General features: G+C 38.7%; 4 protein-coding genes across 5 annotated transcripts; 1 reads left to right on the top strand and 3 right to left on the bottom strand.

The window, feature by feature from the left end:
* Positions 1-3,837: 3,837 nt before the first annotated feature.
* Positions 3,838-4,974, bottom strand: LOC121389352 (uncharacterized PE-PGRS family protein PE_PGRS46-like). The gene has a single exon (XM_041520947.1). The coding sequence runs from the start codon at positions 4,972-4,974 to the stop codon at positions 3,838-3,840; it is 1,137 nt and encodes a 378-aa protein (XP_041376881.1).
* A 16,932-nt stretch (positions 4,975-21,906) lies between these two features.
* On the bottom strand, positions 21,907-28,401 carry LOC121388981 (spidroin-1-like). 2 transcript variants are annotated; one of them, XM_041520545.1, is made up of 3 exons: positions 28,292-28,401; positions 27,294-27,344; positions 21,907-23,156 (listed from the first exon to the last, which is right to left on the bottom strand). In XM_041520545.1, the coding sequence occupies exons 1-3, from the start codon at positions 28,380-28,382 to the stop codon at positions 22,027-22,029; spliced, it is 1,272 nt and encodes a 423-aa protein (XP_041376479.1). In that variant the 5' UTR covers positions 28,383-28,401; the 3' UTR covers positions 21,907-22,026. The 2 variants fall into 2 exon arrangements, with proteins under 2 accessions (XP_041376479.1, XP_041376480.1); XM_041520546.1 differs by lacking the exon at positions 27,294-27,344.
* A 13,998-nt stretch (positions 28,402-42,399) lies between these two features.
* Positions 42,400-50,165, bottom strand: LOC121389353 (spidroin-1-like). Its single transcript, XM_041520948.1, has 3 exons — positions 49,952-50,165; positions 47,878-47,928; positions 42,400-45,866 (listed from the first exon to the last, which is right to left on the bottom strand). Exons 1-3 carry the CDS (start codon positions 50,163-50,165, stop codon positions 42,400-42,402), a joined length of 3,732 nt encoding a protein of 1,243 aa, XP_041376882.1.
* A 9-nt stretch (positions 50,166-50,174) lies between these two features.
* On the top strand, positions 50,175-52,049 carry LOC121389354 (putative inhibitor of apoptosis). Its single transcript, XM_041520949.1, has 3 exons — positions 50,175-50,345; positions 50,957-51,107; positions 51,910-52,049. The coding sequence occupies exons 1-3, from the start codon at positions 50,175-50,177 to the stop codon at positions 52,047-52,049; spliced, it is 462 nt and encodes a 153-aa protein (XP_041376883.1).
* The last annotated feature ends 20,040 nt before the right edge of the window (positions 52,050-72,089 follow it).

A 72,089-nucleotide genomic window follows, 5' to 3' on the forward strand; every position in this document is an offset into this window, starting at 1 on the left:
TCTGACACCAAGCATGTTTATCTGTATTGTTTTAGTGTGTGATTAAAACACAAACGTTTTTACATCTGATATACAGATAAACATCTACCCTATAGGAATAGGACATAATATATCTAATACGCACTCACACATCACAGAAAATTAGACATAACCATGTGAGGGTGAAAAATTGCAGTCTGTGTGCATACGTCTGACACCATGCATAGTTTCCTCTGTACACCTAAAGCGACATAAGGATGGAATAAAGTTTATTTATAACAATGGTGCCCTAGTTGGTTCTTACAATGTATAACAATAAAAAGTTGTGGAACTTTTTGCACATTTATGTAATGCTTGGCTGAAGTGTCTGAAATGTACGCCAGACACCACGGAATTTCCCATATATAAATATATAATAGCGGAGCGGGACGTAGCCCAATGATATTTAAAGCGCTCGACCGATGCGCTTTCGGTTTAGGATCGATCCCCGTCGGTGGGCCCATTGTGCTATTTCTCGTTCCCGCCTGTGCATCATGACTGGTACATCAAAAGCCGTGGTATCATGTCTGTCGGATGGTATATATAGAACACAGGCGCGTACCTGCCTGTACGCAAGTACGCAGTGGCGTCCACATCATTTTTTCAACAATTTTTTTTTTTCTTTGTTTAAAAAGAATGATTCGGTTAGCCAATACCAAAATGTAATACACTAAGTAGCTTCTTTGGTTTTTATTATTAGTTTGGTCTAAGTACTCTCACAAGCCTCATATGAGAGTACTTAAACCAAACTAATAATAAAAATCAAAGAAGCTGCTTAGTAATTTAATAACTACTTAGTGTATTGGTATTTTGGTATTGGTGGAGCTATCATTTGAGTAGTGAATTCACGTGACTGTTGATTTTCAGATGAGATACTACTAGTAGTAGATTACCAGGGCCCGAGGTTACAAAACTATTTTTATGCTGAGCGTAGAATTTATTTGTGTTAAAGAGAAAATGGTCTTAAATTCGTGTTTAACAGCCAGCATATCTACATGATGATGTTACACAAGGTGCATTACTTATGTTATTAACTTGGCTCTACGATGCTATTTATTTTTTTATGCTCAGCGGAGTTGAATAAGAAAAATGGTTTGTAACCTCGAGCCCTGATACAAAATATACATACCAATGACCATGTCGATGTGTTATTTTGTTCTACTATATTTATGTAGGTCTAAGGACTAAAATTTCAACTCTTCTATTTACCAGTACATTAATGATCCACTAAATAGATATACAACGTAGATCTATATGTATGTGCAGTTGCTGACAAGGCACAGGTTTTGATTGATTTAGTTGGGTTTAACGCCATTTTTTCAACAGTATTTGAATTATATATGGCAGTCAGTTAACCTAAGTGTTCCTGGCAACCTCCAGTACTAACCAGTTATTTGCAAGTAAAGGCACAAGTAAAGGCACAGGTAGATCTACATGTAGATGTACTCCTTTTCATACCCGGACTCAGCTAATGATATTTTAAAGTGAGATGCAACTCAGACGATGCATTGATGCTATCTATAGTTCAGACATTTTACAAATTGCCGCATTAAAACTTGCGATTTCCAAGTTTATTTATAGGTATAAAATTAGATTTCAAAGTCGCCAGAGTGCACCATATGACGTCTAGGTTTCAAAACATTTCTGGGGGGATGCCCCCCAGACACCCCTACAAAACTTCGGTGCTCGACTGTAAATTTGGAATCCACATCAAAAATCGCTGGGTACGCCCCTGGAAGATCCCTTGCTACAGATGGAGAATTTTAGTGGGTTTCCTCTCCAAGACTATATGACAAAATTACCAAGTATTTGACATCCAATAGTGGATAAATAATACATCAATGTCCTCTGGTGGTGTCGTTAAACTAAACAAACTTTAGATTTTGTTCTGTGCAGAGACTGTAGCCTACTTCATACTTCATAGTAGCAGAGACTGTAGCCTACTTCATACTTCACGGTAGCAGTGACTGTAGCCTACTTCATACTTCATACTTCATAGTAGCAGAGACTGTAGCCTACTTCATACTTCATAGTAGCAGAGACTGTAGCCTACTTCATACTTCATGGTAGCAGAGACTGTAGCCTACTTCATACTTCATGGTAGCAGAGACTGTAGCCTACTTCATACTTCATGGTAGCAGTGAATGTAGCCTACTTCATACTTCATGGTAGCAGTGACTGTAGCCTACTTCATACTTCATAGTAGCAGAGACTGTAGCCTACTTCATACTTCACAGTAGCAGAGACTGTAGCCTACTTCATGGTAGCAGTGACTGTAGCCTACTTCATAGTAGCAGTGACTGTAGCCTACTTCACGGTAGCAGAGACTGTAGCCTACTTCACGGTAGCAGTGACTGTAGCCTACTTCACGGTAGCAGTGACTGTAGCCTACTTCACGGTAGCAGTGACTGTAGCCTACTTCATAGTAGCAGTGACTGTAGCCTACTTCATAGTAGCAGTGACAACTTGAATTTTGTTCTGTGCAGACTGTAGCCTACTTCATAGTAGCAGTGACAACCTGAATTTTGAATACGATAACTGTTTTGTTTTGATTCGTTGCCCCACCTCCACTCAACTCCAACCCCCCCCCCCCAAAAGGGAGGGGGGGGGGGTAGAAAAGAGGAAAGAAGCAGATTTCCAGACGTTCTATAAAAGTGTGAGCCTTGACAATGCATTTCTTTAAACATCTGATTCATAGGTCACTTGCGCAGAGTTCGGATCCCTTTACTGACACAGGCGCCGAACCCGGGGGAGGGGTCTAGGGAGTCTGGACTCCCCTTCTAACGACGACGTTTTCGTCATGTATTTTAAAGTACATTCACCGCTAATAAATATACAAGGTGACTTCCATTTAAGCAGATCCTCCACCTGCAAAACATCCTGGACCCACATCTGCGACCTCAACCTAAGCAAGTACGCAGAACAGTCGGTAGTGGGTTAAAGCTGTAACTATATTTAATTATTACGATAAATTCTGGAATACAAAACTTTTTAATGGAACAGTATGATTTAAAAGCAAGGAAACGTTTTTCAAAAAGAAATTTTATTAGATACATTAACAGAAAAAAGTAAGTAAACATTAAATAAAATCAGTTATACATTAGAAAAGAAAACAAACTGAAAATAATTAAAGTTTGCTATGACAATGTGCATTTGACGAATTTTTAATGTTGTTCAAAACCCGAATTTTAACTTTCACATGGTCGTATATCCTCTTTCATTTGCATATTTTACTTCCGGCACAATATGCCATCCCACCAATAGGTGCAATGCCTGTCACCATCTCACCAATGGCTCCACTGCCTTGCATCCTACCAATAGCTGCAATGCCTTTCACCACCCCACCAATGGCTCCACTGCCTTTCACCATCCCACCAATGGCTCCACTGCCTTACATCCTACCAATAGGTGCGGTGCCTTTCACCACCCCACCAATGGCTCCACTGCCTTGCATCCTACCAATAGGTGCAATGCCTGTCACCACCCCACCAATCGTTCCACTGCCTTGCATCCTACCAATAGGTTCGGTGCCTTTCACCACCCCACCAATGGCTCCACTGCCTTGCATCCTACCAATAGGTGCAATGCCTTTCACCATCCCACCACTGGCTCCACTGCCTTGCATCCTACCAATAGGTGCAATGCCTTTTACCATCCCACCAATGGCTCCACTGCCTTGCATCCTACCAATAGGTGCAATGCCTTTTACCACCCCACCAATGGCTCCACTGTCTTGCATCCTGCTAATAGGTGCGATGCCTTTCACCACCCCACCAATGGCTCCACTGCCTTGCACCCTGCCAATAGGTGCGATGCCCTTCACCACCCACTGATGGCTCCACTGCCTTGCATCCTACCAACAGGTGCGATGCCTTTCACCACCCCACCAATGGCTCCACTGCCTTGCATCCTACCAATAGGTGCGATGCCTTTCACCACCCCACCAATGGCTCCACTGCCTTGCATCCTACCAATAGGTGCGATGCCTATCACCACCCCACCAATGGCTCCACTGCCTTGCATCCTACCAATAGGTGCGATGCCTTTCACCACCCCACCAATTGCTCCACTGCCTTGCATCCCACCGATCCTACCAATAGGTGCTATTCCTTCCACCACCCCTCCAATGACTCCACTGCCTTGCATACTACCAGTAGGTGAGGTGCCGTTCACCACCCCACCAATGGCTCCACTGTCTTGCATCCTACCAATAGGTGCGATGCCTTTCACCACCCCACCAATGGCTCCACTGCCTTGCATACTACCAATAGGTGCGATTCCTTTCAACACCCCACCAATGACTCCACTGCCTTGCATACTACCAATAGGTGCGATGCCTTTCACCACCCCACCAATGGCTCCACTGCCTTGCATACTACCAATAGGTGCGATGCCTTTCACCACCCCACCAATGGCTCCACTGCCTTGCATCCTACCAATAGGTGCGATACCGTTCACCACCCCACCAATGGCTCCACTGCCTTGCATACTATCAACAGGTGCGATGCCTTTCACCATCCCACCAATGGCTCCACTGCCTTTCACGATGCCACCAAAAGTTGCACTGCCTTCCATCCCACTAGCAGGTGCAATGCCTTCCGTCCCACCAATGGCTGCACTGCCTTTCACCATCCCACCAAAAGTTGCACTGCCTTCCATTCCGCTAGCAGGTGCAATGCTTTCCGTCCCACCAGTGGCTGCACTGCCTTTCACCATCCCACCAAAAGTTGCACTGCTTTCCATCCCACTAACAGGTGCAATGCCTTCCGTCCCACCAATGGCTGCACTGCCTTTCACCATCCCACCAAAAGTTGCACTGCCTTCCATCCCGCTAGCAGGTGCAATGCCTTCCTTCCCCCCAATGGCTGCAATGCCTTTCATTCCACCAATATATCCCCTCCCAACAATTGGTCTATAGCCGCCATGTGTTGCATGGTGGTAGCTTGGCTGAGGCATTGTAATAGATCGTCTGTAACCTAAAACAGTAGAAAATTACTGTTGGTAAAATCGCAGTAAGAACGAAACAAAGTAATTAACAATATTATGTTGCTACAGCTTTTCTGATAAACTATATTTTAAAGGGACATTGCTGACTTTGGTGCATTTTTAAAGATGCTATCGACTAACAGAGACTTTTTAACGATTGTAATTACATATCAAACATTGTTTTGCATAAAATATTTGTGGCTGTATATTAAACATGTTTCTGATCGTTTTAATATTTGTACTAGGTTAATTTTCATTTTATTTCCTAAAATATGTTTTTTCGTACGTACGAGATTATTTGAAGACAAAATCCAGTTTGGGCTTCTTTACAAATATTAAGACGACCAGAAACACATTGAATATACAGACACTGATATTCTAAACAAACAAAACAATTTAATATGGAAGTTTAATCGTAGAAATATTTTATTAGTCGGAAACATTTTACAATGCAACAAACTCAGGAATGTTCCTCTAATTTCTTTTTGAAAACTCACAATGAGATCTAGCTGTATCCAAAGTCAACGTTTAGGAATAAAACAACTTATAACACCTACTTTAAAAAAAGAGAAAAAAGGACGAAAAATCAGAAAAGAAACCAATTTAATTTATTTATTCAAATTCAGGCTGTCCAGGAATGAAAATACAGAAAACGTAGGACAAAAGTAGAAAATAGAAGGAAAAAGTAGGACAAAAGTAGGACGTAACAACATTAAGCATGCTCATACTGGAAAAACGAATGTGTTTAATCCTAAACGTGGTATTACTGAGCAAACACTTTAAAAATGTTTTATGTGGTGCTCAGTTTGAACCTATATAGTTTCTGTTCTATTCAAAATAACATGAATCTTATGTAATGGTCACGTTATACAGTTATTTGAAAAAATCTGAAGGCAATGAGAAAAAAAACTATATGCGGGACAGACAGACGGACAGACAAACAGAAGGATGGAGATGAAACCTATAATCCCCTCCGGTTAGACGAGTAGGGAGAGATTAATAACTATAAACCAACGCACAGGCTCAGTATAGTAGTGCTACAACTGGTACTCGACAGAGTTGAAAGAATACACTGCTTCAGACATGGCAACAGTATCATTTGAGTGATTCTGACGCCATATAACCGTAAATAAAATGTGTTGAGTGCGTCGTTAAATAAAACATTTCTTTCATTTCGTTTGAGTGACAGAAATAAAATTTCATCTCACAGTGACTATCAGGGTGTAAACTTAAAACGTTGAAATTATACGGTGCAGCAAATTGAGAGATATGTGTTGCTGCAACCCCCCCCCCCTCCCCCCGCCTCCCCCAAAACACAAACAAACAAACAAAAAACCACACACCAAAAAAACAAAAAACAAACGCCCACAATAAAACCCCACAGAACACACCAAAAAAACCCAAAACAACAACAAAAAAACAAAAAAACAACAACAACAACAAACAAAAACAATCAAAACAAAACAAAAACAAACATCAACAACAACAAATTCCCATAACTATTGACTTTTATAATAACACAAGCAATATATGCACTTCGACAGCAATTCATACATTTTGATACAAAATAAGTAGGAAAAACTAGGTATTTTGAAGAAAAGGTAGGAAAAGTAGGATCGCTGGACAGCCTATAAATTATATAGCTTTGGAATACTCCTTTGGCATCATGTATGCCCCCCCCCCCCCCCCCCCCCCCCCCCCAATCTCATTCTATCCCCAAAATGCATTAAAATTAAAGAGAAACAGTGCATTCTCATTTCCCTAAACAACGAACATAACCAGTTCTGGGACCTAATACAGGTATTTTGGGAGCCGATGTAGGTGGCCGTTGGCCGCGTTAGACAGGTGACCACTTATTACGAGTGCATTTACATTAAATGACCGCTGAATACATGTGGCCGCTATGACAGGTTTGCCTGTATTTCAAAATTACCAAATGGTTGATGGCAACTAGTGATGTCGTTAAACAAACCAAACTTTTACTTAAAGAAGTACAGATTGCTATTAAATTTCGACAGGAAAAACTCATAAAATTATATAGTTCTGGACAGGAAAAGGCTTGAAGGCCAAGTAAATATATGTCTGTATAACATTAAATATAAAATGAGACTTCTTTTAAGAACATGAGGCCCACGGTGGCATGACTACATACGGCATTGCAGGATGGTGACAAGCAGAGAAAGGTGGGGGGGGGGGGGGGGGGGAGGGGGGAAGCAAACATATCTTACATGGCCCTTTTTGAAATTCCTTTTTATAGAAATATGATTTACGAACATTTGTATTATACTAGTGACAAGAAAATACCTAAAGATTGCCAAAAAATGTGTCCACTTAAAAACTGCACTCCTATGTGTGATCAAATTTGTATAGTAAACTTTCACCAGGGGTCACTGCTGATTCTGAAGACAATATCGCGGCTATATTGTAGGCGAAGTAAACGCGACGATCTATAATTTATAGGCCTAATTTTTTTATTGCATAGCATTCGCTAAATTTGAAAACGCCTTTCAAAACCAAATGACTTTTATTAATGATTTGTTTGTTTTGTTTAACGACACCACTGGAGCACATTGATTAATTAATCATCGGTTATTGGAAGTCAAAACATTTGGTATTTCTGACTCGTAGTCATCAGCATCTTCATAAATCAAGGCTAATATTCGTTCCTCGTATTCAGCCTTGATACATGTAGTCAAGATTACTGATATCCACTACTAGCGCCCTCTATTGGAAGAAAATTTGTAACACCGATTATGTCCCTTACACGATGACATCGCTGACCAATCACTGCATCGGTAACATGTGACAATCTTGAAAGCAATATCAAAAATTAACCGCCGAAACCTTTTTTTTAACATATCGTGACAAACACGACACGTGTTTACAATAACAAGGGAATCTATAAGGAGCGTTGCGATTCGTTGCAATCAGATCTCATCGCATCCAATGAAATTTAAGCATTTTGTGGCATGATTTCTTGACGACATGTATCAAGGCTGAATACGAGGAACGAATATTAGCCTTGATTTATGAAGATGAGTCATCAAAGGAAACCCGCTACATTTTTTCTAATGCAGCAAGCGATCTTTTCTATACACTTTCCCACACACAGGAAAACACATAGCACGGCCTTTGTCCAATTGTGGTACACAGGTTGGAACGAGAAAAAAATCCAACCAGCTGAATGGATCCACCGAGGTGGTTCGATCCTGCAACGCACGCACTTCAAGCGAGCACTCAACCGACTGAGCTAAATCATGACCCTTTATTAATGAAGATAACGTCTAATAGTGTAGCGGCCGAGACCCCAAACATTAGATTTACCCCAACCGGAGGTACAACGAGCTGAAATAGGTCTCATTTGAACCTTCTGGATGTGTAGGTTTTGGAAATGGAGGTTGTAGTTGTTGAAATGCTGCACAACATATTGAATTAACCCCTTATGTGCTGTAATGTATGAAAAAAGAAGTTTTCAAATATTTCTTTATTTGATGCAGTGAGTACTGATGACTTGTAGACATGATTAATATTTCAGAGTATTCCTTTGAAATGGATGTGTTGCAACATATTTATAGGAATTTGATGCTTGTAATAAGGTTTAGCCCCCCAAAACAGCCCCCAAATGTGACAATTTTAGACATTTTTCTTTAAAATAAGTCACATTTTCTCTCACTGTAACTGCATGCTGTGTTATAACAGTATCAAACTTGTTGTAATTCATCAGTCAGTGTTCCCTATGATTAACAAATTCAGTTAAACCAAGATATAAAGTGCACAGCATGGTGAAATCTATTGTAATAGCTGGAAGATGTGAATTTGGCAATGTTGTCAACGTGATAAATGAACCAGGCGAATCTTCCATTGATGTTCTTCGGAACACCCAGGAAGAAGCTGATACTAGGGTAATCTTCATGCTACGAGTCTCTCTCGTGACCATTCTAGGATTAGCATCCGTTTTGATGACGCAGATGTCCTGGCACTATTTTTGTAGAAGACCGATTGCGAAAAATTCATATTGTGAATTCTGGAAAAGAGCGATACATTCCAGTCTCGCACATGGCAATGTTCAGCTCCTCTCCTGGCGTCGACTCGTCAGACTTCGCTGGCTGGGTTTCCTGAGCTGGCTTGGCTGGCTTGTCCGGTCGGGCTGGGGGCGACGACGCAGAAGGGACCGCCGCTGGCGGTTGAGTCGCCAGTTTTGCTCACCCCCCCCCCCCCATGCCGCCCCTGGCGCACGTTTCCTCTTCCTCGGTCCTCTCCCTCTCTGTGGAGCAGGGTCGCCGTACACCAAAGTCACGGTTGCCCGTGACCCGATGTACGCGACGCGGTACTCTATCAGCGTCCCATACGAAGCAATTAATCTCCCCAGGTGAGTGTGTGGGTGTGGGTGTGTGTGGGGGGGGGGGGGGGGGATAACACGAGAGAGGATTGAACAGCGTCCGTCTTCATCGCCAGCTCGAGTAGGAATGAAGTTTGGGGAAAGTATAATTTTCATGCATTACAGCATAGAAAGGGTTCTTATATTGGTTTACTTGTTTTTTTGTTTTTATCAGATGAAATCCTGACTGACGAAATACATCACATTCAATAATACTATATCATGGTATTTAGTGCAAATAGAGTGCGAAACAATTAACTTGTTTTCAACAAAAATTTTAAAAACTGCCAAATTATGGGTGTATTTTGTGTATAAAGTCATCACCATGACCCCTAAATAAGTTTAAAAATTCTAAATATAAATAAATATTCTAATATATTCATAAAAACTATAAGTTTATGTTTTATTTCATTAAGTAGGCTTTTTCGTTTTTTGTTTTTTGTGTGGGTTTTTTTTTTTTGGGGGGGGGAGGGGGGTAGGACACACGTTTTCATGTTACAGCACACAAATGGTTAATTCATCACGCTGTGCCCTTTATATCTTGGTTAAAATTATATTTTTAATAAATTGAATGATTTTTTTTTTTATATAAAACATGTAAAGAGAATAACAATGACTTATTTTTGAGAAAAACAGTCGAATTTGGGGGTATTTGGGGGTTAAGTCAGCACCAAACCCCCATAAATATCTTGGAACATATTATCGTATATAAATAAATATTCCGATATTTTCATTAAAAAAATATAAGTTAACACTATTTATGCATTAAATAGGCAATGTTTTAGAAAACTACAATTTTCTGCTGTTACAGAACAATAAGGGTTTACATCTGGGATTAACTGATTTGTTTTAATCAAAGGGAATACTGACTGATGAATAACATCAAGCTTCATACCGCTATAACATATAATGCAGTTACAGTGAGAGAAAATGTGACTTATTTTAAAGAATTGTTTTCCAAAATTGTCACATTTGTGGGCTGTTTCGGGGGCGGTGTTAACCCTTATTAGAAGCATCAAACTCCTAAAATATCTTGCAACATATCCATTTCAAAAAAATACCCTGAAATATTTATCAATTCTACAAGTCACTGCCTAAATTTTGCAAATATTTGAAAACTAATTTTGTTTTTCATGTTACAGCACATAAGAGGTTAATTCAATATGTTGTGTAGCATTTCAACAACTACAACCTCCATTTCCAAAAACTAGACACCCAGACGGTTATACCTCCGGTTGCGGTATCGTCTTAAAGGGATAGTAAACTCAAACATGAGTCTTATTTGTTAGAAAGATCCATACCCGAACCACCAACACATACTGACACTTTAAGAAATGAAAACGCGTAATTTTAGAGTTAATAAAAACTGTGATTATTCCTGCTAACTGGGGGCAGCCATTTTCTTTTCTTTTCGTTGCTTCCGGAATTCTAGCTTGGGGCGAAGTGACGTCAGCTCCGACCAACTCCTGTATGCACAGTGTAAACATACCAGCCATTTACGACAAGGCGCTTCGCTTTCATCAACCTGACTTGTAAAACAACATAAATGACTTAATAATATAATAAACTATCTAACTAAATATATTTCAATTTGTAATAATTAAAAAATTCTGTTACGTGCATTACAAAGTATCGTCATCCCATTGGTCCAAACGTAGCAACGGGAGTTTGTTCATTTTTCAATGAACGTAAACATTACGTCGTCAGGGAACGTCATATCTGATGACGTCATAATGGGCAAATTGTCTTATTGAGCGTTATTGTTTATAGATAAAAAATAATTCAAAATAAAGTATGACGTTTTAGTGTTATTATTAGCCTGTATGATTCAAATTTAATTATAAGTATTGTCTGTTATTTCTTTTACGCTCATTTTTATGGTTGTTCTATTGTCAGGTTTCCGTATTAGCATTATAAGACATTTTAAAGTCCCGAAATAAAAACTGGCGAAAACTTTGACCAAATATAGTTTCCTTAAGATAATGACACTCCACCAAAATGTGGCATACCGTCAGAGTACGCTGACAGCGGTTGTACAAAATGGCTACGCCCGTTATATATAATAGCTGTCACATTTAACCGTTTTATTAATTAAATATAAGATCATACTTGTTGATATTAAGCAATAATGAGCATTATATATTGTTGAATATGCATACTAGTCCAAAACCCTTGCGTGAGCATTCCTTTAAATAAAGGCTTTTTTTAGCCTTGGCTGCTACACTATAAGTTTCTATCAAAAAGTGTTCCATAAAAGTCGGTATTAATATTTTATAATACTGAAATTAATAAATGGGAATTGCTCTTTAATAATACGAAGAATAAGATTACTTTAAATATTCATATAAATATAGAACAAGAAACGGGTTCTTACCTAAGTCTTATGTCTTATGTGTGACGAAATACCCAAGTGCAGAAAATGTTTATATTTATTTAAACAAAATTAATAGCATTACGTATGCTTTTCCGCCTAATTAATATTCATCAGTCAAAAAACTAAAATTCACTTCCTTTTTTCCTTAGTCTTAAGAATTAAATTTAAATATATTTTAAATTCTGTAACGCATCACAACATATTACTTGATGGTTGGTCGGTGTATTCTGTTTTATTATTTTAGCTTTTAAATATTATACTGAAAAACCCCACAGAAACTATGGCTAAGAAAATTAAAGTTAAAGTTTTGTTTTATTTAACGACACCACAAGAGCACATTGATTTATTAATCATCGGCTACTGGAAGTCAAACATTTGATAATTTTGACGTGTAATCTTAGAGGAAACCCGCTACATTGTTCCATTAGTAGCAAGAGATCTTTTATATGCACCGTTTTACAGACAGGATAGCACATACCACAGCCTTTGATATACCAGTCATGGTGCACTGACTAGAACGAGAAATAGCCCAGTGGACCCACCAACGGGGATCGATCCCAGACAGACCGCACATCAAGCGAGCGCTTTACCAGTAGGCTACGTCTTAGAGGAAGAAAATGTTTTATTTAACGACGCACTCAACACATTTTATTTACGGTTATATGGCGTCAGACATATGGTTAAGGACCACACAGATATTGAGAAAGGAAACCCGCTGTCGCCACTTCGTGGGCTACTCTTTTCGATTAGCAGCAAGGGACATTTTATATGCACCATACCACATACAGGATAGTACATACCACGGCTTTTATTAGACCAGTTGTGGAACGCTAGACCCACTGCGCATCAAGCGAACGCTTTACCACCAGGCGACATCCCACCCCAACGTGTTAGAGAGGAAACTCACTACATGTTTTCCATTAGTAGCAAAGGATCTTTTATGTGCGAGTGCGAATAATGTTTACATGCTCATATACCACTAGAGTTTCGAGCATGTCCGTCCCGGGGCCTGTCTCTGGATAGCCAGGGGCTTGTCCCGGAACAGATTTTATGTGCACCATCCCACAGATACGATAGAACATATCCGATCTTTGATATACCAGTCGTAGTACAATGGCTGGAACGAGAAATAGCCCGGTGGGCCCACCGGCGGGGATCGATTCTAGACTGACCGTTTTACAACTGAGCTACGTACCAAACAACACCAAACAACACCAAACAAACAACAATATTTACGAGTCGGTCGGCTTACATGAAACGAAAATGAAAATATGTTTAAAACGTATGACATTCTATTTTTAGCTGATAGGACTTTTTAAAAACAAAACTTAGTATTAATTTCCGCTCTTTTGATGATTACGTTTTCTAATGTCAGAGACAGAGACAGAGCTGGGGCGTTACTTCATAAACCCATTGTACTCCAATGAATACACAACTTATTTCATTATACACAGAGACAGAGACAGAGCTGGGACGTTACTACATAAACCCAATGTACCTCATTGAGTACACAACTTATTTCATTATACACAGAGACAGAGACAGAGCTGGGGCGTTACTACATAAACCCATTGTACTCCATTGAGTACACAACTTATTTCATTATACACAGAGACAGAGCTGGGACGTTACTACATAAACCCATTGTACTCCATTGAGTACACAACTTATTTCAATATACACAGAGACAGAGACAGAGCTGGGACGTTACTACATTCAATTCTTTATTTATTCACCGTAAGCATAACGGCTTATTGGTATGAACAAACAACAATACTAGTAAACATACAATATCACATGTACATACAATTAGGATAATAAATAGAACACACACACACACACACACACACACACACACACACACACACACACACACACACACACACACACACACACACACATGTACATATATATTCTCAATAAGGAGAATGTAAATTATAGTTTTATAGGTAGAGTATTATATACAAATTGACATTCAAATGCAACATATTATATATCTTGATAATTCCAGTATATTTAGACTAAGGAAGTTCGAATTTTAAATGCTTTAAATATATTTTTTCCCAATTTACACAATATATTTTAGTTTTTACTGGTCAGCAACTGTATAAACTTTAGCATAGATGGCCTATTCCAGTAGTATTTCTTTATATAATTTTCTCTTAAATCTCTGTACAATGTACATATTAATACAAAATGATATTCATCTTCTACATCTCCGCTATTACAATAAATGCATACTCTATTTGGACGACGTATTTTCTTATATCTACCAGTTTCTATTGCCAAAATATGTGAAGATAGCCTTAATTTTGTAATACATGTTTTATAAATATCAGGTATAGGTTTGACCAAGTATTGTTGAGTTTTTAAGTCTTCGACCAAGTATCTATACAAATTGCCGCATTTCACAGATGTATTTAGCTGATGGTAAAGATTCTGCAATGCTTGGTCAAAAATCCTTTGTTTAATTAGTGATAAATAATACATCGTACTTTCTACCAGATGATCCTGATTGTCCCAAATATAACCAAGCCCCAACTCTTGAAATGTTTTCTTAATAAAAAATACCCAGTTAATTTTATAGACGCAGCTAGATTTCATCTCACTATATATTGTACTCATTATACAATTATCAGTTTTGATCAGTTTGAACCAATATTTCATCATACGATAGGTACGTTCATGCACCAATGGATATCTACCTAATTCAAAATAAATCATAATATTGCTTGTACATCCTTTAACTTTTAGAACATTTTTACAAAAATCAAGGTTATTTTTTTCAATTAAATGTGCTTTTTGAAAACCCCAAATTTCACAACCATAGAACAGTACGCTAGCTACATACGTATCAAATAACGCCAACAATGAACTTTGGTTTAAAAACAAGGGCTTGGAACTTTTCTTCATTGAAAAACATGCTTTTCTTCCTTGTTCAGATATACATTTTATAGCATGTGAAAATTTGCAGGTAAAATGTAGGACAATACCAAGATAGTTAAATTGGTCTACTACTTCGACCGAGTCACCATCATAGGACCATTTTTCATCATCTAGTAATTTACCACGTTTTCTGAAAATCATAATTTTGGTTTTTGTTTTATTTACAGTTAAACCCCATTTGTTATTATAAAGGAACAATGTGTCAAGCATATGCTGTAATCCATATATACTTTCAGAGAAAATAACCATATCATCTGCAAAGAGTAACAGAAAAACACTGAGATCTCTAAACATAGTATCAGGGCAACCCTTAACAATAAATTAATTTTCTAGGTCATTTAGGAAGAGTGAAAAAAGTATCGGTGATAAAACTTCACCTTGCATTAGGCCAATGGTATTTTTAAAGAAATCAGATCTAAAACCATTTACATTTATGCAGGATCTAACACAGTTATACATAGATTTTAATACTTTTAACAGTTTGCCATTAATTCCGTACTTAAATAGTTTGGTCCACAGATTATATCGATTCACAGAGTCAAACGCTTTCTTATAATCCACAAAAACAGCAATATAATTTACCATTATGTTCCAGAGATTTCATTATTATAGAATATAGCGAAAATATAGCATCAACAGTGCTAACTCCTTTTCGAAAACCAAACTGCGCATCTGTTATAATGTTGTATTCTTCTGACCACTGATATAACCTCTTGTTAAGCACACCGGTAAACAACTTAGCTAAACAGCTTACCAAACTTATACCTCTGTAATTGACAGCAATTGACCATACAGTCGGGTAAAATCCAGTGTTCAGTATTACATTAAATAACTTACAAATCACTGGCAATAATATATTTTCAAATTCGATAATGAACTCATTCATAATACCATCTAGCCCGTGGCTTTTGTTGCGTTTTAATTCTCTAATTACTGCTAAGACCTCGCTTTCATTAATTGGCTTGTCTAATTCATCAAACACAGTATCACTATTTTCATTGGTTTCATAACCACAAGTCGTATCTAAATTAATATCAATAGTTCCTACTGTCCTTAAAATAATTGAAAAATTCAGTTAGTGTTATATCAGCTCGATTCTGTTTACTTTTTGAAAAATATTTATAGAATTGTCTAGGGTTATATTTACGTAAGTAATCTAGTTGGTTTTCCTCTAGTAACTTGTATTGTCTTTTCAGTTTTAATTCCATTTTCTTATACTCATGTTTACATTCATGCAGTGATTTATGATTTTTATCACACTTATGCTTGTTGAATGCACGCAAGGAATCCATATATCGGTTATACAACACCCTGCAATCATGAGTGAACCATGGTTTGTCGATTTTAGTATGCGAGAATACATTTTGTTCGTATTGGCCACTATTATTGTTACCGACTAAAGATTTCCCTCTACTTTTGTGTTTCACAACAACGAATTGCTCTGTTATATCTTTTAGAGTATGAGTAAAACTATCAATAATGTTATCCACACCCTGTTGTGAATTTTCTATATCTATAGGTAAACAAGCATTCAATAAATCGATGTTAACACGTAAAGCCTCTGAACACAGAGGTTTGTAGTCAGCTGACCACCGACACCTATCGTATCTGTGACCTATTTCACCTGGTTCTTCCTCCCTCCCATCAGCCAATCGGAGGCCGACTAGCTGTAGCGATACGAGCAAACGGGCGTGATCTGAATATTGATTAAAACATCCCACATTAAACGATTCAATACATTTAAATAAACTTGGCTTTGTAATTAAATAGTCCACAACACTTACACCTTGCGAACCATTGAAGGTAAAATCACTGGAGAAGCCATTATTACATCGTCCGTTAACAATACGGAAGCCTGATGCTTTACAAAAATTAAGTAACTGCCGCCCAAATCCGTTGATTCCTTTATCTGGGTTAGAACGGTTGTCCTCAATCAGATCGTCTGTGTACGAACATACATTTTCTATATGGCCAAGGACAGTATTATCCAAATTATCAAATTTTATATAGTCAGCATTTTCTGCTGTTCTACTGTTAAAATCGCCAATTAAAAATACATCACCCAAGCCCGAATACAATTCGACACTGTTATGTAATTCCTGGTAAATATCGATTTCGTATAATTTATAGTATGACGAATTTTGTGGGGGTAGGTAAAGACAGGCGATAAATGCATCATTATTGCGTTTACTGAGAAGCTTATCAATTTTCAACCAAATAATACTATCATAGCTATTTTCTACAACCGTTATAAATGGCTTAAACTTGTTTTTGATCATTACGATCAATCCACCGCCTTGAAAACACTTTCGGCGTTTCATAGCAAACACAAAACATTCGTAACCATCAATTGCTAACTCGTAATCGTTTTCCAACCAACATTCTGATAGAATAACTAAGTCGTATAGTAAAATATGATTTTTGAAATTATCGTCACATAGTTTTTCACGGAAGCCCCCGTGCACGTTCCAAGCTATGCAGTGTAATAGGTCATTCACATTCTCCGACTTGTCCTATGCAGTCACTTCTATGGGTTCATCTACCGCACGTGGTATCGGATGGTTGTGCGTGTCGACAGTAACTGTTGGTGATGAGGAAACACGCGAACGTTTCGTTGGCGGTCTCGTATCACGCGCTTGGGTCTGACTGGGTTGTAGTTGACTCTGTGTGTTCTGTACCACATCACGATACGTACGCTGATCGGCGTGTATTTTTTCATCATAGGGTCTCCCATTAACAAACAATTTGTCCCGGACCAGTTTTGTCTTGTGCCCAGCTTGTCTTAGTCTCTTAGCCACAGGATAGAGTTTTTTCCGGCGTTCTTCGATCACGTACGGAAACTGTTCACTGATACCGTACGGCTTTCCCTTTAACTGGTATGCATGATCTTTGATTAAAGTTATGTCACGTTGGAATAAAAATCTGGCCACGATTGGTCGATATGCCCCAACACGTTTCCTTCCGAACCGATGAACATTCCCAAACTGAAAATCCACGTCCAATCCAAGTTCATGTTCCAGGAATTCTCTTATCTTGTACTCGGTAATTTCATTAGGACTCTCAGCAAGGCCAGTAAATATCAAATTATATTTCACTGAGCGGCATTGCAGGTCAGTTAGCAAATCTTTCATTTCATCATTTTCTCTTTTCAGTGCATCCATTTCCTTTTTGTAATCTTCATTACTACTGCCGGTGTTCTTAAGAGTGCGCTTTATCTGATCTATTTCAGCTTTATTTTTATCACTCATCGTTTTACCACCATCGTACAGATTACTCAACCCTTGCATATTTGTCTCCATGTTTTTGTTGTTCACGTGAAAACTTTTAACATCGGCCTCTAGTGAAAGTACCTTGTTTGATAGTGACAAGATAGACGATTGAACGTCTTCAATCTTTTTAGCATATGTCTCTATATGTACAAGTCTGCTGCTCATTTGTGTCACTAAATGAACCAAGTACTCTATGGAGGGCTCCGGGTTCGAACTATCACCATACATCACGCCTCAAGTATCATGGAGCACAGTAGATAAATCACCTTCACCTGTCGCCATTGTTTATTGCTTAATGAATCTAATGAGTAGTTCTCACAACTCGCCGTGCACCATAACTTTGCTTGACTGAGCTCGAATAATATTAATTTCAAATATAGAAATGATATTAGACATTTGCGTGAATTATGGACACGATGGATACAGCATCATTAACGATAGTATATATACTTCATAAAATAGTTATATTTGGAAATGTTCCGCGTGGAGGTATGAGTGGAAATCACATGTATATTCACTCGACATTTGACTTTCAGACTTTCATACTTCTTTTTTCCTTTTTTTTTTCTTTTTCCCTTCCAGTGATCTTCAGTATTCTGTTTTCCTGTAGTTATCATTCTTCTGAAGTATAACTTTACGTCATTTTTGTAAATTTATCGGGAGCTCTCAAATTTCTGTCCACCATTTTCATTCAGACATGCGCACTCATAAACCCATTGTACCTCATTGAGTACACAACTTGTTTCATTATACACAGAGACAGAGACAGAGCTGGGGCGTTACTACATAAACCCAATGTACTCCATTGAGTACACAACTTGTTTCATTATACACAGAGACAGAGACAGAGCTGGGGCGTTACTACATAAACCCAATGTACTCAATTGAGTACACAACTTGTTTCATTATACACAGAGACAGAGACAGAGCTGGGGCGTTACTACATAAACCCAATGTACCTCATTGAGTACACAACTTATTTCATTATACAGAGACAGAGCTGGGGCGTTACTACATAAACCCAATGTACTCCATTGAGTACACAACTTGTTTCATTATACACAGAGACAGAGACAGAGTTGGGGCGTTACTACATAAACCCAATGTACTCCATTGAGTACACAACTTGTTTCATTATACAGAGACAGAGCTGGGGCGTTACTACATAAACCCAATATACTCCACTGAGTAGACAACTTGTTTCATTATACACAGAGACAGAGGTGGGGCGTTACTACATAAACCCAATGTACTCCACTGAGTACACAACTTGTTTCATTGTACACAGAGACAGAGATAGAGCTTGGATGTTACTACATAAACCCAATGTACTCCATTGAGTACACAACTTGTTTCATTATACACAGAGACAGAGACAGAGCTGGGGCGTTACTACATAAACCCAATGTACTCCATTGAGTACACAACTTGTTTCATTATACACAGAGACAGAGACGGAGCTTGGGCGTAACTACATAAACCCATTGAACTCCATCGAGTACACAACTTGTTTCATTATACACAGAGACAGAGACAGAGCTGGGGCGTTACTACATAAACCCAATGTACTCCATTGAGTACACAACTTGTTTCATTATACACAGAGACAGAGACAGAGCTGGGGCGTTACTACATAAACCCAATGTACTCCATTGAGTACACAACTTGTTTCATTATACACAGAGACAGAGACAGAGCTGGGGCATTACTACATAAACCCATTGTACTCCATTGAGTACACAACTTGTTTCATTATACACAGAGACAGAGACGGAGCTGGGGCGTTACTACATAAACCCAATGTACTCCATTGAGTACACAACATGTTTCATTATACACAGAGACAGAGACAGAGCTGGGGCGTTACTACATAAACCCAATGTACTCCATTGAGTACACAACATGTTTCATTATACACAGAGACAGAGACAGAGCTGGGGCGTTACTACATAAACCCAATGTACTCCATTGAGTACACAACTTGTTTTATTATACACAGGTGCGGCAGGTAGCCCAGTGGTAAAGATATCGCCTGATGCGCGGTCGGTCTAGGATCGATCCCCTTCGATCGACCCATTGGGCTATTTCTCATTCCAGCCAGTGCTCCACGACTGGTATATCAAAGGCCGTGGTATGTGCTGTCCTGTTTGCGGGATGGTGCATATAAATGATCCCTTGCTACCAATGGAAAAATGTAGCGGGTATCCCTCTGAGACTTTGTGTTAAAGGGACATTCCCGAGTTTGCTGCATTGTAAGATGTTTCTAATAAAATATTTATACTATTGAACTTACATATTAAATATATTTTCCGGTTTGGAATATCAGTGTCTGTATATTCAATGTGTTTCTGGTCGTCTTAATATTTGTAAGAAGCCCAAACTGGATTTTGTCTTCAAATAATTTCGTACGTACAAAAAAATTATACTTTTTGAAATAAAATGAAATTTAACCTAGTACAAATATTAGTACGATCAGAAACACGTTTAATATACAGCCAATAATACTTTATGCAGAAAAATATATTCGATATGTAATTACAATCTTAAAAAGTCTTTGTTAGTCGATAACATCTTAAAAAGTGCATCAAACTCACGAATGTCCCTTTAAGAATTTCCAAATATTTTACATCCATTATGCGATCATTAATTAATGAATGTGCTCTAGTAGTATCGTTAAAAAAAATAAACAAACACAAGTTTGACAGCATATAACACAGAAAACAGGCTTAAATGTGTTAAACCAGTCTTAACAGTGGCAGTCCTCACGCTGCCATATTAGGAAGGATGTATTGCTGTGTGAAGCGGCAGTCCGCCCAGGCAAATCATAGGACAATGCATCATGGTAGCAGTTAGGACTTTGTCAAAACTTTCCTTTGACTCGGTTTTGTGAAGATATGAATTTTGATTATGGTAAGTGGTTTGTAGTTCTGATTCGTAGCTCCCCCCCCCCGCCCCCCCCCCCCCCCCTCGCCCCCTTCTATCCAAGACAAAGCACATTTCTTGACGTCCCATAAAATGTTAGACGCCTAGCCAGAGCTAGACGGACATTTGAACGGTTATGATCGGTTATGAGAGAGCTACCATAACCGTCCAAATATCCGTCTTGCTATCGAACGGGAGAGTGCTCGGGGTAGTTAGAGGCCATGATAGAAGACGTTTATATTTTTTAAACGACACCACTAGAGGACATTGATTTATTAATCCTCGGCTTTTGGATGTCAAACATTTGGTAATTTTTACATAGTCTCAGAAAGGAATAATGAATGAATGAATGAATGAATGTTTAACGACACCCCAGCACGAAAAATACATCGGCTATTGGGTGTCAAACTATGGTTCTCAGAGAGGAAACCCGCAACATTTTCCAATTAGTATCAAGGGATCTTTTATATGCACCATCCCACAGATAGAATAGCACATACCACAGCCTTTGATGTACCAGTCGTGGTGCACTGGCTAGAATAAGAAAATAGCTCAATGGGCCCACTGACGGGGATCGATCCCAAACCGATCGCGCATCAAGCAAGCACTTTACCACTTGGCTACGTCCCGCCCCCTAGCCATGCTAGTATATTTCTTTACACATCCGATTCATTGTTCACATGCGCAGAGTTCGGATTCCTCTACTGACCCAGGTCGGAACCCGGGGGCAGGGTGGGGTGTGTGGCTGTCGAGGGACTATCGATTATCCTGCTCACGACGATTTTTTTTCTCATATGCATTCACCGCTATTATACAACGTGACTTCCATTTAAACAGATACCTCCCCTTGTAAAAATAATCCTGGACCCACACCCACGACCCCAACGTAAGCAAGTACACAGAACAGCAGGTAATGGGTTAAGACTGGAAGTTTATGATTTAAAAACAGGGAAAAGGTTTTCAAAAAGAAAGTTTTATTAGATACATTAACAGAAAAAAAAAATCAGTAAACATAACAGAAAATTAGTTTATTACATTAAAAAAGAAGTTTGCTATGAAATTGTGCATTCTTCGAATTTATTAATATTGTTCAAAACCCGAGTTTTAACTTTCACATGGGGGTGTATCCTCTTTTATGGGCATATTTTAGGTCCGCCACAGTTTGACACCCCACCAATGGCTGCACTGCCTTTCACCATCCCACCAAAGCCTCCACTGCCTGCCATTATTCCACCATAAGGTGCAATGCCTTTCACCATCCCACCAATGCCTGCACTGCCTTTCACCATCCCACGAAAGCCTCCACTGCCTGCTGTCATCCCACCAATGCCTGCACTACCTTTCACCATTCCACCAAAGCCTCCACTGCCTGCCATTATCCCACCAATAGGTGCCATGCCTTTCACCATCCCACCAATGCCTGCACTGCCTTTCACCATCCCACCAAAGCCTCCACTGCCTGCTGTCATCCCACCAATGCCTGCACTGCCTTTCACCATTCCACCAAAACCTCCACTGCCTGCCATTATCCCACCAATAGGTGCAATGCCTTTCACCATCCCACCAATGCCTGCACTGCCTTTCACCATCCCACCAAAGCCTCCACTGCCTGTCGTCATCCCACCAATGCCTGCACTGCCTTTCACCATTCCACCAAAGCCTCCACTGCCTGCCATTATCCCCCCATAAGGTGCAATGCCTTTCACCATCCCACCAATACCTGCACTGCCTTTCACCATCCCACCAAAGCCTCCACTGCCTGCTGTCATCCCACCAATGCCTGCACTGCCTTTCACCATTCCACCAAAACCTCCACTGCCTGCCATTATCCCACCAATAGGTGCAATGCCTTTCACCATCCCACCAATGCCTGCACTGCCTTTCACCATTCCACCAAAGCCTCCACTGCCTGCCATTATCCCCCCATAAGGTGCAATGCCTTTCACCATCCCACCGAAGCCGCCACTGCCTTTCACCATCCCACCGAAGCCGCCACTGCCTGTCGTCATCCCACCAATGCCTGCACTGCCTTTCACCATTCCACCAAAGCCTCCACTGGCTGGCATTATCCCACCAATAGGTGCGATGCCTTTCACCATCCCACCAATGCCTGCGCTGCCTTTCACCATCCCACCAAAGCCTCCACTGCCTGCTGTCATCCCACCAATGCCTGCACTGCCTTTCACCATCCCACCAAAGCCTCCACTTCCATATGTTCCATAGTGGTAGCTTGGCGGAGGCATTATGATAGATCTTCTGTAACCTAAAAAAGTTGAAAATTGCTGTTGGTTAAAGGGACAGACCCTAGTTTAAAAACCATTAAAGCCCATTTTCCAATATTAGAGCCGTTTATGATCACTAAAATCAAATATTACTTATATTTTATTGCTTAGATTATCCATTTCCGCACAACCGAAGTGTGTCCGGTCATCCTGGTGTTTCTAATACCAAAAAATTCATTTTTCATATTTTTTAAAACGCACGTGCGTTTGACAATTAATGGTGATAGAGTCGCGTTTTAGTATATTTGGAGTGTATTTCAACGTCACAGACCCTTGTTTCACTCTGTTGTATCCAAATGTGTTACAGGTTTGTAAATGAACCAAACTTAGTGTTCATTTTTACCGGTTGAAACTAGGGTCTAGGTGAAAAATATTACTTAGTGTTTAAAAACTAAAGTCTGGCCCTTTAAATCGCAGTAAGAACGAAACAAAGTAATTAACAACATTATGTTGCTATAGATTATAGTTTAATTTCATTTCGAGAGCTCACAGTGAGAACTAGCTCTATCCAAAGTGAACTTTTAAAAATAGAATAACTTATAACACCTACAACAATTTAATTGATTTACTCAAATTATATAGCTTTGCAACACTCCTTTCGTAACATGTATCTCATCCCCTCCCATATCCGTATATTCCCAAGATGCATTAAGAATAAAAAGAAACAGTACATTCTCATTTCCTCAAATAACGAACATAACCAATTCTGGGGCCTAATTAATTGAAGTCTCACAACTTTCATAGGATTACGGGCTCCCAAAGGCTGATTTTTTGATCAAATTAAACTAAAATGTAATTTAATCATTATTAATTAGCTTTACTGCCAACGAGCTAAATAGGGCTGCAAACGAATCACTAAGCATTTTTACATCGATAACATCACGACTTCTACGACTGTCCAGTTGTTAATCTGAGTACTGTTACGACCCGATTCTCATCATATAACCATTAGTTGTTAATCTGAGCTCTCTTATAACCCGATTCTTGTCATATAACGCATTAGATGCTAATCTGAGCGCTGTTACAACTCGATTCTCGTCGTATAACCCATCAGTTGTTAATCTGAGCGCTCTTACAACGCGACTCTCCGTATAACCCATTAGTTGTTGATCTGAGTACTCTCACAACTCCATTCTCGCCGTATAACGCATTAGTTGTTAATCTGAGTACTCTCACAACTCGATTCTCGTCATATAACCATTAGTTGTTAATCTGAGTACTCTCACAACTCGATTCTTGTCATATAACCATTAGTTTTTAATCTGAGTACTGGCACAACTCGATTTTCGCCATATAACGCATTAGTTGTTAATCTGAGTACTCTCACAACTCGATTCTCGCCGTATAACCATTAGTTGTTAATCTGAGTACTCACACAACTCGATTCTTGTCATATAGCCTTTAGTTTTTAATCTGAGTACTCTCACAACTCCATTCTCGTCGTATAACGCATTAGTTGTTAATCTGAGTACTCTCACAACTCGATTCTCGCCGTATAACCATTAGTTGTTAATCTGAGTACTCTCACAACTCGATTCTTGTCATATAGACTTTAGTTTTTAATCTGAGTACTCTCACAACTCGATTCTCGTCATATAACCATTAGTTGTTAATCTGAGTACTCACACAACTCGATTTTCGTCATATAATCATTAGTTGTTAATATGAGTACTCTCACAACTCGATTCTCGCCTTATAACCATTAGTTGTTAATCTGAGTACTCTCACAACTCGATTCTCGCTGTATAACGCATTAGTTGTTAATCTGAGTAGTCTCACAACTCGATTCTCGTCGTATAACCATTAGTTGTTAATCTGAGTACTCTCAGAACTCGATTCTCGTCGTATAACCATTAGCTGTTAATCTGAGTACTCTCACAACTCGATTCTCGTCGTATTTAACCATTAGTTGTTAAACTGAGTACTTTCACAGCTCGATTCTGGTAATATAACCATTAGTTATTAATCTGAGTTCTCACACAACTTGATTTTCGCCGTATAACGCATTAGTTGTTAATCTGAGTACTCTCACAACTCGATTCTCGCCGTATAACCATTAGTTGTTAATCTGAGTACTCTCACAACTCGATTCTCGCCGTATAACCATTATTTGTTAATCTGAGTTCTCACACAACTCGATTCTCGTCGTATAACCATTAGCTGTTAATCTGAGCGCACCCGTCGGGAGTTGAAGAAATTAGAACGCAACCGTGGAGTTGGCCAACATCGTCATGACAGTTGACAGTCTGACCCCAGCATAATATTGTGGCTAGAATGATGGAAATGCATTGTGAAATGGTTTGATGCCAGCTCATTTTGTCCGAATATCATGTCATGTCCTAGGGTTTTACGTGCACATTCAGAACAAGCTGTTGTAGCGCACGCCTGTCCATGACAGGAAAGGTGGGGCGGGGGGGGGGGGGGGGGGGGGGGGGGAGAGGAGGGACCGCCTGCGCTGGCAGGTGGTGGTGGTGGTGCTATGGAATTTGAATGGAGCAGTTAAATGCCAAAGAGAAAAGGGTGCGCAATTTTGATCGAGGGAATTTGGCGCAATTTTGAACGGTCGGTCGAAAGATAAATGGCCGAGCTAATATAGGTTTTGATATTAGTGAATCGAGAGTAGCTCGTTAATTTTAGACCTTTACGATGCTGTGGTGGTCCGAATATCTCTATCGTCTTTGTATGTATGTATGTATGCCCACAAAAAACTGTCACGTCAAATGTCGGAAATTAACGTGCTTATATCAAATGAATGTTCAAGCACGCTTGTTGTGGACACAATGTCCGACTTAGGCCAGGCATTGTACCCAAAACAAGAAGGGGAAGGGGGAAAAGGCTTCTGCAAATTGCAATAAAAACAATTTTAGGTTTAACAAAAAAAAAAAAAAAAAAAATCATAATCTGGAAATTTAACTTAAATGCCAAATAAATAATTTATGTGCGGCGAGCCAAACAAATTGAGGAAAATTAGACGCAATTTTGACTGTTCTCTAATAATAAATATTTTAATTAGGACTCCTAAAATTAAATAATTTTGAACCAGAAGTAAAAGCAGAGTCCTAGAATAGAACCAAGGGGTAGCTCTAATGTGGGTTCGCAATTCTCACACCAGTGAGTCTAAGTTCCAAAAATCAAATTCCTACAAGTTATAAAAAAAGATGTAAACTGGAAGTAATCCAGTATACGGTTAATTATTGCCATTATCAAGTTAATAATAATAATATATGGGTATACCAAGGTAACACCTTGACCATAGGAGGTATATGTCAAGGCGAGAAACCGGGAAGGTCCACTTTCATTTTAATTAAGTTGTCTGAAGCAAATCCCAGCTTCTCCTCTAAGACAAACCAACTATTAAATTAGTTACCAAATATATTCTATTACTAAAATATATTTGAAAATCAACTCGAAGGTATATTTCAAGGGCGAGGAACGGCACAGGTGCAACCTACTTTCCTCTTTCCCTTTTCCTTTTTAAAAAAAAGTTTAATTTGGTTTTACATATTCGTTAATATTATATCTATTGAGTATGTGTAGAGAGGGTGAGAGTTGGCGCTACACCTATCCTTAAGCCAAAAGGGTGCCTGGCTCACTACCACCCATCTGTTGGACCTACCAGCTCCAACTCACACTTCTTCACACAACTCAAAGATACAAAGTAGTACTTAGACACAAGGGTTAATTTAATATCCTAGTCCCTATCAAAATGTATTAATATTATGCAGCAAGTCTTCTACGACTAATGCTGGTGAAAAAAACAACAACAAAAAAACCCCCCAAAAACCCCCAATATTTGCGAATAATCCCACAATGAGCACCACGAAGTTCACAAAAATATATACATAAATGTTTTTCATTCTTTCTTATTCATTCTTTATTTAAAACTGTCCGGTCGTATAAAAGTATGCTAAATTAAGTGGGCAAGTTAATGTTAAAAGTCCCTCTGGCACCCCGACAAGGAAATAAATCCATCCCAGATTACCGTCTTTGCCCGATCTAATTGACCCCTCCGTACGGCGTGATTGACAGCCACTCTCGACCAATGATATTTCGACGACGGCGTGATTAACTCGTCATACGGAGAGGTCAATTGTTTCCACAAGCGGATTGGTACTTACGTTGATAGCCAGTCATAGGGATTCCCTTGATTTCTGACCATATTGAGTATTCTACAATGAACAAGAAAATGGTTACTAGTATATGATAATACGAACTTCAGATCATCGATCATCGGTTATAACTTGTTTAGACTAACTGATCGATTTTTAAGCATACGGTTATGATATTCCACTTATTATATTGGCATTTTGGTGTATTTTGGTGTATAGTTTAGTGCGGTACACTAGCGATATCTAATTTCAGTCGAGAATAGTCGAGGATCCAGGATTTAAAAAAAAAAGACCGGACCCAAAACCTGTTGTTGTTTTTTAACATAAACATGTTTTTGAATTTAAAGGTCCTTGACCGGTGAAAGGGATCAGGGCTGTAGCTAGGATTATTATTATTATTATTATTATTATTATTATTTATTTATTTATTTATTTATTTTTTTTGGGGGGGGGGGGGGGGGGGGGGGGGTGGGTGGGTGGGTAGAGGTGAAGGTGGGTGCAGATGGATTTTTGGAAAGAACGAGCATGGAAGACATTAGGGGTGGGTCATCGCCCCTCCCCAGGAAATTTTGAAATCTATAGGCTCTGAAATACCATTTTGCTGCTATTTCAGGGAGGTTACATACTTAAAACGTCAATATCAATAACGGTTATTAACCAGTAAATGTTTTTTGCTACGGCGCTGTGGATTAGTTAGCATTTTTGTGTATTCTATAATATATATTGTTTGACCAAAAATGGAGGAGGGCCCAGATCTCTTGGGACCCCTCATGAATCCGCGCCTGGTGAATATAATTATGATTAATAATCTAAAGTTTGTTTTGTTTAACGACACCACTAGAGCACATTGATTAAGTAATCATCGGCTATTGGATATCAAACATTTGGTAATTCTGACACGTAGTCTGCAGAGGAAACCTAAATGTTTCCTAATGCAGCAGTAGATCTTTTATATACACAATGATTCCCATTTAGATTTAGATTTACATCAAGTTGGTCATACTTACCAGGTGGCGGATAATAATTGTAACTTGAATACATGGTCGCTGACGTCATAACCGCACATGCGCACAAACAGAGAATGAACATCCCAGACATTTTATGGTAGTGAGTCTCGAAACCTGGAATGTCAGAAGAAAAAAAATAATAATGTTCATAATTCCATATTTAAGTACACAACAGAAATATAATCAGAGGCGCGGATCCGTGGGGGGTGGGGGGAGTGCTGGGGATACATATATGCCTCCTCGTATTTCGACCCCCCCCCCCCCCCCCCCGTCATCAACACACCCACAAAACGCAGTATTTAATCAATGAATATAATTATTTAACTTGTGTTTAATGAGGGATGTGTACTATTTTGGTACCTAAATACAAAATGTAATATATTTAGCTACAAATAATCATTGCTAGATATGAGTCAAATAGATTTATACATTTTGTTATATTTAAAAAATCCATCCTAGAACATTTAGCCCAATACTGCATTATGTTAGTTTAATGTTTTTAGTAGGCCTAAAGTGGGGAAGTAGCCCAGTGGTAAAGCGCCGATCCCTGTCGTTGGGCCCATTGGACTATTTCTCGTTCTAGCCAGTGCACCAAGACCGGTATATCAAAGGCTGTGGAACCGGCCTCGGTGGCGTCGTGGTTAGGCCATCGGTCTACAGGCTGGTAGGTACTGGGTTCGGATCCCAGTCCAAACCCTGAGTGAGTGCTCCGCAAGGCTCAGTGGGTAGGTGTAAACCACTTGCACCGACCACTGATCCATAACTGGTTCAACAAAGGCCTGTGGGAAGCGCAAATAAATGATCCCTTGCTGCTAATCGGAAAGAGTAGCTCATAAAGTGGCGACAGCGGGTTTCCCCTCGAAATCTGTATGGTCCTTAACCATATGTCTGACGCCATATAACCGTAAATAAAACGTGTTGAGTGCGTCGTTAAATAAAGCATTTCTTTCTTTCTTTCAAAGGCTGTGGTATGTGCTTTCCTGTCTGTGTGATGGTGGATATAAAAGATTCCTTGCTACTAATGGAAGAAGGTAGCCTGTTGGCTCTTCAGGACTCTACAGTCAAACCTGTCTTAGGCGGTCACACATGGGAGAACACAAAAGTTGCCGCTGAAGACAGGTGGCCGCTGATTGCAGGGTGCCACATATACACCGTCTTTAAAAGGTATGTTGTTCTTTCTTTCTTTTACCGTCTGTACTGCTAATTAATGGATGACTATAAATCGGCTTAATCGGTATTAACTACAGAATGTTCAAGCCTGATTTTAAATTAGAAAATTATTTGTTGAAACTCTCAGTTTAGAACTGGTAATGTCAGACTTCCTATTGAAACCGGTAGATGGTTTAATATTGAGAGAGAAAACAGAATATGTCACTTGTGCAACACTGATGTTGGTGATGAGTTTCACTATATTTTTAAATGTACGTCTTTATCTACTGAGCTAAATAAGTATATACCTAGTTACTATACCAACAGAGCAAGTGCAATTACATTTTACCAGTTATTTTCTACAACTAAAAAATCATTTTTGTGTAAACTATATAAATATTTGCAAATAGCCATTGAGAGGGTCAGTCTTCCGGGTTAATATTACTTAAATATTATGTTCATTACCACTACAGAAAAAACTTTGTAAATTATTTTGTTTATATTTTCTCCATACTGCACTCGGTGCAGTTTATGAGAATAAATTATTGTCTTGTCTTGTCTTTCGACACGTCGCCTCCTTCAGACATAATGTGTAACTGGAATATATTAATTTAAAGGGACATTCCTGAGTTTGCTGCATTGTAAGCTTTTTCCGACTAATAAAATATTTCTACGATTAAACTTACATATTAAATATATTTTCTTGGTTAGAATATCAGTGTCTGTATATTCAATGTGTTTATGGTAATCTTAATATTTGTAAGAAGCCAGAACTGGATTTTTGTCAGGAAATAAAATAAAATTTAACCTAGTACAAATATTAGAACGATCAGAAATGTTTAATATACAGTCACTAATATTTTATGCAGAAAAATATATTTGATACGTAATTACAATCGTTAAAAAATCTCTTTTAGTCGATAACAGGTGACCGCTTATTACGAGTGCATTTGCATTAATAAATGACCGCGGAGTACAGGTGGTTGATGTCGACTAGTGATATCGTTAAACAAAACAAACTTTTACTTACAGAAGTACAGATTGCTATTAAATATCGACAGAAAAAACTAATAAAATTATATAGTTCTGGATAGGAAAAGGCTTGAAGGCCAAGTAAATATATATCTGTATAACATTAAATATAAAATGAGATTTGTTTTATGAACATGAGGCCCACAGTGGCATGAATACATCCACCATTACAGGATGGTAACAAGCGGAGAGCGGGGGGGGGGGGGGGGGGGGGGGGGGTGCAAACATATGTTACATGGCCCTTTTTGAAATTCCTTTTTGTAGAAATATCAATTATTATTTTTTACTATACTATAAAAAAAAAACACCGACGAAAAAAGAGAGAATGGATTCACTTGTGTGCCTTTTTAAAAGTGTACTCCTATATATGTGATCAAATTTGTATACTAAACTTTTACCAGGGATCACTGCGGATTCTGAACACAACACGCGACGAGCTATACTTGATAGGCCTGGTTTTCATTGCATAGCATACGCTGTATTTGATAGTGTCTTTCACCACCAAACGACTTCTATTAATGAAGTTTGCTATTAAATATCAACAGAAAAACTTATAAAATTATATATTTCTGGACAGGGAATGGCTTGTCTAAGATTCTATAATAAAAGTCGGTATTAATATTTTACAATATTGCCCTTTAATAATAAGAAGAATAAGATTACCTTAAATATTCATATAAATATAGAACAAGAAGCGGGTTCTTACCTAAGTCTTACGTGTGACGAAATGCCCAACACGTACAGAAAATGTTCATATTTATACAGTTTTTAAACAAAATTAATGACATTACGTATGCTTTTCCGCCTAATTAATAGTCACCAGTCAACAAACAAAAATTCACTTCCTTGTTTCCTTAGTCTTAAGAATTAAATTTAGTAAACTATGTCATATATATATATATATATATTATAGAATGTGTAAGGTCTGTACGTCATCAGACCGGAACTACTTCGTAATTTCCTTATGTAATCGAAGAAACTGTCATCATTGACAAAAAGGGTCATGGAACGATTCAAACTGGGATGGGCAATTCTGAATACAAGATACTTATTGACTGAACTGATTACGAACATGTTTTTAATAAATCTCGGTTATCCTTAGCAGCGAACAGTCAAACGCCGTTAACATCGGACCGCTTGCAGACGACGTCAAGCATTAGATCTAACCGTGACGACACAAGTAGATGTATTCCAGTGAAAGATATCATGATCGATGAAGTTATCTCCATTAACCAAAATGCAAACACCGCTAAAAAGACACTGTATGAAATGAAACGTTTTGATAAATTCTTTAATGTCAGGGCCGTAGCTAGCGGAAGAATCCTCGACTTGAGCAGTGACAGTGGATAGTTTTCAGTTCACATATTGACGCGTAGTATACAGGTCAAAGCACTGTCCTGTTGACTTGTTGTTGTTGTTTTTATTAATTATTTCTGTGTTTTAATTATTTATTTAAATATTTTATTGTTATGAATAATAACCAATTACAAACTATAAACGGATATATATTAATTCGTAGTTATTGGAGAACTATATCGTGGCGTAATCTACTTCTTATGAGAGTAGCGAGACGCCTAATCAGCTGATCGAACGTCTTTCATTGAAGTGTATTAATCCGCGATCACGCTGTATTGAATGTGTTGTTTGGTAAATATCAACTTAAAACTAATTAAGAGAGTTATATGATAATTGAATTCTTTATTAACATTGAGCTATACAGCTCATCTGTATAACTATTACAAATACATGTACATGTACAGAAGAAACAAAACACAAACAAACAATACATAAACATACATATAATCGGAAAATACATTAAACAAATAAAAACAATAATTATAATAATAAAATAATATATATATATAACAGGGGTCACGTTAAGATGCGTCCATGTGTCCCTGAACGTACGGAAAGCAGACCTGGACGCCTGTTCATCACCACAAGTGATAATAAAACCGTCCCAGTTTATTTTCAAAGACGCATTCCAGACGCATGTTTATTCCATTATTTCATCATCACCACGTCCTAAGTGATCTGGACGCATGGAATCAGTTAGCCAAGTCAATCCGTCGCAATGGTGTATATTGTTAGTGCCAACGAGAACCCGTTCTATTGGCAATCTTCATTTGAAGTTGGGCAATTTAACATGGGTTCCAATGGCAGATCACATCTGTGTAGTGAGACCTAACACCGGAGCCGTGTTAACAGTCGACATGTACCTTACTATAGTGGAAAGATGAAATGTCACAATAACTTAATAATTGCGGCCACTATATCAGCAAACTACATCAATATATCACTATGCGTCTGAACATTGACATAGTTTAGGTATTTTGTGGATTTGTTTAATTATTTATTTAAAGCATTAACACGACTATCGAAATTAAAGTCTACAAAATGACGTCATTATGACGTATATTGGCTACACTGATATTGGGCAATCGGAAATCCTCGGAACTGTCGAAAAAGAATCGAGTGTAGCTATACAGTTTACTGACTTGTTTGAATATTCCTACAAGCAGATAGATTTTCCCTTACAAACAAAACTATCAAAATTAGATTAGATTGTTTATTTTGATAACAAATAACTAAACTATAACAGTATAATTTCAATATGGTAATCAAGAGAGTAACAAGCATCGCACCCCTATTTGGAAATTGGACTTGCCCGACATCAGACCAAGAAACAATCATGGCCGCCGAAGTTGTTCTTAATTTATCTGCCTTGTAGAGAAATTTTCCAAAGTTACATAATTTAAAAAAACCACATTTTATATTGTACAACTGCACCAATATAAAAGATGAAGAGAAAGAGAGAGAGAGAGAGAGAGAGAGAGAGAGAGAGAGAGAGAGAGAGAGAGAGAGAGAGAGAGAGAGAGAGAGAGAGAGAGAGAGAGAGAGAGAGAGAGAGAGAGAGAGAGAGAGGGGGGGGGATAGCGAGAGACAGAGAGACAGAGAGAGAGAGAGAGAGAGAGAGAGAGAGAGAGAGAGAGAGAGAGAGAAGAGAGGATTCGTCACGAATGTTTTTTAAACACGACACAAGAACAGAAACAGAACAGAACTTTAATACACCCAGGCCGTTGGGCAACGACATATGGGGTAACATGAACAAATGCATAATATACTCTTCAAAAAAACAAGAGTATGGGAACCTGAAATATTAATATTAATATCAATTATTAGATCGAACATACGTTTTGACCACATACATCCTAGTAAAGAACGTTTATCAACACAACGAAACACATTCCATAGTTTGCACGTGCATCACGTGCGTGGGGTGTCATTTTCGATTTTGACAATTTCCAGGAAGGTCGATTAATCACTGTGGAACATTATTTCTGTCAATCTTGTTCATTCTGTTGATCATACAGTTGTTATTGTTTTGCTTTTAGTCATTTTTATTGTTTGAATTTGCGATTTACTTATAAAAAAAAGTCAACTTTCAAATTTCACTTCTGGCCCCAATCGTCCTTCAAGATCTTTGGTGGTCATAAAACCATAATATAATATGTGACAAGACAGGACAGGGTTTACAGGAGAAGATTAAATAGTAAATAATATAGTATATGAATAGTTAAATTATATAAATACATGTATACAGAAATACAATATATGGACAGAACAAAAACACATAAATATTACATACATTAAGTCAATAATATTAGGTATAGTAGAATAACTGAAGTTCATTATATAATTGATATACATGCACTAGTATATTTCGATTTATTAAAATAGGGACATCTGTGCAATAATAATAAATCATCTTTAACTCGAGTGTCCCCTGCGCGTGCTGTAACCTCACCGTGGTGCAGGGGTGTAACATTCTCTTTGAGAATGGCCAATACAGCACAAATCCCCTTGTTTTCTTCGGGATACAATTAAAGTTTTAAGTAAAATTCAGTATCTGTCTGTGATATTTGTATTTTTGCACAGTTCTTTACACTGTGTTTTCATTTAAATCTTGAATTTGTATATTGATGTTGATCATCACTTTATTTGTTTGCATTACCATAGTTTGATACCCAATAGCCGATGTATTTTTCGTGCTGGGGTGTCGTTAAACATTCAATTATTCATTTTTTTTTAACTCGAGTGATGTGGTATTTATTGATACAAATTGCTATAGTCTTTTAAATTTATCATTAATGTCTTTAATCAATTTGTTGACTTTTCTTAGGACAGTTATTTTATTACTAGTCATTAATTTTTTAAATTTTAGGGTACTGGGGTTTACATAATAATATTGTTTTAGGAGTGCTTTTCGAGACGTAGTAAAGAAGGCACAAGTGAATAGATAATGATATTTATCACCAATATCGTTAGAATCACAAAGTGTGCATAACCTATTTTCTATTGGTGTATTATTCCATCGTCCTATTTCAATTGTGAGATAATGATTTGATGTTCTGAATTTATCAATATTGGGTAGGACTTTCCTCTGGCACTGTCACGTATAAAGAACATAAATACTCATCAGTTAGGGTCAGGGTTAGTGACAGTGCCAAAGGGAAGTCCTTCCTTTTTCCCTCTAGACGATGATGCAATGTACTTGCAATTTGATATATTCAAGATGTTTTTGTTTTTTTAGACAGCAATATATCAGTCATACCTAGGTTGTTAAATAATAATTTATTATGTTGAATCCATGTGTAGTTGTGTCCATTTACGGACGAGTTATGTAAAATAAATGCATGCAATAGAAAGGATAGTTTTGTCTGTTTTCCTGATGCAATTGTGGCCCAGAAATTTATTATTCTTTGTTGAATAATTAATTTAATTGGGTTACGTCATAGTTCTCCGTATAGCATAAATATGGATGTACCTTTTTTAACAGGAAACAGACGTCTCAGAAAATTTATGTGTATGTTTTCAATACTGGCAGTGTTTTGATAACCCCATAATTCACATCCATACAGAAGAATAGGTAATACCATAGTGTCATTTAAAAAAACAACTTACATTCTATTGATAGATTGGCATCTTTAGATTTAGATAAAACGAACTACATTGCTTTTGTAGCTTGTTTGGATATAAAAAAATTCTTGTTGTGTTGAACTTGTTTTACTTACTAAAAGTTAAACCTAAATATTTATATTCTTTAACGTTTTCGAGAACCTTATTTCCGATGGTAAATGTTTTCTTGTAATCATTGGTTGTGCCATTAAAAAATTATATTTTTGTCTTGTTGATATTGATTTTAAGCTTCCATTTATTACAATAATTGTGAACCATGTTAAGGGTATCTTGTAAATCACGTGGGTTCGTTGCTAGGAGGGCTGTGTCGTCCGCATATAGCAGGGAAAGCAAGCAAATACCAGCTTCCAGAAATATATCGAGATCATCGATAACAGGAGAGACTCCAATACAGTTTTGGCTAAGAAGATACGTTTCCAGGTCATTTTAGTATAACGAAAATAGGACAGGTGACACATTTTCACCTTGTCGCACGCCGATGTTGCATGAGAATAGTTCTGAGTATATATGTGTTTGTGCAAATGCAAGATTTAATACCTTGATACATTTGGTGAATAATTTTGAAAATGTTCCCATTTATATTATTGTCTAATAATGTTTCCCACAAGCAGGGTCTGTGGATCATACCAAAGGCCTTTTGAAAATCGATAAAAGCACAGTATAGTTTCTTTTCCTATTTAAAAAAAAATTCTATTAAACAGTAAATACTAAATACTAGATGGTCGGTAGTAGAGTAGCCTTTTCGGAATGCTGTTTGGGATTCGCTCAATATGCTATGTTCGTTAATAAATGTATTTAGTCTCATGTTTAAAATTGTGGTAAATAATTTAGAACAGCGACGTTATTGGTCTGTAGCTTTCAGGTATTAGTCGGTTTCCTTTATTTTTAAAATCGGTTTAATAATTCCTATTAACCATTCATTAGAAAAAATACTATGGTCTAGCATAGGGTTAAGCATCTTCATAAATCAAGGCTAATATTCGTTCCTCGTATTCAGCCTTGATACATCTCGTCAAGAAATCGTGCCACAAAATTCTGAAATTTCATTGGATGCGATGAGATCTGATTGCAACGAATCGCAACGATCCTTATAGATTCCCTTGTTATTGTAAACAAAGATGGCAGCGTGAGCGTCCGGCGGTTAATGTTTGATATTGCTTTCAAGATTGTCACATGTTACCGATGCTGTGATTGGTCAGCGATGTCATCGTGTAAGGGACATAATCGGTGTTACAAATTTTCTTCCAATAGTGGATATCAGTAATCTTGACTACATGTATCAAGGCTGAATACGAGGAACGAATATTAGTCTTGATTTATGAAGATGAGGGTTAAGTAGTTTAACGTAGATCGGGATCATCAGATCGATAAAAGATTTATTATACTCTATATACTCAATTACAATGTTATCTATTCCATTTGCTTTGCCATTTTTCAGTTGTTCAATTGCATTTCTTATTTCACCTTCTTCGATTTTTCTGTTTAAGATTTTATCGTTATTTATATAGTATCTATAGTATATATAGATTTTATTTAAAGTATTATTTTAAAGGCATACTGTCACAGATTTAAGGCCCTTATTTCTCTAAAAATGGATAATAAATGAAAATTACATTAATTTGTAAAACCCAAATCTAGCTATCGCATCATTTTAATTGAACGATAATAGAGTGAAATCCGTGTCATCCCTCTTGGCAATTTTAGTTTTTGAATTATGGACTATTGCCATAATTCAATTATGTTCACAAAATATCATTAATAAGTGGTGTATGGTGGTTACATAGATGTCTGAATGAAGTACATTTAGAGGAAAATCAAATATATCTTTGTTAAGATAATTCTTTGTTAGGCCATTTAATAGGATCTTTTTTTATATAAAATTCTTAAACCTGAGAAACAGAAGAAAAACTTACCGCCGATTTTATGGAAATAGATTATGGGTGCCCATGACGTTGTCAATCACATTACTATCTTTACAAGTTACCGTTCCTACATACTTATCACTGCCTACTCTGTCATTTATTTAGTATATAAAGGTTGTGTGCTTTACATATGTTTAATAATTTAACACCATTGACTTTTCCAGTATCTTGACTTGATCTATCAGTTTGCACACCATTTGACTCTAATTTGTAAATTTTATTAAAAAAGTTTATCATATCAGTTTCCATGTTATTTAACTGTTCTGAATCCATATCTATTACAGCGTAGCCAGGGAAGCGTTTTGTTCTTGCATTAAAATCTCCAAGAAGTAAAATAGGATTACCTCCCCTTTTAGCTTGGGTAATTTCATGATCAATAATATCACGTGTCTTCTTTATAGTATGGGGATCCAATAGGGGGATATATACCACACCAACTGATAGTGTTTATTCAAGACCTGTGAGAATTGCAGGAATTTTTTACCAAGATATATATTCGGAAATATTTGTGTCATTAAATTTTGTATAAGTTATTAATTCTTGTCTTATACCAATATCTATGCCACCAGATGGACATATTTGTACTTTTCTGTTGTTTAAATAAAATGCATAGCCTGGTGTAAATATGGACATGCAATCTGTTTTGTTGGTTTTTGTTTCAATAAAACAGAGGATATCATGCTTTGAGTCATAATCTTCAAATTCCGGTATCATTAGTTTACTTCTCAGTCCACATACATTGATACTAATGAATGATAATTGAGCATTCGGACCAGATGGGTTAGGGCTATGTTGTATAGAGTTGGTATTAGGTAAATCAGGAACACTGAGGCTGTTTGCGGGATGGTGCATATAAATGATCCGTTACTACCAATCGAAACATGTAGCGGGCTTTCCCTCTGAGACTGTGTTAAGAATTTCTTAATATTTTACATCCAATATCCGATAATGAATGAATGAATGAATGTGATCTAGTGGTGTCGTCAAACAAAATAAACAAAGACAGGTTTGACAGCATATAACACAGAACACAGGCTTAAATTTGTTAAACCAGTCTTAACAGTGGCAGTCTACCCAGGCAGATCACAGGACAATGCATCATGGTAGCAGTTAGGCCTTGTCAAAACTTCCCTTTGACTCGGTTTTGTGAAGATATGAATTTTGATTGTGGTAAATGTTTTGTAGTTCTGATTCAATGCTCCTCCCCCTGCCTCCGACACAAAACACATTTCTAGACGTCTCATGAAATGTGAGACACCTAGCCAGAATATCCTGCCGTTCGAGAGCTAGACGGATATTTGAACGGTTATGATCGGTTATGAGAGAGCTACCAGAACCATCCAAATATCCGTCTTGCTATCGAACGGTAGAGTGCTCGGGGTAGTTAGAGGCCATGATAGAAGACAGTTTATATTTTTTAAACGACACCACTAGAGGACATTGATTTATTAATCATCGGCTATTGGATGTCAAACATTTGGTAATTTTGACATAGCCTCAGAGAGGAAACCCGCTACATTTTTCCATTAGTAGCAAGGGATCTTTTATATGCAACATCCCACAGGCAGAATAGCACATACCACAGCCTTTGATGTACCAGTCGTGGTGCTCTGGCTGGAACAAGACAATAGCTCAATGGACCCACCGACGGGGATCGATCCCAAATCGATCGCGCATCAAGCGAGTGCTTTACCACTTGGCTACGTCCCGCCCCTAGCCATTATAGCACATTTGTTTACACATCCGATCCATTGTTCACATGCGCAGAGTTCGGATTCCTCTACTGACCCAGGTCGAAACCCGGGGGCGGGGTGGAGTGGGGGACTGTCGAGGGACTCTCGATTATCCTGCTCAAGACGATTTCTTTCTCATGTGTTTCCAAGTGCATTCACCGCTATTATACAACGTGACTTCCATTTAACCAGAGACCTCCCCTTGTAAAAACAATCCTGGACCCACACCCACGCTGGTCACAGGGATAAAGTCATTGCAGTTGAATAAAATACGCCGCGGTCTTCAGAGCTTAAACACTACTGACGGAGGAAAGAGTAAAGTGTTGATTTCAAGAAAATCTGTCATATTTGTGTTAAAATAAGTTTGCAAAGCTAATCACAGTATATTTCCTCTTGTGCATCTGTAACATCAAGATACGGTATTTGGTATTTGAAACGTGAGAAGCTATTACATCCATATAATAACATATTTATACCTACTAGTGGCTGTATTTTCATTCCCAATTAGTGATCTACAATTGCCACTGATAAATAACTACGGGTACAGTTAATGCAAACATATTTTCAAAGATTAATTACAGTGTAGTAGATTATACGAAAAGACAAAACTCAACGTTTTCCCATGTGAAGGTGAAAGCATTTTGAATAAAAAGTTTTGCGGTTAAACTTTTTATAGAGTAAATCATTTTGCGGTTAAGAGTCAAATAATGTATAGTAATTACATATACATTTTTATTTGTCATTTTCAACAGTTATGGTAATTTTGAATCTTCAGTAATGAATTTCCTGCCAGTATTTTTGTGATAAATCATCAAGTGCCCAATAGAAAGATTTTACATGCAGTGACTATAGTTATTAGGCAGTGTTATATAATAACTATATATTATTGTTGTAAGTAGACCAAACCTGTTAACTAATAATTTGTATTTTTATTTGTCACACACGCCGTTTAAAAACTTGTAAAATGCAAAGACATTAACAGGTATTTTAAAATATAGATGAGTTATAAAACTTTAAGACAAGCAAAAAAAAATACCCCCCCAAAAAACCACACAAAAAACCCACCCCCAACAAGAACCCGACAACAACAACAAACAAACAAAAACAAACCAACAACAAAAAAAAACAAAAACAACAACAAACAAAAATAACACTAGTATTTAAATAGTACTGTATAATGTAATAGTTTCACATCCGTTGTCATAAAACGTAACTGCACAGTATTTATATAGTACATGTTTTAGGATACAATGGAGACCGAAGCTACAGACGGATCAATGTTGGATTAATAACGAAGTTGAGTTAATATCAGCTGAAGTGCTGTAATGACGTCCAGACCAGTGAAAAACACCGACACAACATCTTCTCCAATAACTAATGATGAAAGTAAAACATATAAAATATGTGCACAAAATTATAAACACTTATATTCGCTTCAAAGGCATATGCAAACTCACGAACCTAATAAAACAAGCGTTTTGAGAGTACTGCTAAAGCATTACACATCCCTTACCTGAACCAAAATATTTCGTATCTCCTAAACGCAAGGGCCAAACATCTGTGAAATGTGAGTAAATCACCACGAAAGTTAAACTTGATCAGTAACAGTACATGATAAAGCTATATACAAAATTTCACCTCAATATTTTCAGGTATTGCAAAACAAAAGTGCGGAATGCTTTTTTCAGATCTCCTAAGTTCAAGGGTCATATCTCTGTTAAAAATGGGTAAATCGCCATGAAAGTTAAACAAAATCTGTAACAATACACGTTAAAGCTATACACAAAATTTCACCTCAATATCCCAAAGCCTTCTGCAAAAAACATCCGGAAAACATATGTGGGACAGACGGACAGACAGAAGGACGGAGATAAAACCTATAGTCCCCTCCGGTTGGACCGGTAGGAGAGTTTTAAATTAACTGCAAATTATTTTATTCGATGAAAATACACAATCGCACTATATTTTACTCTTACCCGCAACGGGTTTTATCCAAAAAGAGCCCAAATGGTTTGGTTTGAATTAATATTGTGTATATTTCCAGATCAAACAACAGCTTGTAATGTTCAGTATATATTCTTAAATAAATCATAATTTTAGTCGTATAACAGGTATTACTTCGTGTAGCTTCAAATGTACGAAAACAGAAAAAAATACCTATTTCAATTTTATTGAAAATATATCATTGTGCAAAGATATTATTTGTTTGCGGACTTAATACCACTGGAATCACTTCCCTATTTCATACTCTTATTTAACAATATAACTATATTTCGTTTCAAATCACCAATAAACTCTAAAAGAACAAGCTCATAAATCTATAGGAAATTAACAATTTTATCTTATCTGTCGGGTTTTCCCAAATTGGTCCCATAACCGCAGCGTATCTTATCCAACCGTAATGGCTTTATCCGTATGACCAGCGTGACGCCTGCGACCACAGCCTAAGCAAGTACGCAAAACAGTAGGTAGTGGGTTAAGACTGTGACTATATTTAATTATTACGAGCAATTTTGGAATACAAAACTTATTAATTGAACAATATGATTTAAAAGCAGGGAAACGTTTTTCAAAAAGAAAGTAGTAGATACATTAAGAGAAATAAAATATCAGTAAACATAACATAAAATCAGTTTATTACGTTAACAAAAGAAAACAAAGTTTGCAATCTGATTAAAATTAGCTCTACTGGTCTACCAGTAGATCTAACAGCATTGCGTGTACTCCCATGTCCAAGTGACATTTCATCTATCAATAACAATTTAAATATCGACCAATTACACTTCGCCTTTTATAGCGATATTCGGGAGCATACACATTCTAAAAATATCGGGCGAGACTGTTTGTGCAATAAGCGAACTTGTTGGTCTATTTCAACATTAAAAAACAGGGAGAAAAGTGCAGTAATAAACTCTGGATTGTATACTAGTATAAACAGATTTTTTTTCGTCTTGAAACGAATTTTATATTGAAATTAGTTTCCGGCATACTTCGTAATTCACGAGAATCATTTCGTATACCCCGAATGTTTTCAAATTCTTTTCAAATCACTGGCATGTTTTTGCAAGTAAGGTTTTGATTGGTAGAATGAAAGGTCAACTGGACATGGGCTCCAACAGGCTTCTGTTAGATCCATTGTAATAATGGAGCTAATTTTAATCAGATTCAAAAGTTTGCTATGAGATTGTCTATTTTTCGAATTTATTAGTGTTGTTCAAAGTCCGAGTTTTAACTTTCACATGATCGTGTATCCACTTTTATTGGCATACTTTAGGTCTGCAACAGTTTGTCATCACATAGGTGCACTGTCTGTCGTCATCCCACCAATGTCTGCACTGCCTGTCGTCATCCTATCAATGTCTGCACTGCCTTTCACCATCCCACCAATGTCTGCACTGCCTTTCACCGTTCCACCGAAGCCTGCACTGCCTGCCATTATCCCATCAATAGGTGCAGTGCCTTTGACCATCCCACCAATGCCTGCACTGCCTTTCACCATCCCACCAAAGCCTCCTTTGCCTGTCGTCATCCCACCAATGCCTGCACTGCCTTTCACCATCCCACCAAAGCCTGCACTGCCTGCCATTATCCCATCAATAGGTGCAGTGCCTTTGACCATCCCACCAATGCCTGCACTGCCTTTCACCATCCCACCAAAGCCTCCTTTGCCTGTCGTCATCCCACCAATGCCTGCACTGCCTTTCACCATCCCACCAAAGCTTCCACTGCCTTCCATCATTCCACCAATGCCTGCACTGCCTTTCACCATCCCACCAAAGCCTCCACTGCCTTCCATCATTCCACCAATGCCTGCACTGCCTTTCACCATCCCACTAAAGCCTCCACTGCCTGCCATTATCCCATCAATAGGTGCAGTGCCTTTGACCATCCCACCAATGCCTGCACTGCCTTTCACCATCCCACCAAAACCTCCTTTGCCTGTCGTCATCCCACCAATGCCTGCACTGCCTTTCACCATCCCACCAAAGCCTGCACTGCCTGCCATTATCCCATCAATAGGTGCAGTGCCTTTGACCATCCCACCAATGCCTGCACTGCCTTTCACCATCCCACCAAAGCCTCCTTTGCCTGTCGTCATCCCACCAATGCCTGCACTGCCTTTCACCATCCCACCAAAGCCTCCACTGCCTTCCATCATTCCACCAATGCCTGCACTGCCTTTCACCATCCCACCAAAGGCTCCACTGCCTTCCATCATTCCACCAATGCCTGCACTGCCTTTCACCATCCCACCAAAGCCTCCACTGCCTGCCATTATCCCATCAATAGGTGCAGTGCCTTTGACCATCCCACCAATGCCTGCACTGCCTTTCACCATCCCACCAAAGCCTCCTTTGCCTGTCGTCATCCCACCAATGCCTGCACTGCCTTTCACCATCCCACCAAAGCCTGCACTGCCTGCCATTATCCCATCAATAGGTGCAGTGCCTTTGACCATCCCACCAATGCCTGCACTGCCTTTCACCATCCCACCAAAGCCTCCTTTGCCTGTCGTCATCCCACCAATGCCTGCACTGCCTTTCACCATCCCACCAAAGCTTCCACTGCCTTCCATCATTCCACCAATGCCTGCACTGCCTTTCACCATCCCACCAAAGCCTCCACTGCCTTCCATCATTCCACCAATGCCTGCACTGCCTTTTACCATCCCACTAAAGCCTCCACTGCCTGCCATTATCCCATCAATAGGTGCAGTGCCTTTGACCATCCCACCAATGCCTGCACTGCCTTTCACCATCCCACCAAAACCTCCTTTGCCTGTCGTCATCCCACCAATGCCTGCACTGCCTTTCACCATCCCACCAAAGCCTGCACTGCCTGCCATTATCCCATCAATAGGTGCAGTGCCTTTGACCATCCCACCAATGCCTGCACTGCCTTTCACCATCCCACCAAAGCCTCCTTTGCCTGTCGTCATCCCACCAATGCCTGCACTGCCTTTCACCATCCCACCAAAGCCTCCACTGCCTTCCATCATTCCACCAATGCCTGCACTGCCTTTCACCATCCCACCAAAGGCTCCACTGCCTTCCATCATTCCACCAATGCCTGCACTGCCTTTCACCATCCCACCAAAGCCTCCACTGCCTGCCATTATCCCATCAATAGGTGCAGTGCCTTTGACCATCCCACCAATGCCTGCACTGCCTTTCACCATCCCACCAAAGCCTCCTTTGCCTGTCGTCATCCCACCAATGCCTGCACTGCCTTTCACCATCCCACCAAAGCCTGCACTGCCTGCCATTATCCCATCAATAGGTGCAGTGCCTTTGACCATCCCACCAATGCCTGCACTGCCTTTCACCATCCCACCAAAGCCTCCTTTGCCTGTTGTCATCCCACCAATGCCTGCACTGCCTTTCACCATCCCACCAAAGCCTCCACTGCCTTCCATCATTCCACCAATGCCTGCACTGCCTTTCACCATCCCACCAAAGCCTCCACTGCCTTCCATCATTCCACCAATGCCTGCACTGCCTTTCACCATCCCACCAAAGCCTCCACTGCCTGCCATTATCCCATCAATAGGTGCAATACCTTTGACCATCCCACCAATGCCTGCACTGCCTTTCACCATCCCACCAAAGCCTCCACTGCCTTCCATCATTCCACCAATGCCTGCACTGCCTTTCACCATCCCACCAAAGCCTCTACTGCCTTCCATCATTCCACCAATGCCTGCACTGCCTTTCACCATCCCACCAAAGCCTCCACTGCCTGCCATTATCCCATCAATAGGTGCAATGCCTTTGACCATCCCACCAATGCCTGCACTGCCTTTCACCATCCCACCGAAGCCTCCTTTGCCTGTCGTCATCCCACCAATGCCTGCACTGCCTTTCACCATCCCACCAAAGTCTCCACTGCCTGTCGTCATCCCACCAATGCCTGCACTGCCTTTCACCATCCCACCAAAGCCTCCTGTGCCTTCCGTCATTCCACCAATGCCTGCACTGCCTTTCACCATCCCACCAAAGCCTCCACTGCCTGCCATTATCCCATCAATAGGTGCAATGCCTTTCACCATCCCACCAATGCCTGCACTGCCTTTCACCATCCCACCAAAGCCTCCTTTGCCTTTCATCATACCACCAATGTCTGCACTGCCTTTCACCATCCCAGCAAAGCCTCCACTGCCTTCCATCATTCCACCAATGCCTGCACTGCCTTTCACCATCCCACCAAAGCCTCCACTGCCTTCCGTCATCCCACCAATGCCTGCACTGCCTTTCACCATCCCCCCAAAGCCTCCACTGCCTGTCGTCATCCCACCAATGCCTGCACTGCCTTTTACCATCCCACTAAAGCCTCCACTGCCTGTCATTATCCCATCAATAGGTGCAATACCTTTCACCATCCCACCAATGCCTGCACTGCCTTTCACCATCCCACCGAAGCCTCCTTTGCCTTCCGTCATCCCACCAATGTCTGCACTACCTTTCACCGTCCCACCAAAGCCTCCACTGCCTGCCATTATCCCATCAATAGGTGCACCTTCACCATCCCAAAGCCTGCACTGCCTGTCCCACCAAAGCCTCCACTGCCTGCCGTCATGCCACCAATGTGCACTGCCTTTCACCATCCCACCAAAGCCTCCACTGCCTGCTGTATTCCCACCAATGCCTGCACTGCCTTTCACCATCCCACCAATGGCTGCACTGCCTTCCATCCCACCAGTAGGTGCAATGCCTTCTGTCACACTTGGCTGAGGGGGTGTTGTAATATATCGTCTGTAACCTAAAAAAGTAGAACATTACTGTTAGTAAAATCGTAGTAAGAACGAAACAAAGTAATTAACAACATTATTTTGCTATAGGTGTACTGAATTCCACACTTTAATTTCATTTCGAGAGTTCACAGTGAGAACTAGCCTGTCATCATCCCACCAATGTCTGCACTGCCTTTTACCATCCCACCAAAGCCTCCACTTCCATATGTTCCATAGTGGTAGCTTGGCGGAGACATTATGATGGATCGTCTGTAACCTAAAAAGGTTCAAAATTGCTGTTGGTTAAAGGGACAGACCCTAGTTTAAAAAAACCTAAGACACATTTTTCACTATTGGAGCCATTTATGATCACTAAAATCAAACATTACTTATATTTTATTATTTAGATTATCCATTTCCGAACATGGGAAGTGTTTCCGGTCATCCTGCTTTTTCAAATACCACAAAATACATCACCTCTTTCATAGGAGTACGGGCTCCCATTTTTGTAGGAGAGGCAGACTGATTTTTTGCTCAAATCAAACTAAAATCCACGAACCAGGTTTTATAAAAAAACATTTAATCATTATTAGCATTACTGCCAAAGAGCTAACTAGGGTTGCAAACGGATCACTAAACATTTTTGCATGGATTACACCTAATGCCAGGCTAAGACTGCCAATTGCCAGCACAAAGTGGGCAAATTTCTGCTCTCACGACTTCTACGATTGTCCAGTTGCTAGTCTGAGCGCTCTAACAACTCGATTCTCGCCGTATAACCCATCAGTTGTTAATCTGAGCTCTCTTACAACTCGATTCTCGCCGTATAACCCATCAGTTGTTAATCTGAGCTCTCTCACAACTTGATTCTCGTCGTATAACCATTAGTTGTTAATCTGAGCTCTCTTACAACTCGATTCTCGTCGTATAACCCATTAGTTGTTAATCTGAGCTCTCTCACAACTTGATTCTCGTCGTATAACCATTAGTTGTTAATCTGAGCTCTCTTACAACTCGATTCTCGTCGTATAACCCATTAGTTGTTAATCTGAGCTCTCTCACAACTCGATTCTCGTCGTATAACCCATTAGTTGTTAATCTGAGCTCTCTTACAACTCGATTCTCGTCGTATAATCATTAGTTGTTAATCTGAGTACTGCCACAACTCGATTCTCGTCGTATAACCCATTAGTTGCTAATCTGAGCTCTCTCACAACTCGATTCTCGTCGTATAACCCATTGGTTGCTAATCTGAGCTCTCTCACAACTCGATTCTCGTCGTATAACCCATTAGTTGCTAATCTGAGCTCTCTCACAACTCGATTCTCGTCGTATAACCCATTAGTTGTTAATCTGAGTACTCTTACAACTCGATTCTCGTCGTATAACCATTAGTTGTTAATCTGAGTACTCTTACAACTCGATTCTCGTCATATAACCATTAGTTGTTAATATGAGTGCCCTTGCAACTCGATTCTCGTCGTATAAACCATTAGTTGTTAATCTGAGTACTCTTACAACTCGATTCTCGTCGTATAACCATTAGTTGTTAATCTGAGTACTCTTACAACTCGATTCGCGTCGTATAACCATTAGTTGTTAATCTGAGTACTCTTACAACTGGATTCTCGTCGTATAACCATTCGTTGTTAATCTGAGCGTTCTTAAAACTCGATTTTCGCCATATAACCCATTAATTGTTAATCTGAGCTCTCTTACAACTCGATTCTCGCCGTATAACCTATTAGTTGTTAATTAGTTGGAGAAATTAGAAGCAACCGTCGAGTTGGCCATCATCGTCATGACAGCTGACAGTCTGACACTAGCATAATATTGTGGGTAGAATGATGGAAATACATTGTGAAAAGGTTTCCGGCCAGCTCATTTTCCCCGAATACCTCTATCGTCTTTGCCCGATCTAATTAACCCCTTCGTACGGTGTGATTGACAACCACTCTCGACCAATGATATTTCGACGGGGGCGTGGTTAACTCGTCATACGGAGAGGTCAATTGTTTCTACAAGCGGATTGGTACTTACGTTGATAGCCAGTCATAGGGATTCCCTTGATTCTTGGCCATATTGAGTATTCTACAATGAGAAACAAAATGGTTACTAGTATATGGTAATAAGATTTTTAAGCATACGGTTATGTTATTCCACTTATTATATTGGCATTTTCGTATATAATTTAGTAGATCGAGAACAGGCGTGGATACAGAATTTAAAAAAAAAAAGACCGGACCCAAAACCCATTGTTGTTTTTGAACATAAAATTAAAAGGTCCTTGACAGGTGTAAGGGATCAGGGCTGTAGCTAGGATTATTATTTTTGTTTTTTTTTGGAGGGGGGGGGGGGGGGGGGGGGGGGGGGGGGGGGGGGGGGGGTGGGGGTGAGGTGGGGTGAAGGTGGGTGCAGATGGATTCTTGGAAAGAACGAGCATGGAAGGCGCAATACACGGGGGGGGGGGGTCATGGGGGCATTCCCCCTCCCCTGGACATTTTGAAATCTATAGGCTCTGAAATACCATTTTGCAGTCATTTCAGAGAGGTTACATACTTAAAACGTCAATATCAATAACGGTTATTAACAGGTAAATGTTTTTGTCTACGGCCTTGTGGATTAGTTTGCATTTTTTGTGTATTCTGTAATGGACATTGTTTGACCAAAAATGGAGGAGGGCCCGGATCTTTTGGGACCCCTCAGGAATCCGCACCTGGTGAATATAACTTTCATTAATAATCTAAAGTTAAAGTTTGTTTTGTTTAACGACACCACTAGAGCACATTGATTAAGTAATCTTGGGCTATTGGATATCAAACATTTCGCAATTCTGACACATAATAGTAGTAGGGGGGCCTATCGGGGGTCATGACCTACTTTCTCGTGATCACGTGACCTTGGTAGGAGACAATGGCCTCTGTGTAGGTTGGTGAGGTGTGTTGCCTTTGTGTAGGAGACAATGGCACAATGGCCTTTGTATAGGAGACATTGGCCTCTGTGTAGGTTGGTGCAGGTGTGTGGCCTTTGTGTAGGAGACAATGGCACAATGGCCTTTGTATAGGAGACAATGGCCTCTGTGTTGGTTGGTGCAGGTGTGTGGCCTTTGTGTAGGAGACAATGGCACAATGGCCTTTGTATAGGAGACAATGGCCTCTGTGTAGGTTGGTGCAGATGTGTGGTCTTTGTGTAGGAGACAATGGCCTTGGAAAGGTATGCGATCATGGTAAGAGACAATGGCCATGGTGTAAGTGTGCGACCTTGGTAGGAAACAATAGCCTTGGAAAGGTATGCGATCATGGTAAGACGCAATGGCCTTGGTGTAGGTGTGCGATCATGGTGTATTCAATTCAATTCAATTTATTGCATATTACCAAACAAACTGGTGTCAGCAAACAAATTAAAGCAAAGAAACATACAGCACCATTAACAACAACAACAACAATTAATAATAACAATATTAATGTACAGGCCAGGTGTGAGTCTGACGTTGGTGTTGGTTTTGGTTTCATTGTATAACGTCTATTTGGATGAAAAACATAATTTTGACAGTTTTAGAGAGGAAACCCGCTACATTTTTTCCATGAGTAGCAAGGGATCTTTTATATATACAATTTTATACCCCTTATGGGGCCAGTATTTCATAATTAAATACAAACTTTTGTGTGTGTGTGTGTGTGTGTGTGTGTGTGTGTGTGTGTGTGTGTGTGTGTGTGTGTGTGAAAAACTCCAGCCCATTGCTTTGAATAAAGAACGCAAGACTGTAACTCAACACTCCAACCTAACCTATGCTCTTTTAACTGCATTTTAAACACGAGTATTTCCCTAGAGTACAAGCCTTTACAGGGTCGTTTAAACGGGTAAAGTTAGGACGAGTTCGGACATTGTGTCTATAAACCTTAGATTTAGAATTGTTCGTCATTCGTCAGTCGACCGTTGTAGAGTGAAAGACGTGCGATCCAGAGGTGGCATCGGGATATTCTAGAATGGACATCAACAGTAGCAGCAGCAGTAGCGACGAGGACGATGTCTTGGTATGTAAATGTTCTGCAAAACACACGATCAAATCCAAATGAATAGCTACCGAACCAGAAGAACATTTTTTGGATCAAACGGACGCTGCTCGTGAACCCGGTGAAATCGTGGATGAAGAACCCATGGATACCCGTGAAATCGTGGATGAAGAACCCATGGATACCCGTGAAATCGTGGATGAAGAACCCATGGATCAGACGGATGCTGCTCAAGAATATAAAACGGACTCTGATGATGCCTACGACGCCGATGACGAATGAGATGGCCTTTCGAGAAATGACTTGTTCTGTCATAGTCCCGAAATGAGAGGATTCTACAGACGACTCTACACATTTGGTCGGTGGCCCCTCCAGATGAGTCACATACCGAGGGAACTCGCCAAGGCCGGTTTCTTCTACATGGGAGACAACGATGCCGTCGTCTGTTACTGTCGTGGACTACGTACCTACAAATGGCAGAAGATGGACGATCCAGTGATGGAACATTACAGACTGTCCCCGAGATGTCCTTACATTATCAATGTTTTCAGACATTAAACACGCATTGCATGGGTGTGATACTTTTCGTTTTGTAAAATAAACTCGTGAATAACACGTTTTGTCTTTTATTAATTTAAGGGTGACCCTGTGTGTGTGTGTGTGTGTGTGTGTGTGTGTGTGTGTGTGTGGACCTGTGGCCCTGAGTATGGCCCTGAGGCCCTGAGTGTGGCCCTGTGTGTGGCCCTGAGTGTGGTTCTTTGACCCCGAGAGTGGTCCTGAGCCGTGCACGAGTTATGCTTTGGGATGGGGGGATGGGTCATACGTACCACACAAAATTCAAACTACATCTTTGTGCGCATGCGTGAAATTGTAGAGAGTATAAATAAAAGGGTAATGAGTAACATCGTCATTTGAGGTAGAACCTTCAGAGAAGTAACATGTCAGACCAGTACAAGTTGTACGTTCCCGACGTGGACAAGTGGACCCGTTTCTACAAGTTACAAGCAGAAGGCAAACTTCAGCCTCACTTCGAAATTCAACGTGGTGGAAAGAGTCGGATCATGTACAGTGTAGATCAATGTCTAGAACTCTACGACCCTACGTAGAAGAAAGAAAAGAAAGAGGACAAGCCCCCGGCACCCAAAGTCGTCATGGTGTCCCCAACGCAGCAGGTTGTAGAGCAAGCCAAGGCCGAGCAGAAACGGAAACGTGAACAGAGTGGCGTAGAACAGAAACGACGAGAGCAGACTGGCATAGGTCAAAAACGGCAGAAGCATTTCTGAGAAGACTATAAAAGGGACGTGACAGTTTCAACATCGCCAGTTCACGTCGAGCACTTCAACAGTCAACATCATGAATCAGTGTCACATTTGCGAAAAAAAATATGTTTGGACCCACGACCTAACTCGACACGTACGAAATAAACATGGACTCTTGGAATCTGAAAATAAGCCTTCCCAGCAGCAGCAGCAGCAGCAGCAGCAGCAGGAGCAGCAGCAGCAGCAGCAGCAGCAGCAGCCCCTGAGATTGTTACATCTGTTCACCATGATCGTGTCGGGACCTACGTCGTGTGGAAAAACATTTTTGTTGTACAAACTACTAAGGTATGGTAAAATCCACCCGCCTCCCCAGCGCATCATCTGGCTCTACAAACGATGGCAACCCCTCTATGATACGATCAAAATGGTTGCTCGAGTAAAATGTGTTCAAGGTATACCTGAGAATTTGGAAAAGGATCGTTATTTGGATCCCAGAATCAGAAATCTCATCGTGTTGGACGACCTGATGTCTACAGCTGGAAAAGACCCTCGCATCACCGATCTGTTCATGGAAGGAAGTCACCACAGAAACCTCTCTGTGATTGCCATCAACCAAAACCTCTATAACAGTAAGGACCCGACACAGAGAAGAAACTGTCATTACCTGGCACTGTTCAAGAGAAAACTACCAGGCATACCCACCTTCGAAAGTGACGATGAAGAAGAAGATGAGGTGGAACCCTATCTGAAAAAAGTCAAGAGGATGCAGTCTTGCGATACGTGTGGTCTGGTCTTTAAAGACGGGAGTGACTTGCAGCGACTAGTGAAAACGTGCGAGGTGGGAAATGAAGAGCCGTCCGATCTGGAAGACGAAGGCGTACGTCTGATGATCGAGCGTGAATTCTACATCAATCGTGACTATTTCGAAAGCAAGAGGTAACGCAAGATGCCATTGAAAGAAACATGAAAACTTTACAATGGAAGTTATTTAAAGACACGTACTCTCGCTTCCTGGCGTATATGTATTACTTTGACAAAGGCCTCAGCACGTGAATGACGACAGAGATCTCAGACCACAGATTCGTTCTAAATTAAATCAGTATCGTTCATGGATCGGTGAATATTTGGACGAACTAGACGACGACGATACCGAAGGTGATGATACTGATGATGAGGATGAAGATGAAGAGAAATGAACACTAATATTATTCACATGTCGCCTTTAAGGCCTCTCGATGTAACTCAATGTGTGTCCTTTGCATGCGCAGTCATCTCTAGAGAGAACAGCGATTGTATTTTAGAAACAAAAAAATTAAAAACCAAAGAATTGCGTTTGTTTTTTGTGGTTTTTACTCCATGACTAGATTTGTTATTGGATATTTCTACCCTGCTACTTTATAGTAGCAAGAGCTGTATGTACAGGACAGCACATACCACGGCCTTTGATATACCAGACATAATACACTGGTTGTCTATAAAGGCTTGTACTCTAGGGTAATACTCGTGTTTAAAATGCAGTTAAAAGAGCATAGGTTAGGTTGGAGCATTGAGTTGCAGTCACGCGTTCTTTATTCAAAGCAATGGGCTGGAGTGTTTCACACACACACACACACACACACACACACACACACACACACACACACACACACACACACACACACACACACACACACACAGACGCACACACACAGTTTGTATTTAATTATGAAATACTGGCCCCATAAGGGGTATGAGATTGTGTATCTAAAAGATCCCTTGCTAATCATGGAAAAAATGTAGCGGGTTTCCTCTCTAAAACTGTCAAAATTATGTTTTTCATCCAATAACCGATGATTAATAAATCAATGTTCTCTAGTGATGTCGCTAAACACAAACATACTTTGACCTTCAGTGTGCATACCATAACAAATGTATTCTGCTGTTTAAGACGGGCACGCGTCGGTATGTCTTTTGCAGTTCACCTGGTTTCATAAACACCGAGAGGCGTCATAAAATGACTTTGGATGAGGTCCGACAGTTGTAAAATGGCTATCAATAAAGGTTTACAGACTGAATAGAAAGCTATTGACCGTGCATTCTTTGTACTCCTCTATTATTAAACGAATGAATGAATGGCTGAATGACGGCAACAAAGAAAACGTCGACAATGTGTTAACGAAATACAAACGAATGAAAATCATCACACACGCATTTTGTCCGGCGACATTAAAGTCTCACTTTAAACCAAACAGTCAGCAAACAGTCAGCAAACAGTTACAGTCCTTCCCCACGAGAAATATTTTAACGGCTATTATTTTGGGTGTCATGTCAACTAGAATAAAACACTGTGAACAAACACCCACGTGTATGTCCACTGTGAATACAAAAAAACCCAAACACACACAATAGACGTTATACAATGAAGCCAAAAGCAACACCAACGTCAGACTTACACCTGGCCTGTACATTAATATTGTTATTATTAATTGTTGTTGTTAATGGTGCTGTATGTTTCTTTGCTTTTATTTGTTTGCTGACACCAGTTTGTTTGGTAATATGCAATAAATTGAATTGAATTGAATACACCATGATCGCACACCTGCACCAAGGCCATTGTCTCTTATTATGATCGCATACCTTTCCAAGGTCATTGTCTCCTACACAAAGCCCACACACCTGTACCAACCTACACTGAGGCCATTGTCTCCTATACAAAGGCCATTGTGCCATTGGCTCCTACACAAAGGCCATTGGTTCCTACCAAGGTCACACACCTGCACCAACCTACACAGAGGCCATTGTCTGAAAGTTGTTGTTGTTCGGTAGGTTTTTTTTCCCACAACAGAAATTTAATCACAGTTGCGATCCAGGGGGAAGTGCTGGGGATACATATGCCTGCTACTCGTATTTCGACTCCACCCCCCCCCCCCCCCCCCCCCCCCCCCCCCCCCCCCCCCCCCCCCCCCCCCCCCCCCCCCCCCACACACACAACGAAAATAATAATTTAAATTGTGTATAATGAAGGACGTGTAATATTTTCGTACCTAAATACAAAATGTAATATATTTAGCTACAAATAATCATTGCTAGATATGAGTCAAATAGATTTATACATTTTGTTATATTTAAAAAAATCCATCCTAGAACATTTAGCCCAATACTGGATTATGTTAGTTTAATGTTTTTAGTAGGCTTAAAGTGGGGAAGTAGCCCAGTGGTAAAGCGCCGATCCCTGTCGTTGGGCCCATTGGACTATTTCTCTTTCTAGCCAGTGCACCAAGACCGGTATATCAAAGGCTGTGGCATTTGCTTTCCTGTCTGTGGGATGGTGGATATAAAAGATTCCTTGCTACTAATGGAAAAAAGTAGAATGTTGGCTCTCCAGGACTCTACAGTCAAACCTGTCTTAGGCGGTCATACATGGAAGAAGACAAAAGTGACCGCTGAAGACAGGCGGCCGCTGATTGCAGGTTGCCACATATACACCGTCTTTAAAATGTATGTTGTTTCGTTCTTTTACCGTCTGTACTGCTAATTAATGGATGTGTGGTCCATAAATGACTATAAATCCGCTTTCGACACGTCGCGTTCTTCGGACATAATTTGTAACTGGAAGGTATTAATTTAACCATTCTGAACAAGTTTGTTTTCTTTTTTTTTTAAATTATTTAATTACTACTTCATGTGATGTAATGTCATAGTAACTGAATCTACAATGTTTAGCTTAGCCTACCCAGAGACCATTAGATGCATTCCAGAGTCATCTATTTTTTTTAATTGATACACATAACAGTAAAGCTATGAGCACTAACTGGGTACTAGTATTCTTGAAGGTGTGAAGAACGGTTATTTGGTGCACCATGTCACTGTTGTTCAACATATCCCTTTTATATAATAGTAAACATTTACTGTGGCCTCGTAAAGGGACATTCCTGAGTTTGCTGCATTGTAAGATGTTTCCAACTAATAAAATATTTCTACGATTAAACCTACATATTAAATATATTTTCTGGTTTAGAATATCAGTGTCTGTATATTCAATGTATTTCTGGTCGTCTTAATATTTGTAAGAAGTCCAAACTGGATTTTGTCTTTTTTTTTTTTGGAAATGAAATGAAATTTAACCAAGTACAAATATTAGATCGATCAGAAAGACGTTTAATATACAGCCACTAATATTTTATGCAGAAAAAATATTTTATATATAATTACAATCGTTAAAAAGTCTTTGTTAGTCGATGACATCGTAAAGGTGCAGCAAACCCAGGAATTACCCTTTAATACAGGTATTTTGGAAGCCGATTTAGATGGCCGCTGGCCGCGTTAGATAGGTGACCACTTATTACGAGTGCATTTACATTAAATGACCGCTGAATACAGGTGGCCGCTATGACAGGTTTGTCTGTATTTCAAAATTACCAAATGGTTGATGCCCACTAGTGATATCGTTAAACAAAACAAACTTTTACTTAAAGAAGTACAGATTGCTATTAAATATCGACAGAAAAAACTCATAAAATGATATAGTTCTGGACATGAAAAGGCTTGAAGGCCAAGTAAATATATGTCTGTATAACAATGAGATTCGTTTTATGAACATGAGGCCCACGGTGGCATGAATACATACGGCATTGCAGGATGGTAACAAGCGGAGAGCAGGGGGGGGGGGGGGGGGGGGGGGGGGGCGGGAAAACATATGTTACATGACCATTTTTGAAATTCCTTTTTATAGAAATATGAGTTAAAGTTTTTTTTACTATACTAGTGACATGAAAATACCTTAGATTGGAAAAAAACCAACAAAAAAAACCCCCTAAACAATGAGAATGGATTCATTTGTGTGCCTTTTTAAAAGTGTTCTTCTATACATGTGATCAAATTTGTATAGTAAAGTTTTACCAGGAATCATTGCGGATTCTGAGCACAACACGCGACGATCTACAATTTATAAGCCTGGTTTTCATTGCATAGCATACGCTAAATTTGAGAGCGCCTTTCACCACCAAACGACTTTTATTAATGAAGTTTGCTATTAAATATTAACAAAAAAACTCATAAAATTATATATATTTCTTGACAAGGAAAGACTTGTCGAAGTTTCTATCATAGAATTCGGTATTAATATTTTACAATATTGCCCTTTAATAATACGAAGAATAAGATTACCTTAAATATTCATATAAATATAGAACAAGAAGCGGGTTCTTACCTAAGTCTTACGTGTGACGAAATACCCAACAGGTACAGAAAATGTTCATATTTATACAGTTTTCAAACAAAATTAATGACATTACGTATGCTTTTCCGCCTTATTAATAGTCATGAGTCAAAAAACTAAAAATCACTTCCTTGTTTCCTCAGTCTTAAGAATTAAATTTAATAAATTATGTCATGTATTTATTATAATTTGCAAGGTCTGTACGTCATCAGACCGGAACTACTTCGTAATTTCTTTACGAAAAACATGCATTATGTAATCGGAGAAACTGTCATCATTGACAAAAAGGGTTATGGAACGCTTCAAGCTGTGTTGAATACAAGATACTTATTGACGAAACTGATTCCGAACATGTCTTTAATAAACCTCGGTTATCCTCAGTAGCGAACTGTCAAACGCCGTTGATGTGGACCGTTTGCAGAGGACGTCAAACATTAGATCTAACCGTGACGACACTGGTAGATTTATTCCAGTGAAAGATATCATGATCGATGAAGTTATCTCCACTAACCAAAATGCAAACACCGTTAAAAAGACAGTTTATGACATGAACAGTTTTGATACATTCGTTAATGTTAGGGCCGAAAACATGATAGAAACTTAAAGAAAATTCTCTTCCTAACCGTTTAAGGAATTTTAGACTATTAACTACTCAGTTGCCCACCCCCCCCCCCCCCCCGCAACAAACAAATCCTAGCTACGGCCCTGAATGTACTAACCAAATCTCCCAGTCCAGTGCCTGTCAAACACAGAATAATCCTCGACTTGAGCAGTGACAGTGAATAGTTATCAATTCACATATTGCCACGCTGTATGTAGGTCAATGCACTGTCCTGATTACTTGTTATTTTTAATAATCGTTTTTGTGTTTTAATTATTTACTTAAATATTTTATTGGTATAAATAATAACCAATTACAAATTAATAAACGGATGAGTTTGTTATTTATATATATAACTATATCGTGGCGTAATCTACTTCTTATGAGAGTAGCGTGACGCCCAATCAGCTGATCGAACGTCTTTCATTAAATCACAACGTTCCCAGTCTGGAGCTCCACCCGGTAAGACGTGTTTGTTTCGCGTGTGCACACTGCACGTGCTTTCGTGTGCACACTGCACGTGCTTTCGTGTGCTCGACTTGGGGGTCCTTCATTTCGTTGTTTTTGTCAGCGAAATGAAGTTTTGTACTGGGATGTATGCGGCCATTGGAACTGATTGAACGCTTCTCGTTTCGACAGCCTGCACCACCAGGTTGGATTCTTTTTTAGCGAGATTCCTTGCCTCCACGTCATTTCTCCGTCTGACTGTCGACTTGGTTTTTTGTGTGACTCGTATGACGGCCATTCTGCAAAACGCCACGGTTGTTCGCGTTTAGTCTCTACATGTCCGAGCCTGTCCTAGCATCACTGGAAGATTGACCGCCCCACTCTAAGAAGAAATAGGAAGCGGGGTCGGCCCCTACTACTCTTTTTCTAGACTTTACCTTGCTTTATAGTTTTACCATCTCGTATTCTCCGGAGTCGGGCCCGTCCGCACCACTATACCAAACAATGACGACTGGACTATACCCTAGTCTGATACTCTCTCTCGTTCAGACGGATCCGGCTTCTCAAGATCTGTATTTCAGCACAGCACTACACCTTCAACGTCTATCGACTGTCAATCTAGGGGTTTTCTTGACGGGATGCAACCCATCTCATCCCTTTAAGCTGTGCACCCAAACGGCCTTAACGAGGCCACTCGCGTGGACATATCGATCGGACTTTTAGATCTGCGTTCAAAATTTTATGTCGAAATTACTTCTTTATTTTTAAATATTATTAAATAGTCCGATCCTCTCTTCTTTCTCTTATTTAATTTTGGACTGTCCTTCTAAAATGCTCCAAATTATATAAATATTCGGCCGAGCAGTCAATTCTTTTTATTTTTGGCTTGTAACCTTTTTATTTTTTTTATTTATTCTATTAACTTTTTTACTAATTGCTATTTTCAAAATTCTGCCCATCCCCCCCCCCCCCCCCCCCCCCCCCCCCCCATCCCGAGTCAGGCCACCGATGTTATCGGAGGTCGGACTCGGAATGGGCGTGTTCGAAACCCTAGTGGTATATGGGCACGTTAAACTAGTTATCATCATCATTAATACACAATCCCTTTATTTTGCCGAAGCTGAAATCAGCCATTGGCTGAAATATACGAAGTGCATCGTGTGGTTATTAATACAGTAGTGTTAAAATATATAAATAAAATATGTTACAAAACTGCATTTAAAAATGAGAAAATACGAAACATGGAAATGTATATAAGAATTAACGATTAATAAGTAATCGTAATAATGTTGATAATGTAACAAGAATAGCAGAGAAGGAACCAGCCCATTTAAATTTGCGCCGAAAAAATATATATTATATTAATAATTTATATAGGATAGGAATGTTGATATTTTTCTTTAAGGGCGCAGCCAAAACTTTTTAACTCCAACTCTCCCCTTTTTATACTTTTGGCGTTAATATTCAAAATTTCCCCTATTTGTTAGGTTATCCCTGTCCCGAGTCAGACCCCTGATCCTATCGGAGGCCGGACTCGGGATAGGCGTGTTCGAAACCCTAGTGGTATATGGACACGTTAAACCAGTTACTAAGCTAAGAAGGAACCAAGAACTTTGAGAGTAACGTTTTACGTCTAGTACAATTTTCTTTGATTTTAATGCTAATAAATTTATAAACTTGTTATAGAAAGGCCAAGAACAGTAATATTTCTTCAAGAATGGTGGTCTAATATCACGATAACAAGTACAAACAAGTAAGTATTAATCCGCGATTAACGCTACATTGAATGTGTTGTTTGGTAAATATCGACTTAAAAACTATTTAAGAAAGTTATAGAACAAATATAATTCGCTACTCGTGTTTTTTAATATGTAAAATATTAACCTCCTGCCGTTATTCAGTATTTGTCTGGGCAGAGCCTCGACAAATAACGAGTAACTATTCGTGACGAATTCTCTCTCTCTCTCTCTCTCTCTCTCTCTCTCATTGATTGTTATATATAGAGAGAGCGAGGATTCGTCACGAATGTTTTTAATATGGATAGTAGTGTAGTTTGGGGGGTTCTGCGCCAAAATCAGTCGAAGTAAAATCACTCGAAGTTTCTTTTGTCCAATTCCTTTTGTCCCAAAGGAGGTCACACGGGCAGTCTATTATATATATATATATATCTAAGAGGGATAGTAACAGCTTGTTCTGAATGTGGACGTTAAGCCTTTTTGACTCGTGTTCAGTCTAACGAGTAATTGATCTGGAATTAATTAAACACCGTGTGTCGTTTGTGTTCTAAACTAAAATTCAGTGGAGTATTTAATTGAGGTTAATTATTCGTGGCATGTGACATTGCTATATAAATACCTATATATTTTTTGAAAATTACAACTGAAATATTTTTTGTTAAAAAAATTATGATGGATGAAAATTTATGACAGAAAATGCTCGTTTTGAATTTGTGGAAATATAAAATTTTGATTTGAAAAATAATTGATATATAGATTTAACACAGGAAACATAATTATGTATGCTTTTGTCCCAATTTCCTTTATCCCAATGCCTATGTAGTAGGGTAAAAGTGGTACATGCACGATAATTCATTAATATGTAAATATATACACGACGTCATAGATCAGACGTGCAGAGGAAGGGTCGGTGCAGATTATGCACTAATGCAAGTGTTGTTGAGCTCATTCATTAAGCTAGAACAATGGATAGTAATCAACACCATATACGGAAAACGGCGAGTCACATGGTCATTGTATGAATGACACTGGCCAGATGTTCGAGAAAATCAGTACGACCACACCCGGGTGAATGCGACGTCACGTAGTAGCGCGTTGTGTACACCCGACCACGGTTCGGTGTTTTAAAATACTTTTAACATTAATTCTTTAGACAGCACTAAGTAATTGGTTTTGCAAATTTGATTTCACCTCAATGATGGAAGCTGCACTGCAATTTATTAAAATGGTATTTGTAAGAGTTGTATTAAAATGAATAAGCTTATTTTAAGTTGATGTTCGCCTTTCTTTTTCTTTTTTTTTAACATATATACGATTTGGATAAATAATAGTAGTTTTAACGTTAGTTTATATATATATATATATATATATATATATATATATATATATATATATATATAATGTATGCATGTATGTACAGCGCTAATATGATTTTTTACAAATTTGATTTCACATCTACCCAATGGAAAAAAGTAAAGTTTGTTTTATTTAACGACGCCACTAGAGCACATTGATTTTTTTTATCTTATCATCGGTTATTGGACGTCAAACATATGGTCATTCTGACACTGTTTTTTTAGAGGAAACCCGCTGTTGCCATATAGGCTACTCTTTTACGACAGGCAGTAAGGGATCTTTTATTTACACTTCCCACAGACAGGATAGCACAAAAGATGGCCTTTGTTGAACCAGTTATGGATCACAGGTTGGTGCAAGTGGTTTACACCTACCCATTTAACCTTGCGGAGCATTCACTCAGGGTTTGGAGTCGGTATCTGGATTAAAAATCCCATGCCTCGACTGGGATCCGAACCCAGTACCTACCAGCCTGTAGACCGATGGCATAACCACGACGCCACCAAGGCTGGTGTTTATGAAGGAATGCAGTTGGCTGATTAATCCCCGTGGTGCAGGGGTGTAACATTCTCTTTGAGAATGGCCAATACAGCACAAAATTGAACTTTTTAATAAAATTCAGTATCCGTAACATTCTGTGATATTTGTGTTTTTGCACAGTTCTTTACACTGTTTTTGTTTTAAGTCTTGAATTTTTATATTGATGTTGATCATCACTTTATTTATTTGCATTACCATAGTTTGACACCCAATAGCCGATGTATTTTTCGTGCTGGGGTGTCGTTAAACATTCATTCATTCATTCATTGGCTGATTAAAAGGGGGAAAATTAAAAACATAACCCTCTTGTTTTGTTTTTTGTTGTTGTTGTTGGTGTGTTGTTGTTGTTGTTGTTTGTTTTTGTGGGGTTTTTGTGTGTGTGTTTTTTTTTAATATAGTTCAAGATGATGCGGGTTTAAACCTTAAATAATATATAAACTGTATGAATTTGCTTTGACGTCATTTTGAATTCGATTCATCATGGGGTTCACATCGTGTTCCGAACGTGAGATAACGTTTACCAGATGGGATAATATGCAAAGACACAGGAAACATTTACACCAGCTTCTCCTCCTCCTCCCCCTCCTCGTCCTCGTCCTCGTCGTCCTCCTTCTCCTATGGAACAGCAGTTATCAGATGAAGAACCATTTTACTTTACCATACCTTCCAATGCTGTATTCGTGGGCCCGAGTGAGTGTGGCAAGACTATGTTTATGTACAATATACTTCGGAAAGGACTTATCGAGCCAACACCTAACAACATAATATGGTGTTACACGAAGTTTGGAGTCGGTATCTGATTTAAAAATCCCGTGTTGTTTTGTTGTAATATTGCGGGTTGTTGGTTGGTTTTTGGCGGGATTTTTTTTTTGGGGGGGTGGTTTGTGTGTTGTTGTTTTTTTGTTGTTGTTTTTTTTTGGGGGGGGGAGGTATTTTATTTTAATTACACAAAAAAAATAAGCGACACATACATCAATTTAAAATATGTTTATTTATTTTAATACATTGGTATTTAATAACATTTTAACGAATTTCAGTTTATCGTTGAAATACATTCGTTTCATGTAGAGGCACTTCAAATATATCCGACTCGCTGTGAACGTCTTCATCCAAGTATATAATCCGTTTTTTTTGTCACCTTCTCGGGTTTACCTCCACCGTGTATTTTTCTCCAGCATTACGTTTTAAAGCTCGTGCACGTCGCTGCTGAGCCTCGACTCGTTCTACCACAGCTTGGGTCTGTGATGACATTTCCACTTTAGGCGGAGAAAAAGATTGTTTGTCTTCATTGGGAATGTATATAATTGGGAGTTTATACGATCCCCCGCGTTGTTTTCTAGGCATGACTCGAAAATTTGTACGATGTCTGTTCTAAAAAAACCGTATCCATTTGCTCACATCGGGTAGTACAATTTTTTTTCATTGTTATTTACTCTAAGAACGGATAACGTCGGAGTAGTAGTGCTACGTTACACACATTTGTATACCATTATACATGTACAATACACATTTCATTAAAATGGAAAGTAGCGTATTATACGTTGCTATACGTTAGCTCGATAAGTCCTTTCCGAAGTATATTATACATAAACATAGCCTTGCCACACCCACTCGGGACCAGTTTCTTAATGACTTCATTCATTATTTATTGTCTAGACGAAACACACTTCTTTTCAGAATAAAATACACGGTGACCCCTACCTATCGGGAATATCCACACCTCTTGAAACTTGACGATGTATTGATTCAATACAAGCTCGCTTGGTAGAAAACCACTCTTTAGATTCGTATAAGATTACTTCCTGCCGCGTATCGTCGGAACGAGAATAAACAAACGCTACAATAACCCAAGCTACTCCTTGAATGTCATATTCCCCAAATGAACGGAATCCGTTTCGTCAATGGATTCAGTCACGTCGTCGTCGGTATATTCCTCTACTCCTAAATGATTATTGATTGCAGAATACGATTTGACCGTGTCTACGTATCGAGTATCTGAATGTGTCTGACTTTCGAATAGAGAGGAATAGTCTTTTAAAGTATTATTTTGACATATAGTTTCGTTGTCAGTAGGTAGGGCGTGCTGCCTTTGTTGCTTCCGTGGTGGCTTATCTAACATGCAACCTGTTCTTTTCACTTGTTGTAGGTCGTAAGTCGATGGTGAAATTGCCATATGGTCTCTGGACACCATTCTCATAAAGCGACATAAAGCGATCACGGTCATCTTCTCGCAAACAACTTCACTTGGTGTCTGTCAACGGAAGAATTAAACAAAGTCACATAATGAGAGTTGAGAGCAATGTCACGGGACTCTTTACCTCTTGTAAATAGGTTTTGTAACAAGAGACAATTAATTACATTCTTGTGATGTGAAGTACGAGTAAATAGTTGAGAAATACGCTTATCGTTCTTGGCCTCAGCCACATGATCATCCAAAATTAAGACATTGTTGTTGCGTGCATCGAAGTAGTTATCATCTTGTAGATTGTAGGGGATTCCTCTCACAAACTGAACGTGGGGCATGGATTCACGGATAGCATCGTAAAGAGGCTGCCACTTCGTGTAACACCATATTATGTTGTTAGGTGTTGGCTCGATAAGTTCTTTCCGAAGTATAGTGTACATAAACATAGTCTTGCCACACCCAATCGGGCCCACGAATACAGCATTGGAAGGCATAGTAAAGTAAAATGGTTCTTCATCTAATAACTGCTGTTCCGGACGAGGAGAAGGAGGAGGGGAGGACGAGGAGGAGGAGCAGGGAGAAGCTGGTGTAAATGTTTCCTGTGTCTTTGCATATTATCCCATCTGGTAAACGTTCTCTCACAATTGGGACACGATGTGAACCCCATGCTGAATCGAATTCAAAATGACGTCAAAGCAAATTCATACAGTTTATATATTATTTAAGGTTTAAACCCGCATTATCTTGAACTATATTTAAAAAACAAAACAAAAAACCAACCCCAAACAAACAAACAAACAACAAAAAACAAAAGAAAACAAAAGAAGAGTTATGATTTTAATTTCCTCCTTTTAATCAGCCAACTGCATTCCTTCATATACACCGGCCTTTTAATCAGCCAACTGCATTCCTTCATATACACCGGCCTCGGTGACGTCGTGGTTAGGCCATCGGTCTACAGGCTGGTAGGTACTGGGTTCGCATCCCAGTCGAGGCATGGGATTTTTGATCCAGATACCAACTCCAAACCCTGAGTGAGTGCTCTGCAAGGCTCAATGGGTAGGTGTAAACCACTTGCACCGACCAGTGATCCATAACTGGTTCAACAAAGGCCATGGTTTGTGCTATCCTGCCTGTGGGAGGAGCAAATAAAAGATCCCTTGCTGCCTGTCGTAAGAGTAGCCTATGTGGCGACAGCGGGTTTCCTCTAAAAAAAAACAGTGTCAGAATGACCATATGTTTGACGTCCAATAGCCGATGATAAGATAATAAATCAATGTGCTCTAGTGGCGTCGTTAAATAAAACAAACTTTACTTTTCCTTCATATACGGACGAGTCTATTATAAATAGAAACATGGGGTGATGACGGACGAGTCTATTTCACGAATGAAAGAAATATATTTCTTAATGGCGATTCTGCATCGAAACCCACCTTTACCAAAAATCAGCGCAAATTTCGTTTGTTCAGTTCCTGTGTATCTGTTCTAATGGTACGAAGAACACCTGGGTAGGCCCCTGTTCAAATATTGCATAGCCAGACAACCGCTTTAAAAGTAATAATCAATAATCAGTCTCTGTTAGAAAAGCATAGCCACGACGTGTTTGTTCAAGTGAGAAAGTGTAATTCAGTTTTATATTTAGCTTCCATCACTGGGTAGAGACCAGCCTCGGTTGCGTCGTGGTTAGGCCACCGGTCTACATGCTGGTAGGTACTGGGTTCGGATCCCAGTCGAGGCATGGGATTTTTAATCCAGATACCGACTCCAAACCCTGAGTGAGTCCTACGCAAGGCTAAGTGGGTAGGTGTAAACCACTTGCACTGACCAATGATCCATAACTGGTTCAACAAAGGCCATGGTTTGTGCTATCCTGTCTGTGGGAAGCGCAAATAAAATATCCCTTACTGCCTGTCGTAAAAGAGTAGCCTATGTGACGACAGCGGGTTTCCTCTAAAACTGTCAGAATGACCATATGTTTGACGTCCAATAACCGATGATAAGATACAAAAATCAATGTGCTCTAATGGCGTCGTTAAATAAAACAAACTTTACTCTTTTTTTTATTGGGTAGAGGTGAAATCAAATTTGTATAAAATCATATTAGCGCTGTATATATATATATATATATATATATATATATATATATATATATATATATACATATACATATACATATACATATACATATACATATACATACATACACATACACATACACATACACATACACATACACATACACATATACATATACATATATATATATATATATATATATATAATAAAAAAAAATAACGTTAAAACTACTATTATTTATCCAAATCGTATACATCTTGGAAAAAAAAGTAGTACGGCGAACATCAACTTAAAATAAGCTTATTCATTTTAATACAACTCTTACAAATACCATTTTAATAAATTGCAGTGCAGCTTCCATCATTGAGGTGAAATAAAATTTGCAAAACCAATTACTTAGTGCTGTATAAAGAATTAACGTTAAAAGTATTTTAAAACACCGAACCGTGGTCGGGTTTACACAACGCGCTACTACGTGACGTCGCATTGACCCGGATGTAGTCGTATTGATTTTCTCGAACACCTGGCCCGTGTTATTCATACAATGACCATGTGACTCGCGCCGTTTTCCGTATATGGTATTGATTACTATCCATTGTTCTAGCTTAATGAATGAGCTCATCAACACTTGCATTAGTGCATAAACTGCACCGACCCATCCTCTGCATGTCTGATCTATGACGTCGTGTATATATTTACATATTAATGAATTATCGTACATGTTAATGAATGTACCACTTTTACCCTACTACATAGGCATTGGGATAAAGGACATTGGGACAAAAGCATACATAATTATGTTTCCTGTGTTAAATCAATATATCAATTATTTTTCAAATCAAAATGTTATATTTCCACAAATTCAAAACGAGCATTTTCTGTCATAAATTTTCATCCATCATAATTTTTGTAACAAAAAATACTTCAGTTGTAATTTTCAAAAAATATATAGTTATTTATATAGCAATGTCACATGCCACGAATAATTAACCTCAATTAAATACTCCACTGATTTTTAGTTTAGAACACAAACGACACACGGTGTTTAATTAATTCCAGATCAATTACTCGTTAGACTGAACACGAGTCAAAAAGGCTTAACGTCCACATTCAGAACAAGCTGTTACTATCCCTCTTATATATATATATATAATAGACTGCCCGTGTGACCTCCTTTGGGACAAAAGGAATTGGACAAAAGAAATTTCGACTGATTTTGGCACAGAACAAACCCCCCCCCCCCCCCCCCCCCCCAAAGTACACGACTATGGATCACGGTACACGACAGAAGAAGAGAAACAGAACAGAACTTTATTACACCCAGGTCGTTAGGCAACGGTATATGGGAAAAGATGAACAAATACATAATATATACAGGAGAACATTAAATAGTAAATAATATAGTATATGAATAATTAAATTATATAAATATAAGTATACAGAAATACAATGTATGGACAGAACAAAAATACATACCGTATATATAGTAAGTCAATAATATTAGGTATAGTAGAATAACTGAAGTTCATTATATAATTTGTTGTACATGTACTTGTAAATTTCGATTGACTAAAATAGGGACATCTGTGCAGTAATAATAAAGCATCTTTAACTCGAGTGATGTGGTGTTTATAGATACAAATAGCTATAGTCTTTTACATTTATCATTAATTTCTTTAATTAATTTGATGACTTTTCTTAAGACACCTATTTTATCACTAGTCATTAATTCTTTAAATTTTAGGATATTGGGATTCACATAATAATATTGTTTTAGGAGTGCTTTGCGAGACTTAGTAAGTGAATAGATGTGTTATTACATCGTGCTATTTCAATCGGGAGATAATGATTTGATGTTCTGAATTTAAAAATAACGATCCATAGTTTTTCAGGCATTATGGTGAGGTATTTAAAAAAAGATTAGCCGATTTTAAAAAATTGTATGTTTCCCTCTAGACGACGATGCAGTGTTATTGTTCCATGTTTGAAGGTGCTGGTAATGCTGCCTCAATTTAATATATTGAAGAAGGTTGGGTGTTGTTTGGTCGGGTGTTTTTTTTTTTTTTAAATCTTTGAGACAGCCATATATCAGTCATACCTAGGTAGTTAAATAATGGTTTAATATGTTGAATCCATGTGTAGTTGTGTCCATTTACGGATGAGTCATGTAACACAAATGCATGCAATAGAAAGGATAGTTTTGTGTTTTCCTGATACAATTGTGGCCCAGAAATTTATTATTTTTTGTTGAATAATTAATATAATCGGTTTACGTCATAGTTCTCTGTATAACATAAATATCGGTTTACCTTTTTTAACAGGATGCAGGCGTCTCAGTAAATTTATATGTATGCTTCAATACTGGCAGTGTTTTGATAACCCCATAATTCACACCCATACAGAAGAATAGGTAATACCATTGTGTGAAACAATTTTAACTTACATTCTATTGATAGATTGTTATCTTTAGATTTAGATAAAACGAAACACATTGCTTTTGTAGTTTGTTGGGATACAAAACAAAAATCTTGTTGTGTTGAACTTGTTTTGCTTATTAAAAGTTAAACCTAAGTATTTATATTTTTTAACGTTTTCGAGAACCTTATTTCCGATGGTAAATGTTTTCTTGTAATCATTGATGTGCCATTAAAAATTAATATTTTTGTTTTGTTGATATTGATTTTAAGCTTCCATTTATTACAATAATTGTGAAACATGTTAAATGTATGTTATAAATCACGCGGGCTCGTTGCTAGGATGTCTGTGTCGTCCGCATATAGCAAGGAAAGCAAACAAATGCCAGCTTCAAGAAATATATCGAGATCATTGATAACAGAAAAGACTCCAATGCAGTTTAGGCTAAGAAGATACATTTCCTGGTCATTTAAGTATAAAAAAATAGGACAGGTGACAAATTTTCACCTTGTCGCACGCCGATGTTGCATGAGAATAGTTCCGAGTATATATTGTTAGTGCAAATGCAAGATTTAATACCTTGATACATTTGGTGAATAATTTTGAAAAATGTTCCATTTATATTATTGTCTAATAATTTTACCCAGAAGCAGATTCTGGGGATCATATCAAAGGCCTTTTTGAAAATCGATAAAAGCACAGTATAGTTTCTTTTCCTATTTTTAAAAAGTTCTGTTAAAGAGTGAATACTAAATAGATGGTCGGTAGTAGAATAGCCTTTTCGGAATGCTGTTTGGGATTCGCTCAATATGCTATGTTCGTCAATAAATGTATTTAGTCTTATGTTTAAAATTGTGGTAAATAATTTAGAACAGCAGCATGGCAACGTTATTGGTCTGTAGTTTTCAGGCATCAGTCGGGTTCCTTTATTTAAAAAAAAATCGGTTTAATAATTCCTATTAACCATTCATTAGGAAAAATACTATGGTCTAGCATAAGGTTAAATAGTTTAACGTAGATCGGGATCATCAGATTGATAAAAAAATTATATACTCGTTTACAATGTTATCGAGAAACTTGAAAAAAAAGTGCATTCACCGCTATTATACAACGTGACATCCATTTAAGCAGAGACCTCCCCTTGTAAAAACAATCCTGGACGCACACCCACGCTGGTCATAGGGATAAAGTCATTGCAGTTGGATTAAATACGCCGCGGTCTTCAGAGCTTACACACTACTGACGGAGTGTTGATTTTTAGAAAATCTGTCATATTTGTGTTAAAATAAGTTTGCACAGCTAAACACAATATATTTCCTCTTGTGCATCTGTAATATCAAGATAAGGTATTTGGTATTTGAAACGTGAGAAGCTATTACATCCATATAATAACATATTTATACCTACTATTGGCTGTATTTTCATTCCCAATTAGTGATCTACAATTGGCACTGATAAATAACTAAGGGTACAGTTAATGCAAACATATTTTCAAAGATAAACATTAATTACAGTGTAGTAGATTATAGTAAAAGACGAAACTCGACGTTTTCCCATGTGAAGGTGAAAAGCATTTTGACTAAAATATTTTGCGGTTAAATTTTTTATAGAGTAAATCATTTTGCGGTTAAGAGTAAAATAATGTACGGTAATTACATATACATTTTTATTTGTCATTTTCAACAGTTGTGGTAATTTTGAATCTTCAGTAATGAATTTGCTGCCAATATTTTTGTGATAAATCATTAAGTGCCCAATAGAAAGATTCTACATGCAATGACTATAGTTATTAGGCAGTGTTATATAATAACTATATATTATGGTAAGTTGTAAGTAGACCAAACCTGTTAACCAATAATTCGTATTTTTATTTGTCACACACGCCGTTTAAAAACTTGTAAAATGCAAAGACATTAACAGGTATTTTAAAATATAGATGAGTTATAAAACTTTAAGACATTTTCTGATATGTTTACTCTCAAGCAAAAAAACCCAAACCCCCCAAAAAACAAAAAACAACAAGAACAAACAACAAAAAACCCCAAACAAAAAAAATATATAAAAAAGTAACTGTAGTATTTAAATAATACTGTATAATGTAATATTTTCACATCCGTTGTCATAAAACGTAACTGCACAGTATTTATATAGTACATGTTTTAGGATACAATGGAGACCGAAGCTATAGACGGATATCGAAGTTGAGTTAACATCAACTGAAGTGCACAACACCTTTTTTAATAATTAATGATGAAAGTAAAACATGTAAAATATGTGCAAAAAATTATAAACACTTATATTCGCTTCAAAGGCATATGCAAACTCACGAACCTAATAAAACAAGCATTTTGAGAGTACTGCTAAAGCATTACACGTACCTTACCTGACCCAAAATATTTCGTATCTCCTAAATGCAAGGGCCAAACATCTGTGAAAAGTGGGTAAATCACCATGAAAGTTAAACTTGGTCAGTAACAGTACATGATAAAGCTATATACAAAATTTCACCTCAATAATTTCAGGTATTGAAAAACAAAAGTGTGGAATGTTTTTTTCCAGATCTCCTAAGTTCAAGGGCAATAACTCTGTCAAAAATGGATAAATTGCCATGAAAGTTAAACGTCATCTGTAACAGTACACGATAAAGCTATAATACAAAATTTCAATTCAATATCTTTAGGTCTAAATGTTTTTCTCTGGAAAACCAATTTTCACATTGGTTAAGTTCAAGGGTCATAACTCCGTTCAAAATAGGTCAATCGCCATGAAAGTGATACAAAATCTGTAACAATACACGATATACAAGCTATACACAAAATTTCAGCGTAATATCTCAAAGCCTTCTGCAAAAAACATCCGAAAAACATATGTGGGACAGACGGACAGACAGAAGGACGGAGATGAAACCTATAGTCCACTCCGGTTGGACCGGTAGGGGAGTAATAAAATATTCAGCCTGCCATTTGCATTTTCGTTCGGATGAAGCCTTGGCTACCCATAATATATATGTCCATAGTAGCAGGCATTTATGTAACTAATGTGGGAAATCATTTGGTCGAAAACGGTCATTGGCCGTTCATTTAAGGAGCCATCTGTCTGACAGTGAAGCATTGCTGAGGTGTCCTTTTGAGAATTGTCAAAAGGCACGTCACAAGAAAGATATTTATTCAGACCACAGTAATAAGAACTTCAGGTCATCGATCGTCGGCTACAAATTGTTTAGACTAACCAATCGATTTTTAAGCATACGGTTATGATATTCCACTTATTATATTGGCATTGTGGTGTATAATTTAGTAGATCGACAAACGAGTGTTGTGCGATACACTAGCGATCTTTAATTTCAGTCGAGAACAGGCGCGGATCCAGGATTTGTTTTTTTAAAAAGACAGGACCCAAAACCCGTTGTTGTTTTTGAACATAAAATTGAAAGGTCCTTGACAGGTGGAAGGGATCAGGACTGTAGCTAGGATTATTATTTAAAAAAAATTGGAGGGCAGTGGGGGTGGGGGTGGGTTGGTGGGTGCAGATGGATTCTTGAAAAGAACGAGCATGAAAGGCGCAATACACTGGGGGGGGGGGGGGTCATGGGGGCATTCCCCCTCCTCTGGAAATTTTGAAATCTATAGGCTCTGAAATACCATTTTGCAGCCATATCAGGGAGGTTACATACTTAAAACATCAATATCAATAACGGTTATTAACAGGTAAATGTTTTTGTCTACGGCCCTGTGGATTAGTTTGCATTTTTTGTGTATTCTGTAATGTACATTGTTTGACCAAAGATGGAGGAGGGTCCGGATCTCTTGGGACCCCTCAAGAATCCACGCCTGGTGAATATAACTTTCATTAATAATCTAAAGTTAAAGTTTGTTTTGTTTAACGACACCACTAGATCACATTGATTAAGTAATCGTCGGCTATTGGATATCAAACATTTGGTAATTCTGACACGTAATCTAAAAAAATTCCCAGCGCAGCAAGGGATCTTTTATATACACATACCCACAGACGGAAAACCACATACCACGGCCTTTGACCAGTTGTGGTACACTGGTTGAAACGAGAAAACTCCCAATCACTTGAATGGATCCACCGAGGTGGTTCGATCCTGCGACGCAAGTACCTCAGGAAAACACTCAACCGACTCAGCAGAACAGGAACTATCTCAGTGTAGCGCTCGCCCGAGGTGTTTTGATCGCAGGTTCGAACCCCATCGGAAGACCCATTCTCTGGTTGGGATGTGTCATTTAGATTTAAATTTACATCAAGTTGGTCATACTTACCAGGTTGCGGATAACAATTGTAACTTGAATACATGGTCGCTGACGTCATAACCGCACATGCGCACAAACAGAGAATGAACATCCCAGACATTTTGTTGGAAGAGAGTCTCGGAACCTGGAATGTCAGAAATAAATAAAAAT

The sequence above is a fragment of the Gigantopelta aegis genome, chromosome 14 (genome assembly GCF_016097555.1).
Source record: "Gigantopelta aegis isolate Gae_Host chromosome 14, Gae_host_genome, whole genome shotgun sequence".
NCBI classification, from domain to species: domain Eukaryota; kingdom Metazoa; phylum Mollusca; class Gastropoda; order Neomphalida; family Peltospiridae; genus Gigantopelta; species Gigantopelta aegis.

Coding starts and splice junctions, on each gene's coding strand:
- LOC121389352 (XM_041520947.1), bottom strand. CDS start 4,974: ATGCCTCAGCCAAGCTACCACCATGCAACACATGGCGGCTATAGACCA.
- LOC121388981 (XM_041520545.1), bottom strand. CDS start 28,382: ATGTCTGGGATGTTCATTCTCTGTTTGTGCGCATGTGCGGTTATGACG. Junction 27,345..28,291: donor CAATTATTATCCGCCACCTG/GTAAGTATGACC, acceptor TGTTCATTGTAG/AATACTCAATATGGTCAGAA. Junction 23,157..27,293: donor CCCTATGACTGGCTATCAAC/GTAAGTACCAAT, acceptor CAACTTTTTTAG/GTTACAGAAGATCTATCATA.
- LOC121389354 (XM_041520949.1), top strand. CDS start 50,175: ATGAGAGGATTCTACAGACGACTCTACACATTTGGTCGGTGGCCCCTC. Junction 50,346..50,956: donor GGCAGAAGATGGACGATCCA/GTGATGGAACAT, acceptor GACCCTACGTAG/AAGAAAGAAAAGAAAGAGGA. Junction 51,108..51,909: donor ACGAGAGCAGACTGGCATAG/GTCAAAAACGGC, acceptor TGGTCTTTAAAG/ACGGGAGTGACTTGCAGCGA.
- LOC121389353 (XM_041520948.1), bottom strand. CDS start 50,165: ATGACAGAACAAGTCATTTCTCGAAAGGCCATCTCATTCGTCATCGGC. Junction 47,929..49,951: donor CGGGTTCACGAGCAGCGTCC/GTTTGATCCAAA, acceptor TTCTCATTGTAG/AATACTCAATATGGCCAAGA. Junction 45,867..47,877: donor CCCTATGACTGGCTATCAAC/GTAAGTACCAAT, acceptor CTACTTTTTTAG/GTTACAGACGATATATTACA.